Source organism: Coffea eugenioides, chromosome 11 (genome assembly GCF_003713205.1).
Source record: "Coffea eugenioides isolate CCC68of chromosome 11, Ceug_1.0, whole genome shotgun sequence".
In the NCBI taxonomy this organism is placed as follows: Eukaryota; Viridiplantae; Streptophyta; class Magnoliopsida; order Gentianales; family Rubiaceae; genus Coffea; species Coffea eugenioides.
In genome coordinates, this window is record NC_040045.1 from 45,166,453 (window position 1) to 45,235,852 (window position 69,400).

The 69,400-nt window shown below is 37.4% G+C and overlaps 7 protein-coding genes and 1 non-coding gene across 12 annotated transcripts; 5 read left to right on the forward strand and 3 right to left on the reverse strand.

The window, feature by feature from the left end:
• Window positions 1-10,537: 10,537 nt before the first annotated feature.
• Window positions 10,538-13,959, reverse strand: LOC113753615. Of its 2 annotated transcripts, none has more exons than XM_027297813.1 (4): window positions 13,673-13,959; window positions 13,515-13,571; window positions 12,658-12,835; window positions 10,538-11,369 (listed from the first exon to the last, which is right to left on the reverse strand). In XM_027297813.1, the coding sequence occupies exons 3-4, from the start codon at window positions 12,761-12,763 to the stop codon at window positions 10,960-10,962; spliced, it is 516 nt and encodes a 171-aa protein (XP_027153614.1). In that variant the 5' UTR covers window positions 12,764-12,835; window positions 13,515-13,571; window positions 13,673-13,959; the 3' UTR covers window positions 10,538-10,959. The 2 variants fall into 2 exon arrangements, with proteins under 2 accessions (XP_027153614.1, XP_027153613.1); XM_027297812.1 differs by having other exon boundaries at window positions 12,658-12,839.
• A 9,907-nt stretch (window positions 13,960-23,866) lies between these two features.
• On the forward strand, window positions 23,867-25,470 carry LOC113752979. 2 transcript variants are annotated; one of them, XM_027297053.1, is made up of 4 exons: window positions 23,867-24,090; window positions 24,341-24,446; window positions 24,889-24,966; window positions 25,103-25,470. In XM_027297053.1, exons 1-4 carry the CDS (start codon window positions 24,028-24,030, stop codon window positions 25,174-25,176), a joined length of 321 nt encoding a protein of 106 aa, XP_027152854.1. In that variant the 5' UTR covers window positions 23,867-24,027; the 3' UTR covers window positions 25,177-25,470. The 2 variants fall into 2 exon arrangements, with proteins under 2 accessions (XP_027152854.1, XP_027152855.1); XM_027297054.1 differs by having other exon boundaries at window positions 23,869-24,090; window positions 25,124-25,470.
• A 292-nt stretch (window positions 25,471-25,762) lies between these two features.
• On the reverse strand, window positions 25,763-27,310 carry LOC113752705 (axial regulator YABBY 4). Its single transcript, XM_027296783.1, has 7 exons — window positions 27,230-27,310; window positions 27,006-27,143; window positions 26,795-26,927; window positions 26,635-26,683; window positions 26,465-26,540; window positions 26,268-26,352; window positions 25,763-25,782 (listed from the first exon to the last, which is right to left on the reverse strand). The coding sequence occupies exons 1-7, from the start codon at window positions 27,308-27,310 to the stop codon at window positions 25,763-25,765; spliced, it is 582 nt and encodes a 193-aa protein (XP_027152584.1).
• Window positions 27,311-29,404: 2,094 nt separating this feature from the next.
• LOC113753385 (CRS2-associated factor 2, chloroplastic) lies at window positions 29,405-33,520 on the forward strand. Of its 2 annotated transcripts, none has more exons than XM_027297523.1 (6): window positions 29,405-30,209; window positions 30,663-30,790; window positions 30,943-31,168; window positions 31,607-31,734; window positions 32,211-32,328; window positions 32,986-33,520. In XM_027297523.1, exons 1-6 carry the CDS (start codon window positions 29,534-29,536, stop codon window positions 33,372-33,374), a joined length of 1,665 nt encoding a protein of 554 aa, XP_027153324.1. In that variant the 5' UTR covers window positions 29,405-29,533; the 3' UTR covers window positions 33,375-33,520. The 2 variants fall into 2 exon arrangements, with proteins under 2 accessions (XP_027153324.1, XP_027153323.1); XM_027297522.1 differs by having other exon boundaries at window positions 29,406-30,209; window positions 32,211-32,355.
• A 1,768-nt stretch (window positions 33,521-35,288) lies between these two features.
• On the forward strand, window positions 35,289-39,038 carry LOC113754332. 2 transcript variants are annotated; one of them, XM_027298715.1, is made up of 9 exons: window positions 35,289-35,351; window positions 35,773-36,125; window positions 36,467-36,500; window positions 36,843-37,064; window positions 37,761-37,838; window positions 38,120-38,185; window positions 38,278-38,369; window positions 38,486-38,533; window positions 38,680-39,038. In XM_027298715.1, exons 1-9 carry the CDS (start codon window positions 35,349-35,351, stop codon window positions 38,780-38,782), a joined length of 999 nt encoding a protein of 332 aa, XP_027154516.1. In that variant the 5' UTR covers window positions 35,289-35,348; the 3' UTR covers window positions 38,783-39,038. The 2 variants fall into 2 exon arrangements, with proteins under 2 accessions (XP_027154516.1, XP_027154517.1); XM_027298716.1 differs by lacking the exon at window positions 35,289-35,351 and having other exon boundaries at window positions 35,368-36,125.
• Window positions 39,039-39,790: 752 nt separating this feature from the next.
• On the reverse strand, window positions 39,791-39,894 carry LOC113754600. The gene has a single exon (XR_003465281.1). It is a non-coding gene; the product is annotated as a small nucleolar RNA Z122 (small nucleolar RNA).
• Window positions 39,895-47,670: 7,776 nt separating this feature from the next.
• LOC113751817 (ATP-citrate synthase alpha chain protein 1) lies at window positions 47,671-51,786 on the forward strand. Its single transcript, XM_027295968.1, has 13 exons — window positions 47,671-47,780; window positions 47,990-48,099; window positions 49,005-49,181; window positions 49,335-49,496; window positions 49,611-49,691; window positions 49,915-49,966; window positions 50,061-50,175; window positions 50,285-50,366; window positions 50,608-50,703; window positions 50,796-50,897; window positions 51,020-51,136; window positions 51,221-51,337; window positions 51,453-51,786. The coding sequence occupies exons 2-13, from the start codon at window positions 48,001-48,003 to the stop codon at window positions 51,522-51,524; spliced, it is 1,272 nt and encodes a 423-aa protein (XP_027151769.1). The 5' UTR covers window positions 47,671-47,780; window positions 47,990-48,000; the 3' UTR covers window positions 51,525-51,786.
• A 4,516-nt stretch (window positions 51,787-56,302) lies between these two features.
• LOC113753183 (F-box/kelch-repeat protein At1g23390) lies at window positions 56,303-57,708 on the forward strand. The gene has a single exon (XM_027297283.1). The coding sequence runs from the start codon at window positions 56,394-56,396 to the stop codon at window positions 57,534-57,536; it is 1,143 nt and encodes a 380-aa protein (XP_027153084.1). The 5' UTR covers window positions 56,303-56,393; the 3' UTR covers window positions 57,537-57,708.
• The last annotated feature ends 11,692 nt before the right edge of the window (window positions 57,709-69,400 follow it).

Here is a 69,400-nt window from a genome sequence, read left to right on the forward strand (position 1 = left end):
CACTATAAAGGCGTCTTTATACGTTTTCCTTATCATTTGCCGGTTTTTTTTTATTTCACTTACTTGTTTGTGCTAGATAGACTGTAATATTCTTTCTCATTTACTCTTAGGTTTTCTCGGTGACTGAGGTAATATCCGGAAGGATATTTGCACGTTGTTTTACGTAAATAGGTGAGTGTTCCTTGTTTGTTATATTTCCTTGACTTATTGGCTTGTTATTATTGATTGATAATGTGTTAAGTGCTTTCAATGATTGTTAAAACGAGTTTTCTAGGCGAGTGTGTACTTTATCGCACTTGACCTAAATAAATGTGAAATTTTCAATGATTAATGACTAAATGCTAGTTGCGCCTGAACGTAAGCCGTTTGGCTAAACTGGGCTCTGCCCTTCGTTACCGATCGACTCGAGCCAGAAGCGGACTCGGTCGGGCGATATGGTGACCCTGGGTGTGAACGTTTGGTATACTCGAGTATTACCTTGAAGTCTGGTGGAGCCCGGCCAATGTCTGGGAAGGGGGTGAATGAAATGAACGAACGAACGAGGGTTTTACTTACAAAAATGCATTTTCAAGTGAATAGAGGAATAAGGGGAAATGTCAGGAGAACGAACGAACGAACGAACAAACAAATGGCTCCTTGTGAGCCTGTATCCTTTTAATGTATGTGTTATTATCGCTTTCCATTGTAAATGTTACTTGAATTATTGAAATTCTATATTTAATGTTTTGGATGGATTGCTGCTTATGTGTTCGGAACCTCACTGAGCTTTTAGCTCATCCCCTTAGTTTTGTTTTCCTTAACAGGGGAAGGCGAGCAAGGACGAGAGCTCTGTATAGACTAGCTTGGTCTAGTTCTTTGGTTTTGTATTGGTTCTCGCCCTAGTGCTTGGCACGGGATGGTTGTATGGTGAATTGAGAACCTTTGTATATTCGACGGATGTACTTCCTTCTGAGATAACAATGTATATAATTTTGTTTCAAGTTTTGGATCCTTGTTTTGCTCTTTCTTGTGGTTTTATTTCTGATTTGCTTGAGTGAGTGACTGAGTCCTGGCGAGAGTTGGGCAGACGGTCCGCCGAACCCTTTGGTTCGCCTTAGGGGGAGGTGGGGCTGTCACAGGTGGTATCAGAGCCTGCTTCGCGTGGTCTCTGCGCGGAGTGAGCCTGGACTGAGTAGTGAATAGGTATGAAGGATTTAAGTGCTCGTTCGAGCATAAGCTATGAATTGTGAATTGTTATAGGCCTTAAATGTTCTTATGACATCTGAGGACCATAGATAGGTACGTCAGGTGGGAATTTCGACTGTAGATAGTTTACTCTTGGGACTGGCCAGCTCGAGAGGTGAGTTATCTTATTTCAGATTCTGGTGCCTGAGTACTCCAGAGTTGAGACGGTACTAAGTACTTGAGATTTGTATTTTGGGAATATGAACAGGCTTTGTCTGGCTAGAATAAGTATAAGAGGTTAATGGACATTGAGTCGGATAGAAAGTGACGTGAGAGACCAGACGGGGTTATTCTAACTGGGTGTGGGACGATATATCCCTTTTCTTTTGATTCGCCCGTATATTGTCGCTACATGCCGTCAGTTGTGTATCTGTGTATATGAATATCTGCCTGACTTGAGACGTATCTGTATATTTGGTTATTTATTTCCTTGATATGTTTATGTGGTGTGTTATGTGTGTATATGTTTATTTGGGTATTTGGGGCCCTAAATTTTAGTTACTTTAGTCACCTTATTGCTTTTATTCATTAAATTATTTTTTTTTTCAAAAAAAAGAGTAAAGAGAGGGGAAAATATATATGGAGGGAAGACGTAGTCAAGGACGAGGTCGTGGCCGTGGGACTAAGCGAGCCCAGGAGCCAAGAGAAGAAAGGGAAAACAGAGTTGAACAAGTGCAAGGACCAAGGGTAGAAATCGGAGACCAAATGGCGACGGCGATGCAACAGATGACGAATACTTTGGCACAACTGGTGGATCAACAAGGCCAAATGGCCGTGAATCAACCGCAGAACCCTGAAATCGGAGAAGACAAGGCTCTTGAAAGGTTCCAGAAGTTTGCTCCTCCAAAATTCCTTGGAGGGCCCGATCCGGACGTAGCCGAACAATGGGTAGAAACCATGGTTAACATCTTCACAGCTCTAAACTACACTGAGAAAAGGCAAGTGAACTTTGCAGTGTTCCAATTTGAGGGACCGGCCCGAGTATGGTGGAACGTGATTAGAGCAAAGTGGGAAAGAGAACAGACCGTATGGACATGGGCGAATTTCATAAGGAAATTTAACGAGAAGTACCTCTCTCCTTTAATCTAAGAGAGGAGAGAGGAGGAGTTTATTGGGTTACACCAGGGAACGCTAAGTGTGGCCGAATATGAAACGAAATATACAAGACTATCCAAGTTTGCTTCTGAATTGGTGGCCACAGAGCGGCGAAGAGTAAGATGGTTTATACAGGGATTGAATTTGGAAATCCAGGAAGCATTAGCGGCGGTACAAGTGAGAACACATTTACGGAGGCCCATGAGAAAGCTCAAAGAATCGAGACTGCAAAGGCACAGATAAAAGCCTCCCAGACCCGGAAAAGGGGTACATCGGGCAGTGTAGTGGAGGAATTAAGTGAAACAATAACACCTCCTAAAGTGCAGAAAGTGAACCCGTTACTCCGCCCACCATGGACATTAGGGGCGGTAGATGAAAGGTCTACTAAAGAAAGCCAAATCGGACCTGGGAAAAGTTTTCAAGAAAGCCAAAAGATGGCTTCTCACGTGGTTTGTGGATACTGTGGAAAGGCAAATCATGCCGAAAGCAATTGTTGGAGAAAAGGACGGAAATGTTTAATCTGCGGAAGTGGCGATCATCAAGTCAGAAACTGTCCAAGGAGACAGTCACGTGAAAGCAATACTCCGCAACTGGATGGAGCTAAATCACAAGTGAATGAAAGAGGGAAACGAACTAGTGTACCAGAAAAGGTTTATGCTTTAGACAATCGACAAGTTCCGGATTCGTCTGAGGCAACTGAAGTTAAAATTTCGAGGACGAAATTTTCTTAAGGGGGAGAGAGTGTGAGGACTTGCAAATTCCTTACATATTTCTTGAAAATTTCCTTTTATTTGAAAATTATTATTCTATACCATATTGCTACTTAATCACCCTAGAAAAAGTGCCAATGATCATAGGAAATTAGGGTTTTCCTTTCCGATTTCAATTCGAAGTGAAATAGGGTTTTTCGTGTATCCGTCGTGAAATTATCCGGTACGGAGCGAGGATCAAATTTGGTTATTAAGAGTGACTTTTGGGTGAGAAATAATATGTGATTAGAAGAAATGATAAAAATTTAGTGAATAGGAAGTAAAAAACCCTAGTACGTGTGATTTAAGGAAAAACGGTGCGAACCGACGTGAATCGTGCACTATCGATTGAACGCACCACTTGACCACTACTTTCTTACCATACAAGCTCATTAATATTTGAGCAAAATATCTCCTTAATTTCCAGCTAGCCTTGACCGAATTTTGGGGCTGAAATTGCAAGAAAGAAAAAGAAAATTTTGCTTGGTAATTGGTAGTGACAAGTGTCACACAATTAAGGGTCTTGACCAAGACCAATTGTCCAACCTTCTTATCACCTTGGAGCTGCATTTCTTCTTCATTTTTCTTGTTGCTTGGCCGAGAGGGAGAGAGGAAAAAACACCAAGGGAAAATTGCTCCATTTCTTCTTGAATCTAGCCACCAAGTGAGAAAGAAAGAAAACTAAACCGATTAAAGCTATCCTTGAGTGTTTAGTTAGTGAGGTGTTGGTGAAATTTTGAAGGGGAAGCTAGGGTTGCTCTTGGTAAGCACTTAAGCAAGGTAAAGATGATGATTTCCCCATTTCTTACTCTTGATCTTGTTTAAATTGGCTTAGCATCTCAAATTTGTGGTGAATGATGGTTGTTATCATGTTTTGGGTGTTTTTCCTTTTAGTTACATGAATTAGGGTTTGATGGATTGCTGCCTATTCTTGATGTATGGTTAATATATGTTGGATCCAAGATTATATAGGGCGTTTTGGTAGCAAGTGAAGCAAGAAATGAAGAAAGTTACCATTGAAACCAAAAATTCCAGATTTCTGGAAAAAATTTCACCCTGTTCTGCCCCGTTCCAGTTCGTATGGTTAGAGGCTGAATTAGGCTTAGCATAAAACATGAAAGTTGTATAGAATGATATTTTATAGTGCCTACAAAATTTCAGCTCAATCGGAGCAACGTAGCTTGTGAAAAGACCAAAATACCCTCGCTGCCCTAGGATATTTCCAGTGATCCGTTTTGGACAGTTCATCCAATTGACTGTGTTTATTCACTATGATCCGTGCTGATTTAGCTATTTTCCAAAACATGAAAGTTTTAGTACTCTGTCTTAACTTTTAAACACCTCAAAGAACGCCTTAAACGGACTTTGGTAGCCTGAGATATGGCCATTTAAATGTAGTATGGTTAATTAGCCGATTAGTTGGAACCTGGTTCGGTGAATTGGGAATTTGATTAGGTTACACTGGAAATTTGACCAAGTGATCTTCATGAAAGTTGTAGGACATCGTCTTAGCTTCGAACTGGTATAAGTTTCACACCAATCCGATAAGCGTAGCCTCAGATGTTTTCATTCCGCAAAAACCCATCAAATCTGTCTTTTGTAAACTTCATTTCCGCATTTGTTATTAGTTGATTTATATCCTTATATTGTCTTGAGCCTATGGAACGGCTATTGAAATGCATTTGTGTTGTGTATAAACTTGGGCTTGAATGAGAAAAATAATGAAGCCAAAATGGCTGGAAAATTAGGTAAACACAAAGGGCATGCTGCCCAAATTTTCGCTCGAGGGCTAAGTTTCTATTTGAACTTGTATACTTTTGTTTGGCCAATACCATGACCGGCTTTCCATTTTAAAACAGGATACCTCTTTAGTTTAACACTTCAAATGCTACTTACTCCTTCCCAAAAATATAGAGGTATGATTTAGGGTTTTCTCGTCCACAAGTGAACCACTTTTAAGTGAGGTTTTAAGTGTGAACGTAAGGTCGTATTGTCCTCCTTTTCACATGATTTTATCATGACGTTTAGTCTCTATACTAGCTGCTTGGGTATGAGTTGATTTTGAACTATCTAAACGATTCTGAAAACAATATTTTTAGCCTATCTCGTTGGAGTCCGAGTTGTCTTTGGTCCAAGTGTTTTCCGCCGGACATTTTATAACCCGCTTGAGTTAGTTTTCCCCTTTTCACTATAAAGGCGTCTTTATACGTTTTCCTTATCATTTGCCGGTTTTTCTTTGATTTCACTTACTTGTTTGTGCTAGATAGACTGTAATATTCTTTCTCATTTACTCTTAGGTTTTCTCGGTGACTGAGGTAATATCCGGAAGGATATTTGCACGTTGTTTTACGTAAATAGGTGAGTGTTCCTTGTTTGATATATTTCCTTGACTTATTGGCTTGTTATTATTGATTGATAATGTGTTAAGTGCTTTCAATGATTGTTAAAACGAGTTTTCTAGGCGAGTGTGTACTTTATCGCACTTGACCTAAATAAATGTGAAATTTTCAATGATTAATGACTAAATGCTAGTTGCGCCTGAACGTAAGCCGTTTGGCTAAACTGGGCTCTGCCCTTCGTTACCGATCGACTCGAGCCAGAAACGGACTCGGTCGGGCGATATGGTGACCCTGGGTGTGAACGTTTGGTATACTCGAGTATTACCTTGAAGTCTGGTGGAGCCCGGCCAATGTCTGGGAAGGGGGTGAATGAAATGAACGAACGAACGAGGGTTTTACTTACAAAAATGCATTTTCAAGTGAATGGAGGAATAAGGGGAAATGTCAGGAGAACGAACGAACGAACAAACAAACAAATGGCTCCTTGTGAGCCTGTATCCTTTTAATGTATGTGTTATTATCGCTTTCCATTGTAAATGTTACTTGAATTATTGAAATTCTATATTTAATGTTTTGGATGGATTACTGCTTATGTGTTCGGAACCTCACTGAGCTTTTAGCTCATCCCCTTAGTTTTGTTTTCCTTAACAGGGGAAGGCGAGCAAGGACGAGAGCTCTGTATAGACTAGTTTGGTCTAGTTCTTTGGTTTTGTATTGGTTCTCGCCCTAGTGCTTGGCACGGGATGGTTGTATGGTGAATTGAGAACCTTTGTATATTCGACGGATGTACTTCCTTCTGAGATAACAATGTATATAATTTTGTTTTAAGTTTTGGATCCTTGTTTTGCTCTTTCTTGTGGTTTTATTTCTGATTTGCTTGAGTGAGTGACTGAGTCCTGGCGAGAGCTGGGCAGACGGTCCGCCGAACCCTTTGGTTCGCCTTAGGGGAGGTGGGGCTGTCACAGGTGGTATCAGAGCCTGCTTCGCGTGGTCTCTGCGCGGAGTGAGCCTGGACTGAGTAGTGAATAGGTATGAAGGATTTAAGTGCTCGTTCGAGCATAAGCTATGAATTGTGAATTGTTATAGGCCTTAAATGTTCTTATGACATCTGAGGACCATAGATAGGTACGTCAGGTGGGAATTTCGATTGTAGATAGTTTACTCTTGGGACTGGCCAGCTCGAGAGGTGAGTTATCTTATTTCAGATTCTGGTGCCTGAGTACTCCAGAGTTGAGACGGTACTAAGTACTTGAGATTTGTATTTTAGGAATATGAACAGGCTTTGTCTGGCTAGAATAAGTATAAGAGGTTAATGGACATTGAGTCGGATAGAAAGTGACGTGAGAGACCGGACGGGGTTATTCTAACTGGGTGTGGGACGATATATCCCTTTTCTTTTGATTCGCCCGTATATTGTCGCTACATGCCGTCAGTTGTGTATCTGTGTATATGAATATCTGCCTGACTTGAGACGTATCTGTATATTTGATTATTTATTTCCTTGATATGTTTATGTGGTGTGTTATGTGTGTATATGTTTATTTGGGTATTTGGCGCCCTAAATTTTAGTTACTTTAGTCACCTTATTGCGTTTATTCATTAAATTATTTTTTTTAAAAAAAAAAGAGTAAAGAGAGGGGAAAATATATATGGAGGGAAGACGTAGTCAAGGACGAGGTCGTGGCCGTGGGACTAAGCGAGCCCAGGAGCCAAGAGAAGAAAGGGATAACAGAGTTGAACAAGAGCAAGGACCAAGGGTAGAAATCGGAGACCAAATGGCGACGGCGATGCAACAGATGACGAATACTTTGGCACGACTGGTGGATCAACAAGGCCAAATGGCCGTGAATCAACCGCAGAACCCTGAAATCGGAGAAGACAAGGCTCTTGAAAGGTTCCAGAAGTTTGCTCCTCCAAAATTCCTTGGAGGGCCCGATCCGGACGTAGCCGAACAATGGGTAGAAACCATGGTTAACATCTTCACAGCTCTAAACTACACTGAGCAAAGGCAAGTGAACTTTGCAGTGTTCCAATTTGAGGGACCGGCCCGAGTATGGTGGAACGTGATTAGAGCAAAGTGGGAAAGAGAACAGACCGTATTGACATGGGCGAATTTCATAAGGAAATTTAACGAGAAGTACCTCTCTCCTTTAATCTAAGAGAGGAGAGAGGAGGAGTTTATTGGGTTACGCCAGGGAACGCTAAGTGTGGCCGAATATGAAACGAAATATACAAGACTATCCAAGTTTGCTTCTGAATTGGTGGCCACAGAGCGGCGAAGAGTAAGATGGTTTATACAGAGATTGAATTTGGAAATCCAAGAAGCATTAGCGGCGGTACAAGTGAGAACACGTTTACGGAGGCCCTTGAGAAAGCTCAAAGAATCGAGACTGCAAAGGCACAGATAAAAGCCTCCCAGACCCGGAAAAGGGGTACATCGGGCAGTGTAGTGGAGGAATTAAGTGAAACAATAACACCTCCTAAAGTGCAGAAAGTGAACCCGTTACTCCGCCCACCATGGACATTAGGGGCGGTAGATGAAAGGTCTACTAAAGAAAGCCAAATCGGACCTGGGAAAAGTTTTCAAGAAAGCCAAAAGATGGCTTCTCACGTGGTTTGTGGATACTGTGGAAAGGCAAATCATGCCGAAAGCAATTGTTGGAGAAAAGGACGGAAATGTTTAATCTGCGGAAGTGGCGATCATCAAGTCAGAAACTGTCCAAGGAGACAGTCACGTGAAAGCAATACTCCGCAACTGGATGGAGCTAAATCACAAGTGAATGAAAGAGGGAAACGAACTAGTGTACCAGAAAAGGTTTATGCTTTAGACAATCGACAAGTTCCGGATTCGTCTGAGGCAACTGAAGTTAAAATTTCGAGGACGAAATTTTCTTAAGGGGGAGAGAGTGTGAGGACTTGCAAATTCCTTACATATTTCTTGAAAATTTCCTTTTATTTGAAAATTATTATTCTATACCATATTGCTACTTAATCACCCTAGAAAAAGTGCCAATGATCATAGGAAATTAGGGTTTTCCTTTCCGATTTCAATTCGAAGTGAAATAGGGTTTTTCGTGTATCCGTCGTGAAATTATCCGGTACGGAGCGAGGATCAAATTTGGTTATTAAGAGTGACTTTTGGGTGAGAAATAATATGTGATTAGAAGAAATGATAAAAATTTAGTGAATAGGAAGTAAAAAACCCTAGTACGTGTGATTTAAGGAAAAACGGTGCGAACCGACGTGAATCGTGCACTATCGATTGAACGCACCACTTGACTACTACTTTCTTACCATACAAGCTCATTAATATTTGAGCAAAATATCTCCTTAATTTCCAGCTAGCCTTGACCGAATTTTGGGGCTGAAATTGCAAGAAAGAAAAAGAAAATTTTGCTTGGTAATTGGTAGTGACAAGTGTCACACAATTAAGGGTCTTGACCAAGACCAATTGTCCAACCTTCTTATCACCTTGGAGCTGCATTTCTTCTTCATTTTTCCTGCTGCTTGGCCGAGAGGGAGAGAGGAAAAACACCAAGGGAAAATTGCTCCATTTCTTCTTGAATCTAGCCACCAAGTGAGAAAGAAAGAAAACTAAACCGATTAAAGCTATCCTTGAGTGTTTAGTTAGTGAGGTGTTGGTGAAATTTTGAAGGGGAAGCTAGGGTTGCTCTTGGTAAGCACTTAAGCAAGGTAAAGATGATGATTTCCCCATTTCTTACTCTTGATCTTGTTTAAATTAGCTTAGCATCTCAAATTTGTGGTGAATGATGGTTGTTATCATGTTTTGGGTGTTTTTCCTTTTAGTTACATGAATTAGGGTTTGATGGTTTGCTGCCTATACTTGATGTATGGTTAATATATGTTGGATCCAAGATTATATAGGGCGTTTTGGTAGCAAGTGAAGCAAGAAATGAAGAAAGTTACCATTGAAACCAAAAATTCCAGATTTCTGGAAAAAATTTCACCCTGTTCTGCCCCATTCCAGTTCGTATGGTTAGAGGCTGAATTAGGCTTAGCATAAAACATGAAAGTTGTATAGAATGATATTTTATAGTGCCTACAAAATTTCAGCTCAATCGGAGCAACGTAGCTTGTGAAAAGACCAAAATACCCTCGCTGCCCTAGGATATTTCCAGTGATCCGTTTTGGACAGTTCATCCAATTGACTGTGTTTATTCACTATGATCCGTGCTGATTTAGCTATTTGCCAAAACATGAAAGTTTTAGTACTCTGTCTTAACTTTTAAACACCTCAAAGAACGCCTTAAACGGACTTTGGTAGCCTGAGATATGGCCATTTAAATGTAGTATGGTTAATTAGGCGATTAGTTGGAACCTGGTTCGGTGAATTGGGAATTTGATTAGGTTACACTGGAAATTTGACCAAGTGATCTTCATGAAAGTTGTAGGACTTCGTCTTAGCTTCGAACTGGTATAAGTTTCACACCAATCCGATAAGCGTAGCCTCAGATGTTTTCATTCCGCAAAAACCCGTCAAATCTGTCTTTTGTAAACTTCATTTCCGCATTTGTTATTAGTTGATTTATGTCCTTATATTGTCTTGAGCCTATGGAACGGCTATTGAAATGCATTTGTGTTGTGTATAAACTTGGGCTTGAATGAGAAAAATAATGAAGCCAAAATGGCTGGAAAATTAGGTAAACACAAAGGGCATGCTGCCCAAATTTTCGCTCGAGGGCTAAGTTTCTATTTGAACTTGTATACTTTTGTTTGGCCAATACCATGACCGGCTTTCCATTTAAAACAGGAATAGCCTCTTTAGTTTAACATTCAATGCTACTTACTCCTTCCAAAAATATAGAGGTATGATGTTAGGGTTTTTCTCGTCAGAAGTGACAACTTTTAGAGTGAGTTTTAAGTGTGACGTAAAGGTCGTATTGTCCCTCGCTTTTTCAGCATGATTTTTATTGATGACGTTTAGTGCTCTATACTAGCTTGCTTTGGTATGAGTTTGATTTTTGAACTATCTAAACGATTCCGATAAACAATATTTTTAGCCTATCTGCGTTGGAGTCGAGTGTCCTTTGTCAAGTGTTTTCCGCCGGACATTTTATAACGAACGCTTGAGTTAGTTTCCCTTTAAAACAAACAAAAGAGAGAGGCACTTCACAAACTGCCATGGTCATTTATGGTTCTTCACTTACTACAACCTGGGATGCTCAAAATATGGATTAACTAAATTTTGTCTCCAATAATAGCTATCCCTCTCTGCCCCTGTCAAAACTAGATATGATAAAGTATTCAGAATCCATATGTAATTCACCAAGATGATTCCCGCATTCTGGACAGAATGATTATACAGAAACAACACATGCTGGCTACAAAACTAGGACTGGATCAAGTAAACTTTCAGTTGAAAGTGGTGGAGTCCATCAAAATTTAAAAAACCAAAATGTAAGAAAAGTGAAATGTAGACCGAGTAGCCAAACAATGATGCTGAGAAATTCAATGTAAAAGCGAGAATATAAGGTCATTAAACTATCCAGCATAGGGGAATAGCAAAAGCCTAAGCATTTTAACCTATTTCATTAACTGAAACAGACAGTTGCCTGTGCAGAGGAGGAGTCCAATAATACCTGAGCTTTAATATACTGATCAAGTTCTTCTTTCTGCCGGTCAAGTTCAGTTCTGATACTGTCACCAGCTGACCAGATAATTGATGATGCTGCTGTCATACTTCCACTTGCTGAGGTTACAGAAGAATTACGTTCTTCATCATCATATGATAACCTTAAACCAGTTGATACAGGATTCTGGTTAGGAATGCGTGCCTTTCGATCCACTTCATCATGATAAATGTTGTTATTCAAAGAAATGTGAAGCTTCTGCTGACTTGCAATTGCTTCTGCTTCCCGGCTTCGTTTATTAGGCCGAAGAAGGGTAGCATTATGCTCATTTCCAAAATAATTTACTGGATCAGCATTAAATCCATAGGACACTGTCACACAAAGACAAAATGTAAAATGCTCGTCAGAATTTATTTAAGAGTCATAAGACCAAAACGTTATAGAAGGTGATCAACAACTATACTTACAAGAAGATATGTAGCACAAAACAACCATTGAAACAGTAATAGAGCTACATGGAAGAGGGAATTTTCAAACTCTCCTTGTTGTCATAGGTCATAGTTAATACGATTCTTGAGCACAAGGTATCCAAAAGAGAACTCTTATCTATGATCAGTTATGCAGTAACCTACATTTTCTTCTCCTATAAACAAATTTTAGTATCTAACTGGAATAGCTTTGGTGTGCCCCGCCTTGATATTCCAAGAAAGTTCTCCAAGACGATTAATATGTTATTGGCTTCTTTTTCACTTACAACTAAGTCTACTACATGATAGTAACTAATATGGGAATACTGGCAAGCTATGCAGAAGTAGAAGCCATCAGAGACCATTTACTTTGATGATTTACCAAATTCAATAATTAGTTGGCAAGTCAACTTGTCTAATTAATGCTTATGAATATCGGTTACAAGGCAATTATTAGCCAACCAGTTCTTGCCAATGCCTAAATAAACTACCAGACATGCTATATGTGGCAGTATTTCTTCACAGAAACATGCTTCACATTGATGAAGATGGTTCATCTAATTACTAAAGACAAATTTAAAAAAAAAAACAGAAGTCCAGGACTGACAGTGAGACAACACCACCATTAACTTCACAGACAAGATCCAAAAAATAACAGTTTTGCACAAACTGAAAAAGGCTAATGACAACTTTGCAGAGAGATATTGAGGATTTATATAGACATTAAGAACCAAAATAGCAAGAAAGAAAAACAATAGTTGTGTTTTTTCTAGAGGACATTAAATACATCAAACCACCAATACACAACAAATATCTAATTTACTCACTGGCTACAAGAAAATTGAAAAAAAAAAAAAAGAGTATCTTAAGGCAAATATCATGCTAACTTCAACAAGCCACATGCAAGTGAAAGCTCAGAAGTTTGAGATACTGTCTACATCCATTATATACTCCACGTAGAAACAATTGAATAAACAAAGTCAACAACAACAAACAACTAAATATATAAAAGTCCATCAACACGCCCCCCCCCCCCCCCCCGGGGGGGGGGGGGTGGGGGTTACCAGGGAATTACTAAAATCATGTGAATCCAGGTAAAAAATCAACATGGCATCAAGTCATTTTGCAGTCAAAAGAGTAGGCAAACTGCACAAACTGTCATACTTTGCCAGTCACATAAACAGAAACTCACAGTTTCCAAATAGCTGTAGCTGATTTGCTGCAGTAGCAGGGAACTGAACACGACTCTCATCAATAAAAACTGGTAGTGATGAGTTACCATTATTTTCTTCAAACATTTTTTAGGACCAACAAGTAATTCACCAGGATGCTCTTTCGACTAAACAAAATTTATGATGACCAGCAATAATCTACCTGCAGAAAAAGAAAAAATAACTAATGCTATACAGAATGCTGATTAAGTTGCAGCAAATAGAATGCTGATTAAACTTCTCTGGCAGCACATTTTCCACAACAACAAATTTATAGAGCAAAAAGTCAGGCAACAAATCAAATTCCCGAGAAAACTGCCATTGTCAGTGCCCCATTTTCTATACAAGCACATCACCCATCTCATCAGATGAGCTTAAAAAATGGCAAAACCTGGAATTCCCCATGGCATCACTACATTTACATCTAGATCATATGCATGCAACAAACTCAGCAGTTAAAGATCTTTTCTCTCTTTTTTTTTTTTCCTTTTAAGGTTCTCTCCACAGCCGCTTTTTTCCAGTCATCATACAATATACTAGTACAATAAAATATACAAAACGGAACCGAAACTAATTTAAACACTACAAGACAACAAAATGGTTCATTTGTAGCAAATCCTTTCTTCAGATAAAATCATGAAAACCAAAGGCCAATTTATTCTAATCAAATCACAACTTTTTCAACAGAAAATGGATAGGAAACGGAAAACGTTGATCTTCAGAAATATTAAGAAAGAAATATTACAAAGCTCCGCAGTGGTTAAAAGATCTATTCATTATCTGTTTTGGCTACTTCTCGCAGATTAAATAGAGGAGGGTTCTTTCAAAAAAAAACTACCTGGAAGTCACCTTTGGGGAGAGCCAACAAGGAATTCAATCCCACTCAAAATCAATCCTGCAGAATCCAATCAGCACATTTCAGAAAATGAAAAATAAAAAAGAACCCACTTGAAAAAAAAAAAGAAAAAAGCAATGCAATAATCAGAAGGAGCATACCCCAAGACAAAACCACAGAGAAAAGGGCGTTCTGGAACTAGAGAAATATATGCTGTAAAATAAATGAGGAAAGGGAGAGCGGAGATGAAGAGAAAAGGATGAGAGTAACCGATGGGGGAATGGAATCAGAATGGTTTTATCATTTATTGGAGAAAGAAGAGATGGAGAAATAGATGGGATCAGGAATATACATGAAAAAGAAAATGGATGATAAATAAATACTAGTAATTATTTACGGGAAATGTGAGGACGAACAGGAATATGAAGAAGAAGAAGAAAAGAAACGGAGGGGGGGGGCGTGGAGCGTTGTGGAGCGGGCCCAAGAGCTGAGGAGGCACGTTGCGGCAGGGCATATATGATAAATTTTCGATGCACGCATTCACCGAATTAAATCTTCTGGAATCACGCTAACGCTTGCTATCACTGACTACTCATCTTCTCCTCCTATTCTTCTTTTTTTTATTATGATTAATATTCTACCGACCATTTTAATTATCATGTCTTCAATTAGATTCGTCATTAAATTATGAAATAAATAATTTAAAATATTTAAAATATAAATCTCTTTCATTATTGAGAGGTAAAAATTAAAATGATGCTCCCCTAAAAATTGATAAAACTTTCTTCATTTTCCTGGTAGATTTTGTTCTTTTCTTTTTTTTTCTGGTAGTTAGCAATCCCTTTTTTTTTTTCCGTTCTTTTGGATGCATATTGATTCATTCTCTCTCTCTCTCATTATTCATTGTCTTCCCCTCCCTCAGCCTGACTCAGCACCCTGTTGTTGCTATTATTAATTGTCATTCCAATCTACCCCTCCGGTTTTTCCCACCACCACCTCTACCAAGATATGGTCGGAAATTTTGCAATTCAATATGACTATACTGACCCTTGCTGCTTTGTAAGTATTAATTTTCTTTTTTGGTGAAAAGGTTGACTAGGAAATGAAAATGTTGTGTTGGGACTTGGGACTTGGGACTTGGGACTTGGGACTTGGGAGACGTATTTAAGCTGTCAACACTTGATTCTTCAGAAAGAAAGAAAGAAAAATTACTAGTGTGAGAGCCTAATTTGCAATTCAAATAAAGTAGGTAGAGGCTGTCCTACTTGCGCCAAATGATGGAGTTTTGATTATCATAATCAACAACCATGAGTTATGCTTCCAATCACAACCTAATAATTTCAAGAAAGAATCGGATGCGCATTGAAGACCCACAAATCATGAGTCACCATAACATTTGCACGGTGGAACGTATTTCCATCTAGAAATATGGACGTAGTCCTTGGACAAGTATTCGGATTGACAAATTTCCAGCTTTCGGTGGGATTTTGATGCTGAAAATCTTTCCATTGGAAGTCAGTTTTGGTTTAAAAATGAAATGGTTTTTCTTGACATATATGCCTTCTTTATTCGTCACCTAGGTTGTATTTCAACTCCAGGTTCTTGATTTCTAAACAAGATTAATTTGCTTAAATGAGTAGTAGGTTTCTTCCACTGCATGCATGATGGCACTACCATAATGGTTGAAATGTATAAGCAACGACCGTAAATTGATTATGTATTATAGTCCTTCATTACTCCTGAATGATTTGTGTGAAAGGAATGCCGCACACGGCACTAATCACTCCTGTTTTCTAAATGCTGCACGCACAACTTTTGAATAAGCATATCGATTGCTGCACTTAAAGAGATAATTGCAAATTTGATCCTTAATATTTTGGTTGCGTGCTAAACTAGTTTCTAAAGTTTTAGTCAAAACAAATTTAGTTCCCACAATTTCTAATTTTGGGCAAATTTAGAACAATTAACGGAAAAATAGTAATAACTAACGGTCAAAACTAAATTAGTGTTAGTCAAAAGTTTTGACTTTACATTTTTAGTCCCCAGTGTTTGAACTTTCGATCAATATGGTCCCTTGAATCTCAAGTAGTCATAATTAGGAATTTTAAGATAAAATAAAATGTCATTTGAATTCAATCTATTAAAAATGTATTCCTAAATTCCTACAAAAATTTCATGAAAACACTTTACCTAAAAAATAATCATTATATTAACCCCAAGGAGTATCTTCTTGTTGAATAAGTTACGATTAGATGACAATATGCAAGTAACATACAAAATAAATTTACTCAAATATAAAAGGGAAATTCTAGTTTTAATGTAAAAGTTTATTATCATGACTACTACACAAATTCTTGCATGACTTGTGGATATAGGCCTCAAATTGCTGTAGTTAGAAGTTGTGATTATAAAATATAATCAAGGTGAGTACCGATATGAATTGCTTTTAGGAACTTTTCAAAACACTTCTTTTTGTTTCTTGTTGTCTTCCTAACTGTTAAAATCTAAAGTTTCAATATTTAGTTTGGTATTCATGTACGTTGATATTTATGAGTAATTCTAATAATCTTATAAAATATATAAACTTCATTTCAAATTCAATTGACAACCCAATGAATACAAAAGTAAAAAAAAAAGGATCAACTTAATTTACTTATAATATATATTTTTCACATTCTAAAATGATTTAAGTAAATCGTTTGATTATCACTAAAAGGTAAAAGAAATGATAGAAATTATTATCAGCTAATTATTTAATAATAATTACAGATATTATACCAAATTTGAGACTAATTATGCAAAAGAGAAGAAGTATATTAGAAATTAATGGAATGACAAATGCAATGGAATAAAAAAAAAAGAAGAAAAAGAAGTTTAACTGGAATTCTTATTACCCATCTTATATAATTTTATTATAATTTGCGTTTCGCTTCATTCTAAAAGTCTCGATACTGCTATTCAGATTTTATGAGACTATAATGATTTAATTTCCAAATATTAGGGACCTAAAATACAAAGCCTAAATTGTTGACTGATGGCATTTAGATTTTGACTGTTAGTTAATACTGAATTTTTGTCAATTGTTCTAAATATGCCTAATATCATAAACGTTGGAGGCTACATTTATTTTGATTGAAATATTCAGGACCAATTTGGTACATAGACTAAATATCGGTGTCTAAAACTACATTTGCATCTCCCAAATTTCTAGTGGAGAAAGTGCAACATTCCTTATCAACGAGGAAACTGTTGGTGTCGTTGACTTCCAAAATTAGACTTAGATAAATCTTCCCAACAATTTTGTTTACTTTACTTTGCGCTAGTTCCCCGCATTGATTCATATTCTATTTTGTGAAGAATATATGATAGCACCACATACAGTTATTATAGCACCACATCTAGTTATTGCTTATCCAAATTTCTTTATCCTTGTGCATACAACATTTTAGGCATGCCAAAGTGCAACAAGTTCGTTCCAAAACTACTAACTAGGAATTTTCTTTTTATTTTTTTTATTAATTTATTACATACGAATAATGTGCATATTATCACTGTGTTGGAAACATAATAATTAATTTGAATTTAAATTTGAAATTCAAATTATACGTATGTATTATGTATCTAATCGTGATTCGATATACATTATTAGTGTATATGAGTTTTTTTTTTTTTTTTTTGGGTTTGGAGGATAGTTTTCTATTTTCTGAGTAACTTTTTGCAATATGCCAAAAAATTGGTGACCATAAGCATCCTTTCAATGTTCAAACGTCTTGCTGAACTTGCTTAGGTCAAGGGTAATTTGGGCACGAAATTTGGGAGGGGGAAATATCAAATATGGAACGGACCCATTAACCCAACACAACAATAAAGCAGGAAACGGAGCACAGAGTCAGAAAAAGGGTAGCCCAAGTTGGGTGCGGGTTTGAGGGTCTACCTTGGACTTGGAGTAACCTGTGGGAGGGTGAGGGCGAAATTAAACAGAGATTGGACAGAGCTCTTGCAAGTGCTGATTGGTGTGAGGTTTTTAAAGATGCAAGAGTAACTCATATTGAGGTTGAAGCCTCTGATCACAACATCATCCTGCTGGAGACAGAACCTAGAATTAGGAAGCCAAAAAGGAGATTTCACTTTGATCCCAGATGGCTACAATTTAGGGAAGTAGAAGGCTTAATCCAAGAGGCGTGGGGCAAAAATCAAGTGGGGTCCAGAGGTATGCGAATCAGCAGGAAGATAAAGCAATGTAGGATGTCCCTCTCAGCTTGGAGCAGAACGTTGAGGTTAAATAGCAGGATAGAAATCAAAAAGATCAAAGAAGAGATTCAAGCTTTGAGGACCAGACATGGTAGTGATAATAAAGAAACCATTAGGATGCTTAGGAAACAATTGTCTGATGCCTACAAGCAAGAGGAACTTTATTGGAACCAAAGGGCAATAATCAATTGGCTTCAAAATGGGGACAAGAACACAGCCTATTTTCATGCTGTCGTGAAGGGTAGAAGGAAAAGGAACAGAATTTCCAGACTGGAGAAGGAACAGGGAGGATGGTGTGCAACTGAGGATGAGATTGGGGAGGAAATTGCTCAATTTTACAGCAAGTTGTTCACATCCTCGAAGCCATCAGAATTTGATGAGATATTAAATGGTATTCCTAAGACTATCACTGAGCAGATGAACCTGCAACTTACCAGACCTGTCACTGAGAAGGAAATCAGGAGTGCTGTGTTCTCCATGCACTCCAACAAATCTCCTGGGCCAGACGGTATGTCTCCAATTTTCTTTCAAAGATATTGGGATATTATTAAAATAGATGTAGTGAATGTTATTCGAAGCTTTTTTCACACTGGTGGCCTTCCGAAAGCTATCAATGAGACCCTAGTCACCCTTATTCCTAAAATAGACAACCCCCTCAACCTGGTTCACTTTAGGCCTATTAGTCTGTGTAATGTTTTTTACAAAATCATCTCTAAGGTTTTGGTGAACAGACTCAAACCTTGTCTTAACTCCTGCATTAGTTACTCCCAAGCTGCTTTTGTCCCAAATAGGCAAATCCTGGACAATGTCATGGTAGCACATGAATACATGCACTGGCTGAAGTCAAAAAGAGAGGGGAAAGAGGGGTACATGGCCATTAAACTTGATCTCTCCAAAGCATATGATAGAGTAGAATGGAATTTTCTTTATGCCATACTTTGTAAGATGGGGTTTGCCCCTCTGTGGATTAGATGGATGCATGGTTGTCTGTCCTCGGTGTCTTACTCCTTTAACGTTAATGGTGTTAAGAGAGGGTATGTTAGGCCTTCGAGAGGGATTAGGCAGGGAGATCCCCTATCTCCGTATCTTTTTTTGTTTTGTGCTGAAGGGCTCTCTAACCTTCTTAACAAAGCTGTGCGTAACAAACAAATCACAGGAGTCAAGATTGCAAGACAAGGCCCCAAAGTTTCTCATCTCTTTTTTGCTGACGACTCACTTATCTTTTGTAAAGCTAATGGTGATGAAGCAGGAAATATAAAAGAAATACTTGAGGCCTATGGGAAAGCATCAGGGCAACAAATCAACATCAACAAGTCTGCGGTCTTCTTCAGTAAAAATACAGGCAGCAGAGAGAAAGAGGAGGTTTTACAAAGGTTAGGTGGAATCCAACATGTTACACAAGGGAAGTATCTGGGGTTACCCTTAGTTGTGGGAAGGACCAAAAACAGTGTGTTCAGGTTTATTAAAGAAAATATGATGACTAAAACCCAGAGTTGGAAAGGGAAACTCTTAAGTAATGCAGGGAAAGAGGTCTTGATAAAAGCAGTGGCTACTGCTCTCCCATCTTATGCCATGTCTGTTTTCAGATTATCCAAAAGCTTGTGTAAAGAGCTAAGTGGGTTAATGGCCAGATTCTGGTGGGGAAATGACGAAGGGGAAAAAAGGATGCATTGGAAGAAGTGGACTGATATAGCCGAGAGGAAGGAGAATGGTGGGCTTGGGTTTAGGGACCTGTTATGCTACAATGAAGCTTTGCTAGCCAAACAAGTTTGGCGAATCCTTACATGGCCCAACTTGTTAGTTAGCAAAGTCATGAAAAGCAGGTACTTCCCTAACTCAAATATCTTTGAGTCTAAGGTAAAGGCTGGGGCATCCTGGATTTGGCAAAGTTTACACAGCTCATTAGAATTGTTGGAAAGTGGGATGTGGAAGCAAATTGGGGATGGATCCACGGTCGAAATCTGGGAAGACAGATGGGTAGAGGGGTCAAAAAGTGGAAGAATCTCTACTCCCAAACCAAATGGCTACCAACTGAGCAAGGTTAGCAATCTGATTAAAGGGAGGCAATGGAACAAGGACATTATTCAAGGACTTTTCGCAAAGGAGGAGGCAGAGGCAATCATGGCAATTCCTCTCAGTATATTCCACAAAAAGGATAGGTTCAAATGGAAATATACAGCAAATGGCTGCTATTCTACTAAATCTGGTTATGCTAGGGCCAAAGAGCGAATCAAAGAGACCAATGAGAAGAAAAAGGCGCATGTTAACTCCAGCACAAACAAAGAACGTTCTAAGGTATGGAACCAGATTTGGGGACTAAACATCAAACACAAAATTAAGCACTTTTTGTGGAAATGTCTCCATTGCATCCTTCCAACTAATGAGGAAATCTTTAGAAGGACGGGCAAGGGTGATCCGACTTGCAAGTGCTGTGGGGAAGAGCAAGAAACTATTGAACATGCATTACTTCATTGCAAAGCAAGAGAGATGGCCTGGGCAATATTCCCTGTTGCATGGGACGGCATTCAAGACTATACATGGAACTTTTGGAGATGGTGGGAACATATGCAGGGAGCCAGATCAAGGGAAGAGGGAACTAAACATATTGAAATTACAGCAAACTTCCTCTGGCAAATTTGGAAGGCAAGAAATGAAGGAAATTTTAACCAGGCATCAACAGAGGGACACCAGATAAACAAAAAAGCAATGGATGAATGGTTAGAATATGAGGATGAAGGTAGGAGGACTGAGAGGGACAGGGAATTCAGGCCCCCCCTAGATGACAGAAGGAGCATGTTAATTGGTCTAATGGAACAGCATAGCTCCATTATGTATACGGATGCGGGAATGAACCAGGCAAGAACGAAAGCTGGAGTGGGAATCATAGCTAAAGATAACAATGGAAAGATTCTGGCAACTTGGTCCATCCCACACTCAGGAACTAGAGATGCTGCAGAACTGGAGGCTATGGCTATTAGAACAGCCTTGAGCAAGGCCTTAGAGGAGAACATGACATCCCTACTGATTCTCTCTGACTGCAAAGCTGTAGTGGACAGGATCAATATAGGATGTCAGGGCCTAAACTCACTGGACATGCTAATTGAAGACATAAGGCAACTGAGTCGCTCATTCTGGAAATGCTCCTTCTTTCACATTAGGAGAGAAATGAACCTGTGTAGTCACAGGTTAGCTAAGTTAGCAGTTAGCGTGGTACAAGAAATTAGGTGGAAGCAATCCTTCCCTGTGTGGCTTCACAAAGAAGCTCACAATGACTTCCTGGCAGTTGCCAGACTTTTGTAAATCTGCTGTGCAGACTAATTTGTATCCTTTACCTACATATATTGAAGTTGATATTTGACAAAAAAGAAAAAAAAAAAAAAAAGTTGGGTGCGGGAAGATGCGGGGTCCACGTTCTCCTGCACCAGCTTTGCAGTTGGCGGGTAAACTTTGGCGGGTGAGCAAACGACGAAGTATTGAGTATTGACCCCGTTACACCCGAAAGTGGTTGGCTAATACGCGGACCACTGGTGCGACAATTTTTGTACATTCCTGCGAAAGACTAGAAAATTAATGTTCGAAGTATGAAATATCAATTCAATGGATATATGAAAACAATCTGACAATAATGCGGCGGTTGAAGACAAAATAACATTTCAACCTACCCAATTTGATTGATTTAGTTGGTTACACAAATAAGGTTGAGTAATTGATGGAGCGTTGGGCAATTTATATATATATATATATTTTTTTTTATTTTTTTTGGGTCAGGGAAGAATAGTTTATTCTGTTAGATTTTGTTCGAGTTGGCCCAAACACAAAAAGAAAAAAGAAAATCTAATTTGAGCCAAAATGGATGTTAGTGCTAATTTATGATTATCTTGTGGTCATATGGACTATTACTGTATTTCTATTTTCTTAACGTGAGGATTATATATTATTAACACCTCACCAATGCACCTAGACGGATAAGTGTTTTTATCAAAAAGAAGACATGTTTAACGCTAAAAGCATGTTAATTAACTTTTATACAAAAAATATTTACGTATTTATTTTTTGGCTACTAACTAAGACAAGGAGTACTAGTGCCTTTCCGCATAAAAATTTATGGGCAGTTTAACTTCATGTTTATGTTTTTTTAGCGGTGGTGACTCTGTGAATGTGTGTAGTGGTCATTGGCTGTAAATGATTCTTTCATGTTGAAATTGGATAATAATAGAAAAACTTGAGAATTAAGATCCCGTGTAATCACCGCTCCAGGCGACGAATCTGAACGAGCTTGCACAAGTCAAATTGACTCTTTCCGCAACACGCCTACCGGCTACCGGTCGCATCCATCATCCTTGACCTTATACTCTTATTGTTTCCATTTCCGAGGCGTGGGGGCGGCGGCGATTGGCTTTTAGTTTTGTTCGTTCTTTATTTAGGTTGCGGGATTCTGCTAGAGCAATTTGGTAATTTGCACCGTATTCCCCATTGAAAAGTGGACGAGTCTAGTTTCTCAATCTGACAGCTGTTATAAGTGTCAATTAAGATAGCCAAGGTAGCTACATTTGAAATGAGATGATTATTTGTAAATTTTTTAAGGATTAATGTTAAATACAGTTTCTTAAAGATTGTTTTACATAATTAGGTATAGATATATGACACATGTATAAAAAGTGAATTTAAAATTTGAACAATAATGACGTGGCATTGATCTAAACTTGTTTATATAAAAAAAAAAAAATTTTGCACTAACAGTATATAAAAATTAATCCATTTTTTTAATAGTATCTTGACACTTTGCATGATATAATATATGTGAGAGAATAAGAAGGTGATTAAAAGACATAATACAAAAAAAAAAAAATCTAAATAATTATATATCCAAACGGCCTCTTGTAAATTACTTCCTTGTACTTTCACTGATCAGCATGTCTCATAATAGATTATTCGTGATAAAACTTGGATAAGGAAGTCAACCGTCAATTGAATCTTGCGGTGTCAATCACACAACTCAATTATGTTGAATTACCCCCAAACTCATCTACTAACAAGTCAAATTGGGTATGTAATGAATTTTAAATGAATCGAAATGGGTACCCAATTAAATCCATTTAATTGGTGAAAAATTGGTTGAATCAATTCACCCATTTACATCCATTTAAAAATAATTATACATTTAAACTCAATTTTAAGTAGATGTTAAGCAGATAAATTTGAATTTTCTACTAATCTAATAGTAATAAAATGTCATTATTTCTTGTCAAATAACATGACAAATTTTTTTTTTTTAAATGAGACATAAATGGATCATTGAGTATGTATATACCCATATCTTAAAGAATTAACCTTTCTTTCACTGATAGAGCGTGGTTGGATGAATAACAACTATGTAAAATTTGAATTTGAAATTCAATAACAACTATGTAATATTTGAATTTGAAATTCAATTTTTACACATGTGTTATGGATGCAACGGTGATAGTGTATGCACTGTCAGTGTATATAAGATTTACACTTTATTAATTTGGTATAAATGACTTGAATCATTTTGATCAATTTATTTAAATGAGCATAAATAGTTAACCCAATTATATCAATCATCCAATTATGGTCCGTTCATATCAATCATCCAATGTAAAATCAAGTCCATATTCAAAGAAACGATTCAGATCTAATAGCTCGATGATTCGGCGTTGCCGGCTGCTGCTCCGAGAAAATGGGCAGCAAGTAGAAGGATTATTAGGCCGCTTTTCTTGATTATGATTAATTCATGCACCAACTAGAGGCCATTCTGTACAATGTGGACCGGTTCGCATATTCATGGCAATTCAATTACGTGGGACCAAATTTGGGGCAGCAAAGGGCGTATGATATCTCAAATGGGTCTAGGCCCTAAGGCCTTAGCTCGGCCACGAAGGCGAAGTCGTCATCAAAACTCATCTTCAGAACTTCCGAAAACCTCAATACACTTCGAAGCAGTACACTTCTCTTATCTCTTAAAGATGAGGTGAATCTCCTGTTTGGATTTCTTGTGCTTTTTTGGCCCTTCACTTAGATATCTGTGGATAACAATTTCTCCCTCCTATTTAATTAACTTACTACAATTTCTTCCTTTCGTCTTTTTTCCAGGTCGTTATGTACGAGTTTTATTCTTCTCAACAAATATCTACTACCCCTCACAGTTTTCTTCTTTTAAGTTTCAACTCATTCCCTCTCTTTTTTGGAGCATTAGTCAATCCACTGTGTTTTATTTTGTCTATTTCCAAGTACTTGAAGGGGAATGAATCCTCACCATCATACTTCTCCCTGTTTGCACTGCCACCCGCACAGCTATATTAGAATGGTATGTTTGATAAATTGATCATCTTCTTTACTGGCATAAAATCACACTCTATTGATGCATGCGGTTGCACCCATGAAACGACCAAAAAAAATCATTTTGCGTTTGTTCAAGTTTCAAAGTGACAGGGCGGGATCCCACTTACCCAAAATAAAAGTTAAAAAAAAAAGTGACTAAAGGCTGAATCTTCATTTGCCAGTTTGTACTTACATGAAACTAAATGGATCATCTTACGAAACATCTAATTTTGCAGGTTCATAGCCTAATAGAGAGGTGTTTGATGCTTCGCATGGACCGGGATCAATGCATTAAGGCGCTAGCTAAGCATGCAAGAATTCAGCCCCAAATAACCCTAACAGGTGTTCCTTTTTCTCTTCTCTCAATCTCTTCTTAGCATGCAGGGGGATGGTACAGGATCGGATGCATTACTAGTGTTGCATGGCTTCCTTAGCACCTTCATATCTGCATGATGCAATTTTTCATCCTTGGCTTGCTTTCTCTCTCTCTTTTTTCCCCCAAAACTGGATGACCAGATGATCATTCCATTTTCTGCTGACCTACACATGGTTTTCTTACCCTTTTCACGCCTCAGTGTTATAGGTTACATGCCTAAGTCAGTACTTTCTGCTTTCTGATGTCAAATTTTAGCGCTTTGTGAATCTAAGTATCGTCTTAGTCAACTACTTGGCCACATACACAAATAGCATTAGTTTACCGTATATACGTCCATTTATTGCAACTTATTTGGATGTGTTTCTATATATTCATGGATGTTAAAGGAAACTGGGATGTGCTTTGCAGTGTGGAGAGAACTAATGAAGGAGAACAAGGAATTCTTTCAAGCATATTTATATGCCATATCTCCAAGACCCTTGATAAGTAAGCTTCAAACTCGTATAATGTAAATTTCTTCGATCGAACAGCTCAAATTAATTACGTTCGAATTATTCATGTTCATAGAATGTTATAAAAACTTACGGCACCTTGTACTTATCCCTTGATCAAATGGTCTCAGTTCGTATGGTACGTTTCTCAGATGGAGGTGTTCACAAGATTCCGAGGTTTGGAAGAAGGAAACTATGGAAGTAAATAGATGATCGCTTGAAGAAATTTATAAAAGAGATAATTCAATATCTACGACTACATGATACTATGTATGGGTCATCAGTTTGACCATTTTCGCCGCCCCAAAAGTATACAGCTAGGGCTCTTATTGTCTAGCTAATAGTCAAATCATTTCCTTGTTGCTTACTATCAGTTTATATGTAAGACAGCATATTTTCTTAATCTCTCTGTCTCTCCGGAATTTTAGATAAATTCTGGGTGAATTTCGTTTACATATGTTAAACAAATGCAACAATGCCAAAAGTACTATATATGCTAGATTTGACAGGGTGATAGATCACCTTTCTGATGGATGGACAATATTTATAAAGCAGAACCATTATATGATCATTTAAGAGGTTAATTTCAACCTCTACGGTTCAAGGTAAAAAACCCTTATTCTCATGATTCACTTGAATAGCAAATGCAATGCTGCAAGAAAGACCAACTAACAAGAGATGATTTTGCCTCTTGAATAATACTTCAAGAAATATAAATGTCCTCTTCCAAACAACTGTTATTTGCCCGAATAAGATGCATCGAGGGCTTCTTTCCCGAGAAACAATAGCTTTCATGGTGTAGTTTTGAAACCTGCAAGTTTAATGCAAAACAAATCAATGAAGCAACTTGCGTACGACAAATTACCTCAAGCATGCAACAAGTTAAATGTTGATTTTAGGTCTTGGCCAGTTATACATGTTCCGATTTAGGACATTTATGGTTATATGATCATAAATTCACCATCTTCGTAGAGACAGGAATCCAATTTAAAATCCAAAAAAATAATCAATGCCATGAAAATAACCCATCACGTGCGTATTTCCTGTAGTCAAGTCCAGATTGATAATCATGGTAAACAATTTCCTTTTTCAACAAGCTCAATCAAAGCGCCACTCTTTTTTTTTTTTAGTAGCCTTGTTGAATCTTGACGGTAATTTATGTTGATTAAGGTATTAAAAAAACTTAATTGCATGAACTGAAAAATGTAGAAGAAATTAACAATGCAGTTTCTTTAGAGACTAATTATGATCAAGAGAAACATGTCAGGGTTGTTAAACAATTTTGTATCAAATTACCTCTTGAAGACTGGAATGATGCATCATCATCTTTCCCAGCTTGGCTCTCGCCTTCTTTCTGCAGACCAAGTGGAAGATGAGCCCACTGGGCATGGTCGAAACATGGAAATATTTCAGTTGAATGTTAAAAAAAAAAAAAAAAAAAAAAGAGAAGCTAACTAGACCTTTCCTGGAACGAAGTTGTAAAAATAACTTACACTTTTAGCTGCCCTACTAAAAGCTTGCTTGTGAGTCATGGTTGGATTTATTGCCTTCAGTCTCTGTATCTCTTCCCTGAAATTGTACGTGTCAACATAAAACGCCAAATTCTTGATCCAACTGATTCCCTTGCGTGCCTAATTTTACGGTTCATTTAAAAGAATCTTACCCAATGAAGCGATTGTAGGCTGATGGAGCACGTTGTCTTTTCTCTGGGGCTGTTGAAAACATGTCAAATGTAATCAAAATAATGCTGATCATAGACATATAAACAGATTAATCTTGGGTTGAAAGATTCGAAGCCAAACAATTTCAGTTGATTAACGTACGCTTGTTGATTGCTTGGGTTTCCCCCTCTTCCTCATCGGGTGATGAGACAACGTGAGATGGAATCTGCATGTCTAAACCTTTATGATCATCAGCATTAACATCTGTTTCCTGGGGGCAAACTTGTGTTGTTGACTGCAAAAAATTGGACTAGCTAGAAGCATGAGTTGAACGACATTGAAAGAATGATTTTTGTATGGAAACTTTCAATACCTGATCAGATTGATCGAATGGAGCGAAGAGATGGAGAGGGAGAAATGAGGCACTCGTCATGTTTACTGAAAGAAGGCTAGTACAGTGGCCACATCTTACTGTTACCACGGCTGATAAGCTGCTATATGGTACATTCACCTGCAGTCATTTTTTGTACCAAACAACGTTTATTGAACAGAAATTGGTGTTAGTTAAAAGCTCCATGTATTAACTATTGAGCATACCAGTAAAATGGTGGTGCAATAGCCACATTGAACGTAACAAATTTGTCCTTGCAAATCGAGCAGATGGTTGAGAGTTGACATGGATCTTGTCTGATGAGCTTCGTTTTTCTATCCTGTTTTTTTTTTTTTTGGGGGGGGGAGGCTTCTGGCTGACTGTAACGAGCAAATGACAAAGGAGCAGAATGAACAAGAAAAAAGTTTTCTTCACTGTCATCAGGGTAAATTTATATAGGAAAGAAACAGCTATCTAGCTAGTGGCAATACCATGCACAAATGACTGTTTTTCTTCCATGTTTAATTGTGTTTATGCTAAAAAGAAAAGAAATGTTTAAACATGTGCCATTAAAATTGACCAATTTTGGCCGTTCCTTAGCCATATTAAAGCAATCTATAGTTTTGATTACCATAACATCATGAATTATCAGTCTTAATGCGGTAATAAACAAAGGGCCATTGGACTGGAAAGGAAAATCAAGGCCTTTCCACACCTTTGTCCTTGTTCAACTTCCTTCAGACTTGAAAACGAAAGTGCGGACTGCAGTTAATTTTTACCGTAGTCGTGGGGCATGGAGAGTTATAGAACACCAGGTGAAAAAGGAAAAAGGAATCTTATATTTTTGTCTTTCTTCAGATACGGTAAATATAATTGACTACGATAAGAACTTCGCTTTACTTTCTGTGCTCTTCGTTGGTGTTAACTTTAATTTGCCATCCTTTTCTCTCGCATTCGCACCATTAATTAGGTCTCCGAGTGCCCTCCACTCACGATCCTGATAAGGTCACGTGTATGCACATGACTCTAATTGAACAGAGAATTTTGAATACGCCTGCTATTGAATCGAATCAAATTTGAGTAGTAAGCAAAAATTTTAGGGCTAGAGTTCCATCTCGTCAATCTCTTTAGAGTTGAGTTCGAGTTCGAGCTCGAGTTTGTTTTACCTTACTTGAGTTCGAAGTCGAACTCAACCAAATCAAACTCAATCGAATTCAATATAAGGCTCAACGAGTATTCAAATTTTGATTTTTGCTACTCAAATTCGACTCGATTATCTTGTTAAATAGCTTGAATTCGACTCAAAATCGCTGACCGCCAAATTCAAGTCGAGCCTTTGATTGAATTGTTCACAAAGTCGAATTGAGTAGTTTGGTTAATTTACATCCATTGTTCTAAATTTGCAGATGCCTCCCGATATATACCCTATTAAACATTGAAGATTTCTACTTAAAGTCCTTCTCTCCCCTCTAAAACTATTTTAGTTACTTCATCTCTTCAAATTTAGTTTCAAACCATAATCTTGTATTACTTGGATCATATTGGCTTAGTTTTTAATGTTCACCATATTTAACTTCTTATCCAGTAAATTTCTATTAATGGCAACTTTGCCTATATTAAGTGTAACAAAGAATTTGCATTTGACCACATCCTTGCCATCCTAATTCATAGATAATCTTTTGCCACAAAATATGAAATTTATGGTTAAGAGACCATCAATCAACGAAATTAGTGATTATGACATTGTCATAATATATTATATTACTTTTTTCATATTTATAAGGCAAAACTTTCAAGACAAGAAAAAAGGAAAATTATCCCACCTTGAGTCAACAAAATTAGCTTTTTTCTATAAATTGTTTGTTTTGCAATAAAATTTTAGAAAAAGACAAGGTCAAGGCACTAATTCCATGGAAGGGAAAGAACACTAAATACGTGGGAAAGAAAGTAGGAGCGATCAAGTGGAAGGAAAGCACATTTTATATATGTTGTTTAGATTTGATGTGCCAAGCAAAGAAGGGAAACAATAAATTTTTTTTTTGGGGGTATACTTTGAGATTGGAGAAGAAATAATAATATGATCATGTATTGATTAAAGACAAGCTCTGCTACTTTTTGACGAAAAACCCAAATTCAAACAAGCGAAAATATAATTCCCTTCTGTCGTTTCCTTTTCCCTGACCAAACATTAATTGAAACAGTAATCCTTGTGTTTTCCTCCTTTCCATTCCCTTGCATTCCTTCAGTCCAAACTCCAAACAATGCCTAAAAGCCAAGATATTACGCCACGTTGGGAAAGCACACGCCTTTAATTGCCCTCTCATTTTCTAATTTTTTTAATTTGTTCTTTTATCGTTATATATTTATATGCTCCTTACACGATGTCGTTTTGAAGCACCACTCTCAAAAAAAATCTCTGCAAATTTCTATCCTCTCCTTCTCCTCCTCTGCAGCAAAATCAGAACAAAAGCTTCTTCCGTTCACCTCCTCCGCCCGCCTCCTTATACATATGTGTTTGTATATAATTTACCATGGCAATTCTGACTACATTAGCAGGCAGCCACAACCTCTTTTCAAACTTACCAACCAGCGCGCCACCAGCTTCACGCCCTAATCAATCCCCACCGCCACCACAGCCTCCCATCCCGATTCCCAAATACCCACCTCCATTAAAATTCAGAAACTCCAAAACCCACCAAAAACCTTCCACTAAACCCCACCAAAAGAGCCCAACTTTCAAGACCCCTCACAGGAACACCAAGTACTACAAGCCCATCAAGCATGGCCAAGTCATCTCCGCCGACGGCGACCGCTCCGTCATTGTCGGCGAAAATGGTGTATCTTATCGTCTTCCTGGAGCTCCATTTGAGTTCCAATTCAGTTACTCTGAGACCCCAAAGGCTCAGCCTTTAGCAATTCGAGAGCCGGCTTTTTTGCCTTTTGCCCCGCCCACCATGGCGCGACCTTGGACTGGGAAAGCCCCATTGAAGAAGGCCAAGAGGAATATTAAGCTTGTTGAGCCATCGGATGGACGAGTGAGAAGAAATGGTGATCATGTAGCTAAGCATTATGAGATGTTGAAGGCTTATGAGCTGGGGAAGTACAAAGTCAGGCCTAGAGAAGAGGTTTTGGGAAAGCCATTGACGAGGGACGAAATTAGAGAGCTTTTGAAGCCTTGCATTTCCAGCAACAGACAGGTTAATTTAGGTAGGCTCCCTTTTTTCTTTCTTTTTTTTTGGTTTATTTGGAATTTATTGGCGATTAATATAGTCTAACAACCATCTTAATATAGCTGCATTGTTGATTGAGATAGTCTAACACCACTTTTTGAATCGGGCAATAATGTCTTGTAGGTGCTGATAAGTTTCAAACTTTGAAGTTCAGCATTTTTGGCTGAAATAGTGCTCTGAAGCTCTAATGCATAAACTTTGAATCTTGATAGACTAAGCACAGTTTCCTTCCTGACTTGACATAGTACGTACACACGAAAAGCCTGAATACTAGATTGTCTTGTGGCGTTTGTGCTGTTTTACGAGTCTATATGATGATTTGCAAGTTTGACTTTCGTATTATCACGTAAAGTGCTTTTTAATTTTTCCCTTGGTGATTGGGGTTGTAAAGTCCTCAAGACTAAATTTTGATTCATACCAAATTATGTAGGTCGGGACGGCCTCACGCATAACATGTTGGAGTTGATACATACACATTGGAGAAGGGGACCTGTTTGTAAAGTTCGGTGTTTAGGTGTTCCAACTGTTGACATGGACAATGTGTGCCGTTGTCTCGAGGTTCTCCATCTACCATGCCGTTGAAGTACATTCATCTACATTAGACATTTGGATGTTTAGTTGATGAACTAAGTTACCTGTCTAGTAAATACTCTAGATAAATAACAAATTTAATATAGTTATGTAGTTAATGTTCCCCAAATTGCTACCAGGAGAAAACTGGTGGAAGAATCATACACCGTGTCGGTGGTGTGGTCTACATTTTCAGTGGCAGACACTATAACCACAGTACCCGTCCTCAATACCCAGTGATGCTATGGAAACCAGCCACACCTGTTTACCCAAAACTCATACAAGAAGCACCAGAAGGTTTGAAAAAAGAAGAAGCTGATAAATTGCGAATGAAGGGGAAAAATTTACTCCCAATATGTAAATTAGGTAAAATATTTCATAGATCTGCTTAATCATTTTCATTGTTAATTGTTCTACATCTTTATTACTGCATGATGTTAGTGGCTTGGGGTGTGAAAGTGGATATTTGGATGGTGCTTAAATTTAATTGCAATGGATTTCATGAAGCATTGTTTTAGCTAAAATTTAGACGGTTGTTCATATTGGCTACTCATTTGGAGTTAAGGATGTATGCTTTATGTTTTTCGTGGCCATCCTAGCCTTAGTCCTCCTTGATATTACTGATGTACATCATCAAATCATCACTCAAAATTCAGCCTGATTTAGATATTCCTCCTCTCATGGTGGTCTGTCATCCATTAGTTTGCTTCCCCAATCCTACATCTTTCTGAATAGAGGTTTTGATAGTCTCAGATTGATGTCATTTGATTCTTTCTTCTTATAGTTGTTTGGTTGGAATTGCAGCAAAAAATGGGGTTTATGTTTCCCTGGTGAGGGATGTCAGACATGCTTTTGAAGGATGTGAATTAGTGAAGATTGACTGCAAGGGTATGCATGCAAGTGATTACAAGAAGATTGGTGCTAAATTGAAGGTATATATGTGTTCTGGCCCGTGTTCTGGCCAATGTGATTTTCCTCCCTTAACAGAAGAGGAAGATAAAGTCTGATAGGTGGCTGGTGGGAAGTGTTGTAATTCACATTGAACCACTCTCTCTCTCTCTCTCTTTTTTTTTTTGAGAAATTGCATGTATATGGTCCATTTAGCCTAAAACTGTTAAAAAGCAACCTGCCACCTGGAAATTCAGTGGCCACATATATATCTGCCTCTTTGAAATTATCTTTGCACAAGATACCCTATCAAATACCTTCAGCTCTGAATTGATGTAAGAATTGTAGTACTCCTATTATATACGCAGCATCCGTCCTATGTGGAGTCTTTTGCTTATCAGTAGAAAGAAATATTTTGCTTGTCAGTAAAAAGAAATCTTGTTATCCTACATGATATCCTTTTTAAAATTCAACTCCTCTCTTACGACATCACTAAAATTTCTATCCCTTCCAAATACAGGAATTGGTTCCCAGCATCCTGTTATCCTTTGATGATGAACAGATATTGATGTGGAGGGGGAAAGACTGGAAATCAATGTACAGAAATGATGCTTCAGGTCTTAGATCTGCTTTCCATGGTATAGCAAATAGCATGACTTCTTCAGGTAAGAGTTATGGGCGTTGCTTCTGCATCAATTTTTATTTTTTAAATTTATTCTTAGACAGGGCAAATAAATTAATGTAGCTTGATGTCTTTGTAAGAAAGTGTGTGTTTGGGAAAAAGAAAATGGAAGGATAAAATAAGAGAAAAAGATAAAGATTGACTTTCAGTCTTTTTGAGACCTTAACTAGTAAAATCATATTGAAGGCAGTGGAGGATACTTTTTGACATGATTAAAGAACCGAACTTGCTTTGGAAATGTTAATCTGTTTGGTTTTCATTTCACGTTCTTCATTCTGTGCACACTGCTATTAACATTTCTGTGCTTTTTCGTTAGAAAAATCTGTACGGATCAGATTGAAGGTTTAGTGATGACACTGAGAGTTAAACATCGGGAAATGAAATTATCCTACTGCCTTAATCTGACCACTGAAAGTACCAATCTTGCTAAATTTTCCCACATGAAGCATTGAACTGTGTGTTGGATTTCAATTCTTCTAATGATTAATGGAGGACCATATTTCTGAGGTCTCTCGTATCATTTTTCAGTTTTTAAGTGACAGCAATACTTCAAAACCATCCAAATTGTCATGACATGGTGTTTTCTCTTACATCCTCGACCTTTGTCTTTTAGATTCTGGAAGTTCTGATCTTCACAAGTCTGATGGTAAAACGGTGAACTCAAGCCCTAAAATGATGTCCTTGTGGCAAAAGGCAATTGGATCGGGCAAGGCATTATTGCTAGATGAGATTGAGCTTGGTCCGGATGAGCTTTTGGAGAAAGTAGAGGAATTTGCGAGTATTTCACAGGTGAAAGAGCACTCATATCCAGCCTTGATCGCGACTAATGGAGTTGCTATTGATCCAGATGGTGATACAGAGGATGAAGCCTACGGTGAAGATGAGACGGGTCCAGACAGTTTTGACGACTCATTTGAAGCAATAGAATCGTCAGTTCCATTAGGATCATTACCCATTGATGCAATTACAGAGAATTTCAGCGACCCTGACGAATACTTTTGAAGATTCCCCCCACGTTGTATATCGTAGAAAGTAAATTATTTATAAAATCTCACGTCCATGCTAATTCATCATCTTAAGTCTCGTGTGCGTAGAGATAATCTGAGGTTGTACAGATCAAAAGTCCAGAATGCTTGCTTAAAGAGTCATGCCCAATGTGCATTAGCTGGTGGAAGGCGTGATCCGGAGAGCGAGCGAGCGAGCCACGCCTTTACAGTGTAGTGTGGTACCCTCGCGAAGCTAACTTAAAATTATAGCCCAGCCCACCTCGCTGGATAAATCGTGACATTTAGGGCCTCGGATGCTCCCGCCGAAGATAATTGAAGCCCTACGATCAAAGTCACATCACGGTATCATACACTTTTAACCTTTCCGAAGTTGCAAAAACATGTTATTTTGTCCATAATTGTAGCTCATTGAGTGGCAGCTTCCTCAAACTAAAATTTCGTTTGCACCGTTTGAGATTACAAAAGCCATGTTCTTGTTCGCTTCATATTTTGCAAAATCTGGTTATGAAAAATGATTATACGAACGAAATTACAAGAACCAGGCAACCAGCAAAAGCTATTTTTGGTAAAGTATGGATTTTATTTTATTTTTTTACTATTAAAAAACCTATAATTTAAATACAAAAACAAATGAAAATTTGGTTATTCAAAATCAATACCTTTAATCAATTAAAAATTGTAAATTGATGATTTACCAAGAACAAGTGCAAATTGATCTTTTACCCAGATTTTTTTTCACCTCTTACCACTCTTCACACCCTTCCTATCCTCCTCCTCAGTCGTCAAGCACAAAATTCAAAAATCTGGTAGCAAGAAGAGCTCTAAACTCTTTTAACTAAATTACATTTGTTTGGTCCACCATGAAAATTAAAATTAGATTAGGATGCAAATGTGTTTGGATAGTGGATTATTTGGAATAATGTTTTGAAAGAAACATTATAGTACTTTTTTAATGTGGCATACATTAGATAAAAAAATAATTGAAAAATATATTGATAACGCAAACAAATAAAGTTTGATAAATAATCTATCGTCCAAACAAATACACGCAATTCCAAACGCAATCTACTAGCTATTTTTGGATCAGCTATTTTTTGGGATGTTTTTAAAAAATTTTACTATAGCAGAGTTTTTAGAGTACATTTTGAGATATTTTTAGAAAATATTTTGAAATATTTAAGAGTAGTAGAGTTTTTAAAATATATTTTGAGATATTTTTTAAACATTAAAAAAATTTAAATTACTTTTTAGAATGTCTTTTAAAAGTACTTTTTAAAAATTTTTATAATATTTAAAAAACTGAAGGATCCAAACACAGCTGTTAACGGGATTAGTTTATTGGTTGAGAAATCGGATCATGGGAGGCTGCCAGATAGATTTGATGGTAACGTAGAACGGTAGAAGAGCAGTAGTTCTGATCGCAATAGACTCCTACTTTAACTTCTCATAACTAACGCGGATACGTATTACGACTGCGCGCTGCGCCGGGTGGCCATTGCATTGCATTGCCATTCAGAACTTTCTCCGAAACTCAGCTCGATACGACAAGACATCCCTTCTTCGCTCTGGTTTTTGCTTTCTTTCTTTCAGCTGGTACCATCCAAGGACCCATCAGCGTATGAAACCAAATCTTTCCTAGGCCCGCCAAACCCCACCCAACTGGGGGTCATTCAATTTGCGGGAAGATTCAGATTTTGCACCCCGACGTATTCTTCTTCTCTTTTTTGGGCTCCCCTTTTGTCCTTGTTATCAATCAATCCAATAATAATAATCAAAAGAAGCGACAAAATCTTCTCCTAGAATGTTGCATTAGTTCATTCATTCAACAAACTCAATGTAGAAGAATCTTCCTTTTTTGTCCAATTTTGCTCTCTATCACCCCTTATGGTCTCAAATTTTTCGAGTTATACATTTTAACATATGCTCAAACTAGTTATGTATACTGGGAAAAGCTTTTTGGAGTTTTGTCATGGTTAGTTTTTCTTATCAATTCAGAGTATGCTAGAAGATGAAGATGTTCTGCTGTATCTAAATTTCATCCTGACATCGACTATTTGCATTCCCAAGCTTTTCTTGGTCATAATGTTCTTATGTCCTATATAATTCCTTTTTTTTCCCTTTTTTTGTTCTTCTCCATAAATTATTAAGTTGAAATTTGAAACTATTCTCTTAAGTTCTTCTGCCTTGATTAAGTTAGTTGTTTTATCCGTAGGTGTAAAAGGAGTTTAAAACATGTAGTAGAGGATGTAGACAAAATGGTTCTTGTGCTTCTCCATGCATGAGGGCTGTTCTTTAATTAAATAAATATGTTGCTTTTTCATGAAACTTTTAGTGTTGGAAAAAATTTAATCGAGATTTTGAATAATTAGAGACCATAACGAACTTCTTACCAGGATATTCACATCACACTTTGGCAACCAGTTATGACGACTGATACGACCGCACCAAGTTATTGGCTGAACTGGAGGTTCTTGCTGTGTGCAATATGGATATTAGCAGCTATGGTAGGTGCAGCAATTTTAATATGGAGGTTTGAAGGTTTTACTAAGTCAAAAGGCAAGCAAAGAGACTTTCAGAAGAAAAAGGTTGGAGTTTTGTACAAAGATGAAGCTTGGAGGACCTCTTCAAAAAGAATACATCCTGCTTGGTTGCTGGCATACAGAGTCATTGCTTTCAGCATGCTATTAGGAATTCTCATTGGAGATGTTGTTCTCCATGGTGCCCGCATATTTTACTTTTACACCCAGTACGATGTGTTTCCATGCTTTTAAACAATTGGAGAAGTCAATCATGTCGAGTTTGCCAGCTATTTCTGTTTGCTGAATGTCCTTGGAATTTGCTACTTTTGTGCCTGTGCACTACTCTTCAAATGCATCCAAGACCGATTTCCATTAACTGTTCAAACGTTTTTTCACTGTGTCGTATAATGTCTTCTAGAGAAGTGATTCTTCCTGGTTTTCAAAACTTTTTTCCTTAAAAGCCCCTTTGGCTGCAAATAGGGTGCACAAGACATGTTAATTGGTTATCTACACTGTTGAATACCTTTCATCTGCTGTCCAAGGTTTTTAATGCTTTTGGTGCTGGCAGGTGGACATTTACTACGGTTATCATATACTTTGGGGTATGTTACAGAGCTTTTCCATCTATGCCATTCTGGTATATTGCTGATTTTAAGATTATGTGCCAATTGTTGTATCCCCTTCCCATTGTAGTTTACCTGAATTACCTAAAAGGCGACACTAACTTCTGATACTATGTGTTCGAATATGTTGGATGTGTAAAGAAAAGGATACAAGCCAAGAATAAGAACTAGAACAAGAATGAATTATTTTTCTGTCCTTCACATAGTATACGATTGCAGTCTAACGCGCAAATGAATGTGGATATCAAGATTTTTTTTTTAATTTCGGTTTTACAGTAAATCTTCCTCCTGATGCATTTGGTTGTTTGCTTGATACTGTAGGCAGCATCTTATTTCTCGCTACATGGATGTCTCCATTGTCACAATGAAATTTCCGGAGCTGATTTTGTTCATTCAGATGCAGAGAAAGGAACTTACGTGGCCCCTTCACTTGGAGAGGATGGAAATGCACACTGCAGTCCAAGAAACTCCAATTCACATGGAGAGCCTTGTGCTCGTAAAACTGCTGGTGCAGGGGGTTATGCCTTCCAAATACTTTTCCAGGCAAGTTTCTTCAGTTTCAATCTTGGCAGTGTAGTCTGAACTTGTTTTTGCCAAGTATTACATATTCTTTTACACTCATGGTTTTCCTGCATTTTCTTTTTGGTTTGAGGTGAGGGTAAGATCTAACTCTAACAGTACCAGTTTACTTCTTTGTCTAGAAATTGCTTATTTTCAGTTTTTACGTCTTTAATGTTTCTCCTCAGCTTCAGGAGCATAGACATTCAGATTGGACATAAGTTTATTGTGAAGCGTACCAAGTTTTAATTTAGAGAAATGTATTGAAGTTATATTTGATGGACTGCATAGTTTGGACAAAATTCTTCACTTATGTTACCTGGAGTGTGATAAAATCTACTTCTGAAAACCAGTTTCCCATATTCAACATTGAACTTGATGTGGTGGTACCCGGACATTTGAAGAGTCCAATATAGTGATGAAATCTTATAGTAGGACTTGAAGGATAAAGATGCATGATCACATTCAGATTTTGGACCTCTAGACAGACATGATAAAGCGTGCTAGTAAACTGCAGGATAGCAGGCCTCTGATCATCATCCAAAATTTGGCCTGTTATCTTAATTCCACTGCGTCGTCACCTCTTTCTTTTCGTTATGTACTGTGACTCATGTGATTTGGTTATTTGTTCCTGCAGCAACATGCTGAAATCTTGTCTGATCTCTTTGCTTTTGCTTGTAGACCTGTGCAGGTGCTGTGGTGCTGACTGACATCGTTTTCTGGCTCATACTCTTCCCAAAAGCGCACAGACTAAATTTTGTGAGTATGGGGTCCTGCCAAAGACAAATATAGTAACAAATACTAATAGAAAATTTCTTAACAAGCTAAGTTGTTTCTAAGATGTTTGGTTATGCTGTTGTTGCCATGAAATGGTAGGCACGATAAATCATAACTTTCTAGGTCCTCATGTACAGTATTGCGCTTCCTGGTAAATAATTAGCACTGCTACAATTCTTTTGTATTTGACATGGCACGGGCTTAGTTCACTTCCTTTGTACTATTTGAATTGCAAAGTAAAGATGTGCTTTTGCCCACTGCAGTTTAAAGTTTGTATGCATTCTGTCAATGCTGTTGCCCTCTTTGGTGATGTGACTTTAAATGGCCTGGTAATCACGCTTTTTTTTTTTTCTTCATCCTTCCAAGTTGCTTTGGTTTCTATGTCATTCTAGAATCTCTAAAAACGATTGTTCGGCTTCAGCGTTTTCCTTCCTTCCGAGTGGCATATTTTATTTTGTGGACATCGATGTTTGTCATTTTCCAGTGGATTATCCATGCCTTTGTTTCTATGCAGTAAGTTAATTCATTTTCTGCCCCTTCCTCTTCCATCACCTGTTCTTTATGGCTGGCTAGAAGCCATATTGTAAAATTTTTAAGGAGTATCCAACCGATATATGTCAATGTGGCAGGTGGCCATATCCTTTTCTGGATTTGTCTTCTCCGTATGCTCCTGTCTGGTATGCTCCCTTCCTCTTATAATTAAGATCTTTCGGTTATTAGAACCTGGTAGCGTCTTAGCAGGATTGGCCTTTTTGCGGCACCTTTACTACTACTATAGTTTGTTCAAACCAGTTAACAAATGTCGTGAACAAATCTTGTACAGGTATTTGGGCGTTGGACTGCTTACAGTCCCATGTTTTGGCATCGTTGCTCTTGTAATCAGGATCAAGAAATCTTGTTTGTCCCAGAATAACATTGGAACGTGAGGTGGGATAGGATCGAATCCTTCTTTCCAGCAAACAGGTCTCTCATTCTTTTAACAGGATATCCACTTCTTACAAGGAAGCTTGTGGATATATTTACCCAATTTTTTTATGGGAAATCGTCTCCCGTTTAGTTTTGTCAGATCGGACATTATTAATTGCCGAGTTGAGAAATAAGCAAATGTAAACTTTGTAAATGCTATATACTTTCAATGAGTTTGTTTGGATAAGAGTTTATTTGGATGATTTATTTGAGATATTTACTGTAGCACTTTTTGTGATGTGATGTATGTGAGATAAAAAGGTGATTGGGAAAATAAAAAGGTGATTGGGATTTGTGAGAATAAATTAAGCAAACCAAATTCTCTCTATTCCTGGTTCATTTGTGTTTTAAACCTTCCACTTGTGTAACCGGTTGCTTTCCATTGAAGCAACGACGACCAGTCATGGAATGGGATGATACTCAGATGGATTTTTACCCAACTTTTTAAGGTGAAAATTAGTATTAAAAAAAATCCAAATATGTTAAATGGGAAAATGAACAATTCAGCCATACCCTTATTTTCCTGAATTTTCTTTCACTGGATCCGTGCATTTTAATATAATATAAATAAGAAAGGGCTAGTTTCTTCAGTCCAAGCTGAGAAAGTGGCAGCAAAATTGAAGACTTTCTGCTTGACGTCAAAGTGATAGTTATCATCAAAATGAGGCTTAATAGATCTCACCCCCGTATGATTACACTACCAATTACAGAACCTACTCCAACCCAAGCATTTTTCCAGGTGTAGTAGTGAGTGAACTGGCAAAAGGTACTATCAAAAAAACCGGGAAACTAAAAGAAACAAAACGGTTAACTACTAAAAAAACATGCACGCCCAGATGGCAAATTTTCTGCTGAAATTGGAAAAAGAGAAAAATAAAAATAAAACCCTTTTTTTTTCTTTTCAAACAAATGGAAGTTGAAGTAATTGATTTGTTTCCCCTCAATAGCAGTCAAAATATTAAAAGGTGTTTGGAATCAGACTGACGTGCAAAAGATTGTTCAGCACAGCCCAGATAATCAAATAGAGCCTATGAACAAACATTATTGTTTAACAGTCTCATCATTTCCCAAACTGCCCAATTATTTCAATGCAACATTAATATGAAGTTAAAGAGACAAGAAACACAGTACTGTGAAACTTAAATCCCAGATTAGCTGCTCAAGCAGAATCCGATCTCCATGAGTTGATCTTGTTTCTGAAAACTTGGCCGCTAACACTCTGGCCCTTCCTCCTGCAAGCGCAACTGCCAGCCGCACTAATAAGTAAATACGATATTGCTCAGCTCTTTAATTCCAGAATAAATAAAGTGGAAAAGGGTGTAAGTGACGTCAGCCCTACCTGAGTCTTGGCAAACTCTAGGTCTGTCCAAATCGATAATTTTTGGCCCAAGGCGTGAATGATTAAATTATTCCCGTCGACGGCCCAACGTCAGCCCACGGATTCGTATAGGTCCAGTGTGTATCTCGGGCCAGATTGCAAATTGGACACCTAGATAGTTGGACATGATCTGAGCTGGAGCTGAGCCGGGGCTAGATTAACGACCGTAAATAGGCTAGATTTATTTTTTTTTCGCTTAAGGGATTCCAACCTTTCGTTTAAAGAATGTATATAAACCGGGAAGAGATGCCAAAACATGGTCGTCCTCCATGTGCATTGCACGTGGTTTTGTGTGAGAATTTTTTTGTTTTGATGAATATTCGTGTGTTGGAATCCAAAAGAGACTAATAGAAAGGCTCTTCTTTTGTTGTCTTGGAAGTTGGAACGAAAAAGGTTTTGCATGTATGTATGAAAAGCATAAAAAAGTAAAGCATGCATCTGTTCGGACTCTCTGTCCAATGTGCCAAGTAACACGTTTCACCGCCTCCCCTCTCAGAAACTTTCTCAAAGTCTCTCACTTCTCAAATTTTTTTCCCCTGCTCTTCGGTTGCCCACCAGAACAGAATAGAAAAAAGGCAGATGACTCCTTTGTCTCACCCATTTCTCCTCACTTCTTCGTTAATGGTCGATTCCTCTCAAGCTCTCTATTCAAATAATAGTAAAGAGGAAACAAAGATGAAGGGGGAAGATGTTTGATTCATCTCAGTCATCTGAATCATTTTTTTCCCCAAATGTAATCATGGTAAACTTTCACCCTTTTTGCCTATGTTTAATGTCCCTGTTTTCTTTCTTTTTTTTCGGTAACATTTTCCTTCTTTGTTTTGATTCAGTCTCTCCAAACGCAGGAGCAAGAACCATTGTCCCTCTACTAAGATGTGGAAAAATCTGATATAGGTACCCAAAATATCTAGAATTTTTTCCCTTCATAAACAATTTTGTTGACAGATTTCATTTTTTGTGGGTTTTGTTGGAACTTTTTTTTCAGAAATATGTGTCCATTTATTGTTTATTTAAAGTTTACGATTTAGGTTTGAGAATTTATTAAAAGGTAAGGTTTGTATGACCTCATTTCTTATTTTATTGCGCATATATTTTATCTATTTTTTTCTTTCTTCTACTTTCTCCTGAGCTTAGAGCATTTCAAACCATTAATGAAAAATTTTAGGAGGTCTAAAAGGAAAAAAGGGAAAAATTTGAAAGGTTCTTCTCACGTGAGTTGTTTACTATTTTTAATTTCCAATGGTAAAATTCAAGCTGAACAAATAATTTATTGTTTGACAAGTAAATATGAAATGCAAAATTTTTTCTTTCCATTATGCCCTAATTACTTACTCTCTTGCAGTATGTTTTATATGTCCTTTCTTCCTAATATTTCTTTGGCACATAGCATCTCAGACCATTATTGACAAATTTTAGATAATTTCTTCTCACGTGAATTTCTACCCTATTCTTATATATCAATGGTGGAATTCAAGTTTAAAACGTAATACCTTAACCTTTCAACCAATATTTTTTCTTCAGCAAGAATAACATGCAAATGTCTCGCTGTTGGAGATCCTGTTTTCTTGGCACCTTTTTTTTCCTTTTAGATTTGTTATTAGTTTTTTTTTCCAGTGTTGTAGTTGCATGTTTGAAGATTTTGTCATGGATTACTAACATTCCTTAGTGGATGAATGGTAAGTTTTATGGAACTGAAAAGTACTTGTTATATATTTTCTTTTGATCGATAAAGAAAATAGTTAGCCATCTTTCTTTAAATTTGAGGGATTTCTCAATTTTATGTGGTGCTTTAAGGCTGTAAATTTTGGCTCTTGTGCAATATAGCAGAAGGTTACTCTATTCCCTAAGTTTGTTCTTGAGCATGGTAAATGTTCAATGCATTTTGGTTGGCTTTGCTTTAGGTGGTTTTACTCCCTAGCTCTTTGGAATGATCAAGAACAAATGGTCGTTTTTGCAAGGGGGCGAGGACCTTTTTGCTTGCATGGTGCTAGATAATTATCCCATTTACCAAGCTTTTATTGTCTCCAAACGAGGCTAGAATCATTGGAGTTCATAGTCAGCTTTCCTAATACAACCTGAGAACCTATATTGTATCCTACCCTGTTTCTTTAGCAAATGCTCTCTCTACCTCTCTCTACATCAGAGACACACACTACATTCTATTTTTTTTTTATTTCCTTCTATAGTTTCCTTTTTCTGTTTTTAAATAGACTAATAGGTCATCTGCATGGTTTTCTAAACACCATCAAATGTTCAAACATGTTAGAGATGCTACTTCGATTTTGTTGACTTGATATATGATGAATCAAGAAGCCAATTATATTTTAAGAGATGCTATGCACCTACTTAGATCAGAAGTTGTAGTGGTTTTACTGAAAAATGTTGTTCACATTTTGGTTGTTGATTATTATAGAAATTGACTACTGTCACATTGGCTAAGGTCCTAAGGATGACTTGAGACGTTGTGAAGAGGAGGATGATGATGATGTTGCTATTCAAGAAAAGGCAAGGCAGTGAGATGATTGGAAAAATGATAACCTACATCGTGTTGGCAATAAGAAGCTCAATTCTTATAGAGATTATTTTCATGTGGATGGTAATTCTTGTAATGTTAGTCTTGTATCTTATAGATAAATAGATAATTTTAACTTCAGTAGCAGTGAAAGTCTAATTATCCATTTCTTAGCTTTTATCATACATTTGTTTTAGTAAATAATAATTCAAATACAACAAACTTATTTCTTTTCTGTGAATATCAAAATTGACCTGTGTCCAGCTATTATTCAATTGTGGATTAACCCTACTAAACATCCTATAACAAAAAATATTATTCTAATTTATGACTTAGTTTTTGTTAAAAGATTAACACATTAACACACTTAAAAAATATTATGCAATTTTTTTCATATATAATATTTATAACTATTAGCCAAAACTGGGTTGGGCATAATTATGATTTTCCACCATGCGCAAGCATGGTGAACATCTGCTAGTTCAGACTAATCTCCTAAAACTGTGTTACAACGAGGCTCATCGATGTGAATGCACAAGCTGATGGTACTACTGGCCCTCCGGGCTAGAGCTGGTGGTAGTACCCCAGTTGGGGGAGTACCTCCGCGAAGGTTCAAATCCCGGGTAAAGCGGTCTGTGAAAAAGTTGGGCAGCTTTTCCCGACCTGCAGAGGATTAGTTAGATCATTAGATATTACTAGTCCGAAAACCCAATCCCTCTGTGTTGAAAAAAAAAAAAAAAAAAAATGCTGATGGAGCTACTGTCTTCAAGGTTAGGAGTAAAGAGGATGTCTACGGTGATGGTCCACTCAACTCCACGGTGAACATTAAAATACTAGTTAATGCAGTTGTCTTCCATGGCTGGCTCACTTAGACTTAGTCCACCCTTTCTCTCTGAGCCAAAACAGAAGTTGACTTTCTATTGGATTAATGTTGGCACACATGGGACTGCGAGGGTGACGGTATTATGAGTCTATGACTGACCAGAGAGTGCAAGTATTAGGAGCTGTAGAGCGGCGCGTTATAATGGACTATGAAGTTGAGCCCAGAGATTTTGAAATTTTAGCACAACTAAATTGAAAAAAAAACCAAAAAGAAATTCAGCAATCCACTCAAGACTTCACAAAGTCTATGTAGGAAAGTGCCTACACGAGGTGGAAGGAAGACTTCGTAATTTAGACTATAGTACTATAAAATATTGCTCCAAACATCAATGCAAAAATTTGTAGAAATAGAAAAGGGAAGAAGATAAAATTATTAGAAATATATATATAATTTTATTATTAAAATAAAAAAATTATATATATTCAAATCAATTTACAAATTAACAAACTGAATTTCTCTCGAGTTTGATAGGTCTGGCTTGATCGGCCCTCCCCAGCCGATTCGTTTGTAGCTACGTGCAACATAAAGATAAGATAATAGTAAAAAGTTTTCAAGGCCAGAAACCCGCAACGAATCTCCTGTCCCACACTCTGTGCCACTCTCTGTCCCATTTTTTATTATATTGCTATTTCTCATACATAAACATCATGTTTTAGTTCTTTTTTGTTTTCTTAAAATTCAATAACTATTAATTGAATAAAAAAAATACAACAGTTTTAAAAAAGCAATATATAATAGAAAATTAAAAAATATAGCAGAAAAATCATAAAATATCTCATTTTTTATGCATTTTGATTTTTTGAGTTTGTTAAATTTTGCGTATTATTCAATTAATAGTTATTGGATCTTAAGAAAACAAAAAAGAACTAAAACATGATATTTATGTAGGAGAAAAGCAATATAATAAAAAGTGGGACAAAGACTGGCACAAATTATGGGACAGAAGATCCGTTGCGCGAGAAACCCGTCAGTTCAGTTTCACGAAGTCCAAAGATCTTGGTCCTCTATCTACCGTAACATTTCCACCAACCACCATTGCATTATTGGTCATAGTTCCGTTTTTTTTTTTCTTCTAAGAAACAGCACGTCTTTTACATAATATCAACACAGGATACCTCAAGACCACTGCATTAGTCATACAATAATGCAATTGTACAAATATTTCCAACGTTTTCTAAAATTCAAAGTTGCAACAACTTCCCCTTGAGTTTCATAGTATATTAGCACTTTAGATAAATCTTTGCTATAGGCTGATGTCAAGAAAAACAATAATGCATCTTGAAATTTTTGTACAATCTTGATGTGAGCATGTAGAATGAGAGGTCGATCAAAGTAGAATAATTTCTTCCTTTGGTTTGCCATTTTTTCCTTTTGGGATGCAATCTTCTCTGGTACGTTACAATGTCCAATTAGAGAGTGTGATCACGATTGACTTCAATTTAGTTGATGCAGATTTGACTGCATATTTGTTCCAATATTGCCTCCATGCTGATACATGCAGAGTATTAGTTTGCATTCCTTTTTTTTTTTCCAGTTATATATAAAGCTATTTTCCCTAGTCCACGAAAGTGAAGAGTATATAGTAAGTAGTATATTATTATTATTATTATTATTATTAAGTGAGAGTCGCACTATAAACCAAGTCAACTAGGGGAGGTAGACAAACTAAAGCGGCAATGCTGTGTTGACGCCACGGGGTATACCGCTGGTTGAGTCCACTCATTACTCTTGACTGCCAATTTTCCTTCTAACTTTAAAGGTGGAACAGGAAGTTGGTTATGCATTTCCTTTTCCTGCATTTCGTGTTTACGTGCCTACCCAAGACCACTGCTTAGTTTCCGTTCTTTTATTAAATAAAATAAAAAAAAAACGAGAGCCACTTTAATTTGATCCAGTACTCTTTTTTTTTTTTTTTTTTCGACGGAGTGGGGTGTCCGGGTCAAGTCCGTAAAGGCGGCCCGACTAATCTCCACTCCCGCCCGGTCCAGCGCCCCAACCAGATCTAGCACGTTAGATGCACGGCGAACTGATGTTGCTGCGGAGGTTCGACCCCAGAACCTAACGGTCCCGAGGAAGAGGCGCCAACCACCAGCCCATTCACGTGGGGGCATAAAGCAAATTTGATCCAGTACTCAGTAGTCCACATTTGAACTGTATAAATATTTTTGCAGTCAAACAAAGCATACATATTGCAGCGTTTAATGGACCAAAATTCAACTGTCCTTTTGTCTATAGTGGACAGGTTAAAACACAATGCCAATTGAATAGGGACTAATTTTTTTTTTGCCCCTTTTTTCCCTACTTTTCTGGAGGAAGAAACTGATGATGTTACGAGAAAAAGGTTTCGCCTAAAATGATGATACAAGTGTCAGTACCATTTCCATTGTACAAAGTACTGCATGTAAACTTTGTGAGTTTGTTTCTTCAAAGAAGGAAACATCTTGAAGAATGGCTTCAAAATTCTTTAATGCAAACAGATTTAGTTGGACGACGCGATGTTTAGTAGAGCTCCACCTAATTTTTTAGATCAGTAAATTTCACATTCATTTGGTCCATTTGGAATATGCACTTAAGAATCACAACTCTTTTCACCCACAAATACAAAAAAAAAAAAAAAAAATGAAGAAGAATCACAAACAATCCAACTGTCAATGGAGTTTGTTTGGATAGTGTATTATTTGAAATATTATTTGAAATAATTACTGTAACACTTTTTGTGATGTAATGTATGTGAGATAAAAAGGTGATTGAGAATATAAAAAGATGAGTTGGGAAATGTGTTTATAATGCAAGCGAAATACTGTTTCTTCCGTTTGGATGGATATGAAACTTCTGTTTTTTTTTTTTTTTCCAGTTTAGTGAACTAAATTGCAACCAATAATATGCCATTTTTTGGATTTTCACTAGCTCACATGCCCATTACATCGAAATTTTAATAAAGAAAAAATAAATGTGTAATAAGTAAACATTCTACCGGCAAATGCTGCTACTCATATTCCAACTCCTGTACATGTATGAGTACTTCAACTCCAGTTTATACTTTATACAACGATGCCGCTTTTGACGCCCCAAGAGGAAAAAAAAAAAAAAAAACTCTTATTGATATCCTGTTCCGGAAGCATTTACAAAAAATAAAACATTCCTATTTATCAGTAAGATGGTAGCGTGGTTGTCGCATGCTTCAGAGCTATCATTTATTGTGATTCCATATTAGAACCCATTTTTAACAATAGCTCGTGTTAACTAGTTGCTGTTGTTGTAGAGAATTATTTTTTTAACTTCAATTTAGTGCCATCATGGAAATGAATTCTCAAAAAATGGGACCTTTAAAAAAAAGTGAGGATGAAAAACACAATTGGTAAAATGCAATATTTTTTGTTTAAAAAGACACATGCGCAGAAATTAGAATGCATTTTTTTGACTTTATGGATATATATATATATATATATATATGAAAAACCCATCAGGATGTGTTATTTAAAAACATTCATTTGTTAATTAAATTTTTAAACTTTTTTCTATTCAAGAACTCTTTCGAAAAATTATCATAACTTAGGAATGTCCTCAATATGGTGACTAGGTTCATTTTTTTTTCCTCCTATCAAAGGAATTAGTAGCCCAATTAATTAAATTAATTTGGAAGAGGAATGAATTGAATGATTCATAAGATGGACAGTAAATGATATGTATTGGATTCGAATGCTTCCATTTCTATTTTTAAAAAAAAATTTGTGCAGTTTAAACTCTCGCACTACCCTGTTAACCTGCGTATTTTTCTTTCATCTTCTTATGAAGTCACAAGAATTTCGTAAATAAACCTGCGTATTTACTCAATTGCTATTCTACCAAATTCTGTATTATTGCATTTTTTGATAGACTACCAATAGACTATTAATTGTACTCATTAATGCCTAACAACCAGTCCGTGGACCACCTGATTCGGTAGGCAGGCAGAGGTAGCTGCCTGCCTTTCATACTTGCCTATGTTCACTTACTTCCCGCGAAAATATAAAGCTGCACTTTCCATTTTTTCCAATTAAAAATCAATTACTCCCAAAAAAAAAATCCCACCTACCTGTAACCATTCATCTATAAATAGAACCATCATTCTTCCAAGATATCAGTAGTTTCAACTCTCTCTGAGCACTAAAATTTGCTGAAACTTTCTTGGGTTCTCTTTCAACGGTAAAGATTCAAACTTTATTTGAATTGGGATTTATTGAAATGTGTTCAGGATTATACTTGTGGTGCTTTTCGACGGCAGATCTGTTCTTTTTTTCGTATCTGGTCTGAAAATTTTGCATTGTGATCTGGGTTTGGGTATTTTTGGATCTAGGCTGCAGAATTTAACGGATGAATGGTCTTTTTTTTCTCCCTTTTTTGGTGGAGGATAGGTTGAGAAGAAATGGCACGCAAGAAGATCAGAGAGTATGATTCCAAGAGATTGTTGAAGGAGCACTTCAAGAGGCTCTCTGGTAATGAATTGGCCATTAAATCTGCCCAAGTAAGCACCTTTTTCTTATAGTACTCGAATCTCTATTGTTTTCTGGGAAGCTGTTGGTTGCCATCTTAAAAAACAAAAAGCGTAATGATTTGCTCACTTTCATTATTATTGTAATAGAATAAAGATATGATATTTATGATACTTGTCTTGGAGAAGCTTTCAATTTTTTTTCAAGGATAGAAAAGTAGCAAACCAAGTGGGGCATCTGGCTTATACGGATACACGGTCTAAACTTTAGTAGCTTCATTCAGTTTTATCTTCCAAAGATTTAAATTAGTGCTGCATTTTGGAATTTGCGTTCAAAGCAATCTAATTGGACAGATGCTGAGGGAATATTGAGCCTAGTATCATGTTTGTGTTCATATTCGTCACCATACCCATTTATACATGTATATGTGTTTAATTGCATAATTAGATAAATTGCTTAAATTGTTAGTTTGTTGATTAGTTGGTAAGCAAGAGGAATAACTTGGAATACATCAAATTTTCAATTAAGCCTGCCTTCCTTATGAAACCAAACTATCTCAAGCTGAGTCCACTATGAAAAAAGAATCACGAATCTGCTCAAATCAAAGCATCATTTTTCCCTGTTTCTTTTTTTCATTTTTTGGTGGAAAAAAATGAATGTTTCCACCTAGCAGATGGTTATGTTGACAATCTCTTCTTACCCTCTTTTGGAGTTCATAGAGGTGCTTGGGGAAATTAGGGACTTAGAGACTTCAGGAATGACAACTTTCCTATAAGTTTTTAGAGCTTTGATGCAATTATATGTTTGCTTTGGGGGGTAGACATGCTTCTATGCATAACATCTGATGTGTTCTAAAATTTGTGAGGTTGGTTATAGTGCCGATGATCGAGTTATATGAAGATCCAAATCAAAGCACTATATTTCCTTTATGATTCAGGTTACCGAGTCAACCGATTTCAATGAGCTAATTGAAAAGGAACCTTGGCTGTCCTCAACAAAACTGGTTGTGAAACCAGATATGTTGTTTGGAAAGCGAGGTAAAAGTGGGCTAGTTGCTCTGAACCTAGATCTGGCTGGAGTTGCTGCTTTTGTGAAAGAGCGCCTTGGCAAAGAGGTAATTTAGATAGTCCTTTACATGTATATTGTTTCTTTTGGCCACTTATTGTCCTTTACTGTCACATAACAGTTACCTCTACTCGCCTATCACTTCAATTTTTACCTGGATTTTGTATGTTTAACTTTTGTATACTTAATATTAAATTAACAGGTTGAGATGGGTGGTTGCATAGGACCTATCACAACATTCATTGTTGAGCCATTTGTTCCACATAATGAGGAGTTCTACCTTAATATTCTTTCCGAGAGGCTAGGTTGCAGCTTAAGCTTCTCAGAATGTGGAGGAATTGAAATTGAAGAAAACTGGGATAAGGTATGTGAAGTGTGCTTATGTTGTGAGCTGTATAAGTGGTGCAAGATCTTTGGTCTTTATACCCTTATCTTGAAATTTATAGCACAGTATTGATGCATGATTTCACATATCCAGGTTAAGACCATCTTTGTGCCAACAGGGGTAGCCTTCACATCAGAGACATGTGCGCCACTTGTTGCCACCCTTCCATTGGAGGTAATCCCTTTGACATCATTGGGTCCTTATTGGTGGATTGTTAATTCAAACCCCTCTTTGTATGTATGGATTTTGCAAAGTAAAAGCTGTATGGTGTTGCAGATGTTTTATTAGTGTACTCTAGCTTTAGAACAATATCACATTCTCTTCTCTTCTGTAAGCATTATGGGTGATTGTTTTAGATTTGAAAGTTGTGAACATGCAATTTCCTTATATGTGGCAGATTAAAAGTGTCATTGAGGAGTTCATCAAAGTGATTTACTCACTGTTTATAGGTGCGCTTTAGATAGTTCAGAAAACAATTGTACTTTTCATGTACCCATGATGATTTGATGCCTAATTTGATTTGTCAAATGTTCCATGTTATAGATCTGGACTTCACATTCCTAGAGATGAATCCTTTCACATTGGTTGATGGAAAGCCTTATCCATTGGATATGAGAGGAGAGCTCGATGATACTGCTGCCTTTAAGAACTTCAAGAAGTACTCAAATCCTCTTTAACTGAGCATCCCTATTTTAATTCATGTTAATACAATTGCTTGATACAATTTGAGCATTTCTGTAATGTGCTAATGTGATTTTCACTTGCAGGTGGGGAAATATTGAATTCCCAATGCCATTTGGAAGAGTAATGAGTGCTACGGAAAGTTTTATTCATGGGCTAGATGAAAAGGTATGTGTTTTTTGCACTAATGATTTGAAAATCTAGCCAAATTGACTAGTTGAGTAGGAATGTTCTGGTAGTTGTAGACGCTTCAAATACCATTCAAATGCAATCAATGAGTCCAATTGAGTCTCTCAATCATTTGTACTGGTGAAATGCACTTGCTGGTGTTTATTCAGCTAAAACTTGGTATATACGTGTAAGCTTTCTTCATTAGTTCATCAAGCAATTAAATTCTGGTTTCTTGCAGACAAGTGCATCTTTGAAGTTCACAGTCTTGAATCCAATGGGACGAATTTGGACCATGGTAGCTGGAGGCGGTGCCAGTGTCATTTATGCCGATACCGTGTGTTTCTCATCCTTGCTACTTCTAACACTAGTTTTTTTTTCCTTCTTATTCTTGATGGTTATCTGAATCCTCATGTCTTCATTGACTAGGTTGGAGATCTTGGCTATGCTTCTGAGCTTGGTAACTATGCAGAATATAGCGGTGCTCCTAACGAGGAAGAGGTTTTGCAGTATGCTAGAGTTGTAATTGATGTAAGCATAATGTGGTTGCTTCAAGCTGGACATTATCCATTAGTTATAATTCATTCTTTTTTAATAGATCCAATTACTATGTTCCCTATGTTGCAATCGTTTAATTATCACTTGTTTTACAGTGTGCAACTGCAAATCCTGATGGCCATAAGAGAGCCCTTTTAATAGGTGGTGGAATTGCAAACTTCACAGATGTTGCTGCTACATTTAATGGCATCATTCGAGCTCTGAAGGAGAAGGTTTGGAAATCTTTTCCGTAGTTTTTGTAACATCTTTCTGATCCTATCAGCAGAATGATGCTAATTCAAGCATCCATATAACAGGAATCAAAGCTCAAAGCTGCAAGAATGCAACTTTATGTGAGAAGGGGCGGTCCAAATTACCAGAGGGGTCTTGCAAGGATGAGGGCTCTAGCAGAGGAAATTGGCATCCCAATTGAGGTATAAATACAGATATGAGACTGAAGCATTCATAAAAGAACAATACACAAGTTCGTACCACCACAGAACCTAACAGTATGCTGTAATTTGATTTGACTCTCATTTCTTGGTGCAGGTTTATGGACCTGAAGCTACCATGACTGGCATATGCAAACAGGCAATTGAGTGCATCAGTGCTGCGGCATAGATAGTCAACTCTAATCATTTATCAGTTCGATCTAGTTCTTCTTCCTTTATTTCCAATCTTTTCTAGTGCAATTGTTGTAATGGTTTATGTATGGAACACGAATCGGATTAAATTGGATTCTCATTTTTGTTATGAATGGCCATTTGTTGTGGTCAATAGAGATGAAATTAGTTACTTAAAAAGGGGGCAGACTAGAAAAAGAAGGGTTTGCAGTTGTGCTTTTTCAGGGTTCTGGCTTGGAAAATAGCCACTTGAGTGTTGAGCCTAGGCCTTGTCTAAATCCTGAATCTTCACGAATGAAATGGAAAGGCAATTGTCAAGAAAAACTTTTTCCAAATTCAAACGGAAATGGAAAGGAAATTGGAGCTTGAACCAAGCTTCCAAATCTTCCGGCCTTGGGAAGAGTAATATTACTTTGGATTTCACTTCTCTCTTTCAATCGGATGAACTCCGGAGAAGCTGTTCCCATTTCAAAGCGCAATAGCCATGCTCTTGGAGGCCCAACATCTGGAAGCCCACATCTTAAAAACAATAGCATCAACGTAAAATGAAAATGACTTGGTACGACTTTCTAATGCTCGTCTAAAACGCAAGAATTGGTCTCACCACTCTGTCACTCACATGTGAAAATGGTTCAAACAATTTCAAATGTGAATTGTCAGCTGGAGAGCTTCCGCTTTTTGGGCCTACACAGGAGGCCAATTAGCCAAACATCTCAATTGGGGCGCATGAGAGTATATTATCTTCAGGTCAGAGGTCCGTTAAATAGGCCTCAGTTCGTATCTAAAATAGGCCTGTTTGGCACCTGAGTTTTTTGCTAAATTTGTCTGTTACAAGTTTTTTAAAAATTTTAACTACAGTAATCTCAAAAAACTTCTTAAAGTTTTTAAACTATACACTTCAAAATATTCAAAAATTTACACACTTTAAAAATTTTTTAAAAACTTCTACAGCAAATTACAGTAAAATTTTAAATAAATATATAAAAAACTTACTTGCCAAACAGGCCATAGTATGTTAGGGTAGAGTAGAGTCGCAGTCAAGTTTTACTTCATAGTTACTATTATTTTTCTTTTAGAATAACTGGACAATCTTTTCTTGAAATGACATAACCTTACAATCTTATCTGACTCTGACATTGAGCGAGTGTGATGTTGCCTTTAACAAAACGAGCCGTAAAGGCGTCAATATACATAGAAATAAAGTATTTTTTTCATTTTTTTTATTTTTTAAGTTGAGAGAAATGGAATTTAAGAAATAGAAAGGGGAGTGGGAATTTTTTTCCTTGAATAGTAGTAAAGCATTTCTTGCCTAACTCGTATTGGCTAATTGAGATGTTTGGTTAATTGGTTTTGTTTGGATTAGCTATTTTTTGAGATATTTTTGAAATATTTCACTGTAACAATGTATATAAAAAACTTTTACTGTAAACGTTTTTAGTGGTGTTTTTGGAATATATTTTAAGATATTTTTAAAGTTTAAAAATTTTTAAGATATTTTTTAAAAATTAACACTAACACCCATTACCATTATCCATCACCACCACCATCTTCTTTCTGTCTCCTCCTCCCTTGCTCTTCCTTCTCCTTCCTTTTCACTCTTCCTTTCTTTCCTCCTTCTCTTCCCTTCCCCTCCCATTTCTCGCTACACCCCGCCTCTCCTCTCTCTTCCTCTCCTTTCCTCGATCTGGCCTCGATTAGATTGAGGACAAAAGGGAGAGGTGAGGTGCGGCGGGGAAGGCGAAGGGAGGAGGGAAGGAGAAAGAGGGAGGGAGAGGAAAGAGAAAAAAAAGAGAGGGAAGAGAAAGAGGGAGGGAAAGGGAGGAAGGGATGGTGGTGGGTGATGGGAGTGATGATAGATGGAAGAAGAAAGTGGTGTAGATTTTATTTTTTTTTGTATATTTGAAGTTGTTTTTAATATATCGTATGGATGTGGTGTTTTTGAAATTATTTTTGTTTGTATATTACTGCAGTATTGTATATGAAAATTTTATTTTTTTAAAAAAGTGGAGAATCCAAATAGAACCTATGCATTATAATTTGCTTCAATAACGAATTTTGATATCTCTGCCTACGTCCAAAAGTACTTTAGGAAAGAAACAAACTCTCTCTTCCCAGTATCAAACATACGGGAGGAAAAGAACCCAGATGAGTAAAATTTTCAGTAGAAGTCTGTGATCGTCCTTGCTACAAAGAGATATGTTCGGATAATTTATGTAATTTTCTTCCAGCCAGAATAGCTAATCATGGCAAACTGTATCATTATTTGCCTTGGTCTATTTTTATCAAGTTTTTGAGGTTTTCCTCTTGGCCTCGCCTGCTCATTTCGACCTCAAAGTCTTCAACTACACAACTGAATAATCACATGTATACCCCACAACTTTAAGATATTTCATTGAATAGGAGTTAAATCACCCGAGTGTACCAGATGCACAAGGTGTAGGTGCATCTAATAAAGGTAGATGAGACGTAGATATAGCCAACAACAATAACCAGCCAAGTTTTCCTTCTATCTGCTCGCACAAGAGTGCATTAATTGCTTTGTTGTTTGCCATTTAAGTTGATTAATCCTGTCAAGAATGAGATTTGCTGATTAATCCTATCATCCACGCTCCACTCAGCGGATAGCTAGTGACTGAAATCTTATCTTCACGAGAAGAGATAAAAGCGGGAAAAAAAAAAGAAAGAAAAAAGAAAAGCTAGTATGCTTCAGAAAGTTTTGGCTATGGACGTTTTCTTTTCCAGCTTTTGGAAATGGTGGAATTTTTGGGTGTTCAAACAACAATTGGAGCAAATTGTTTTGCTGATTTGCAAAAGTTGAGATTAACGTATTTATCCTGTGATACATGTGCCTTAATTACGAGATTGACAACATTGAGACTCTAATTAGAAAAGAATCCTTCTTTCAAGTATCTCAAACAGTTACAAAACTTATAGTATAAGGAGAACTACAGAAAAATCCTCGAATGAATATCCTCTTTGGCCTTGGAAACTAGAATGCGCTACGCTGAAAATTTCTTTCGAAGGATTCACAACATTTTAAAAAAAAAGGAAGAAGAATATGGTGAAATAGGATCAAAAACAAATTGCTAAAAGACAAACCGCCCCTTTTGCTAATATTTTATCGAGAGAGGTCAATGCCCTGATGGCTTCAACAGAAATGGTACTGGAAGTCGGCGTTCAAGCTCGATGGCTTGAATTTGCAGAAGCTGAAATGGCTTTGCATTTTCTCTTCAGCCCACCCCAAGCATGCGATCCCTGAGTTTCTGTATGTTCTTAGTAGATACTTGGATCAATTTAACATTCCAAAACTTTTGCATCGTTTCAGACGCTGTGCAATGGCAAAGAATTTTGTGAGAGGCAGATATAATCGAAGGTGGATTAAATTGGTGACTTCGTCTCATTTGCGTTCAGCTAGCAAATTAGAGGGATAAAATCGAACATTTGTTATTTGACCCTAAATTATATATTGGACACTATTATTGATTTGTTGAAGAGTTCGTGCTGAGTTTAACTAACAATAAAGACATAAAGTCAATTTTTTTTGGGTAGTTATAACTACCGATATTAGCAGTAAACTGACTTGATTTTCTTGAATCTTTTGATACGTGTTCATAAATCATAACACATTCTAAGTTAAAAAAAGGAAGGAGGCAGAAGGGAGTGTAGATGAGAGGTTTTGGGTCTAACTTTCATGCTTACACCATAAAAATATACAAAAAAAAAAAAAAAAAGTTGGTCTAAACTCTAAACCATACATTTACATAACTTATTCCGAAAATCGCCTGAAGATACAATATTAAGCGCCTTCAACATGATGCAATTGTTCTGCAAGGTATGCAAAATTTGAGGCCTTCTAGTGCGCCTGTCATTTGTCAAAGCTATGGGCGGAAAATGCAAAGAAGAAGCACAAGGCAAAGCAAATTTACTGCTTCCATCAAAGGGCAGGAAAAAGCCACTACAAACTACAAAAACCAACCACCACCACACCCCCCCCCTCCCGGCGATTAGTACACTTTGGATCTTCTATGGAGCTCTCTTGCCAAATCTCACTCTTCAAATCATAATACGTGTAATAAGTTCTGTTCTAGGAATTGATTGATCTAAATGACCTCATGTGAGTTATTATACGTGTTAGAATTGAAAAGTGAGACTTAATAAGGGGCTCCGTAAGCATCCAAAGTGAGGAAAGGGAGCTTTAGTTTAAAACAAACCATCCTCTTTTCTTTTAATTAAAAATTTGGATAATTTCAATCATGATCATCATAGCAAAGTATGATCCACCAGGGCTAGCCAAAAAAGTTTGAGACTATCATATGCCTTTCCTACCGCAGATCGTGTACTCCACTGCACATGATTGGAGATTAACTGATCAACTAACACAATTTTACATATTATTTCATGAAAAATTTAGTGCGATCTCAGGCAAGATTTATATCGTTTCAAAGTCCAATTTTCTTCTTGGACTAAGAAATGACCATAAACATTTGATACCTACCCACAACCACAGTAGGGCAACATGCATCCAACTAAAAAAGCTGTAGTCCACATTAGAAATTTTGGGAATGTCCCATCCGAAAATGTTTGGAATGCTGTAGACCAGAAAATTTTGGACTAAGAAATGGCCGCAAACATTTGAAGCAATCCGCCAACGGCAGTAGGGTCCCATATTCAATGTGCATATATGACAAGAAGAAAAAATGTTGTAGACCACATTAAGTAAGCGACCAAAAAAGAGCAAAAAAACCGCAATCGTCCACCTATAAATGGTGCCCAGCCTTGAGCATCATGCCTCGTAAATAATATAGCATACCACCTATCATTTTCTTGCCATAACACATCAAAGCTAGCCTAGCTTGCATGTGAAAAAATGGCAATGCCAATAATAATGTTAGAAGAGGAAGATCCAATTTATGGAGACATGCTAGAGGAAATACTATCACGCGTGCCACTTATCGACTTGATCCGGACATTGCACGTGTCAAAGTCATGGAACCAAGCTGTTCACTCCTCCCTCCTCAGCCGCAATCCGCCCAAACCTTGGCTGATTATCCACTCCCAAGCCACTCGCCACCCCTACGCCACCACCACCCGTGCTTACGACCCTCGTTCGCGCGTGTGGATTAAGATGTCTCAGCCCGCCTCCATCAAACACGCCACTGCCCTTCGATCGTCCAACTCCAATTTCCTCTATATGTTGTCCCCTTCAAAGCTCTCCTTCTCCTTCGACAAGTTGAATCTTAGGTGGCACCACGTGGATGCTCCACTGCTGTGGCGCGGCGACCCAATCGTCGCCAAAGTTGGTGACTCAATTGTCGTCGCCGGTGGCACGTGCGACTTCGAAGACGACCCTCTCGCGGTCGAAATATACAGCATCAAGAACCGGAGCTGGCGCACCTGCGATTCCATGCCCGCGAGGTTGAAGGACTCCGCAGCTTCAACATGGCTTTCCGTGGCTGCCACGCCCGAAAAACTCTTTGTCATGGAGAAACATTCTGGTGCGACGTACTGGTTTGACTTAGATTCCAACGACTGGTCCAAACAATTCGATCTCCGTCCAGATCAACGTTGTTTTTACTCGGTCATCGGGTGCGTTAAGGAACGTTTGATTCTCGTGGGTTTGATCGGAGACGTCGAAAATGTCGAGAAAGTGAAGGTATGGGAGGTGGGTTGCGATTCTAATTCCGGGTCTTTCGATCGATGCATGGAAACAGGAGAGATGCCTCGTCTGTTTGTGGAGAAGCTTGAAAGTGAAACTTTTGGAATTTCTTCGATAAATATTTGTTTAGCTGGGAGTTTTGTGTATATATACAACCCGGAGAAGGTGGAGGAGGTGGTAGCGTGTGAGCTTATCAAGGGCGGCGGATGCAATTGGGGAAGCGTGCACAACGCCGTGTCTGGTGGTGTTTGCGGAATGGAGAGGGTGGTTTTTACGTGTGCAGATGTTAAGGTGGAGGAGTTGGAACGAGCTCTGGGGGCGGAGAACCGGAGGTTCGAGGTAGTTAACGTTTGACTTTGAGTGAGGCAATAATTTGGTTGGCGGGTGGCGTTAACAGAGAGATAGATGTATCGTTTGTGATGCAGCAGCCCAGCCCTCGGTCCTCGGTGCTCAGTCCTCACTGGAGTGGAGGTAGCAATTAGGGATGGCAATGGGGGCGGGTGCCCAGGCTCTCGGGGCGGGGGTTGGGGCGGGGGCGGAGGGAAATTATTTCCCCCCGCTTAGAAACGGGGCGGGGGTGGGGGAGTATACTCCCGCCCCATCCCCCGCCCCGCCACCCGCAAAACAAAAAATATATATATATATAATATATATAATATGTAAGTTAATTAGTTATAAACTTATGATAATTATTAGTTAGATGTATTATATAATGTATATTATTTATGTAATATAATTGATATTATCAATTATATGAATAATTATGCATGTCTACTAATAGAATTTATTAATTAGTTATACTAAATTTACTAATACATTTATACTAAATTTCTAATTACACTTAATAGAATAACACTTTTTTCTCAAAAAAAAAGCACAAACACAATAAAGAATTAGTGATTGCATTTGTACTAAAAGTGAAAACTTGACTATTTTAGTTATATTTATTTCATCATATTGGATTGTATTCAAATAACTTCTGTTTGATTGTTTTTATGAGTTTCAATTGTAAAATTACAATGAATAATAATTTGGTGATGTTTTGATATTTTAGTACTTGATTATTTATTAAAATTTAATTATAATAAAATTATATAATAAAATTTTATTAACCCCGCAGGTGCCCCCGCGGGGGAAGCGGGGCAAGGCGGTGCGGGGCGGGGCAGGGGGAGCAGGAAACGGGGGACGGGGCGAGGGACGGAGGGAAATAATAGGCAACGGGGCGGGGGGCGGGGGGCGGGGGAGGGGTCCCCCGCCCCGTTGCCATCCCTAGTAGCAATGCATTGCTCCCCCGCCCCAACCCCGCCCCGTTGCCATCCCTAGTAGCAATGCATTGGTCTGGCTAGAACGGTTGGTCCATGCAATTGATGTCCCGTGGAAGTTTGATTTTAGCATTAATGAATGGGATTTGATTGTGGGACACATCTTTTAATGAATACAAATTTACTCTTGTGTTTTTATATGCTATTCTTAAAGTTATTTAGTTAGAGTAAATCTTATATATATTGACCGTGTAAATACTATCACCGTTGAATTCATGACATGTGTGTAAAAGTTGAATTTCAAATTCAAATTTTGCATAGTTATCATTCATCCAATTCTTACAGTATATATATTGTCAGTATAGAAAAGATTAATCCTTTTAGTAAGAGTAAATCTTATATACACTGACAATATATATACTATCACTGTTAGATTCATGATATGTGTGCAAAAGTTGAAATGATAAATGGCATGGGGTAATTGGCACAATTACGGATGACCATATTTGAAACTTTCCTTTTTTGGGGGGTTAACTTTAAATGAGGGAAGCACGGACATAAACCAGATACCAATACATTGTACATGTGCTAGATAAGCATGGTAATGTTTGATTTTTCCACCCGAGTCAAATTAAATGCTTAATTTGGATTAGGGCCGATGCTGGACTGAGTAACTTGACTCGAGCTCTTAAACTACTCGGTCAGCAGCTCGCCTTGAGCTCGTTTTGACCGAGTTCGAGCTGCTTGATAGAAGCAACGAGTCGAGCTCGAGTTTCAATATTTGGCACTCGAAAGCTCGACGAGTTTAATCGAGTTTTTTATAATATATATTTTAAGTTTTATTATTGTGAAATGTCAATAATATCCTTTATTTAAAATTATATGTAAAATATTAATTTTTATTACGTAAGATTGATTAGGCTTGATTGAGCTCGAATAGACTCGATTGAGATTAATTTAAATTGATTATATTTAATTAAACTTGAACTCGTGTTCGAGCTCAAGTAACGTAAATTGACATCGAGTTCGAGCTCGAGGTCAAATTCTAAAAGTTCAACGAGCTCGACCTCGATCTCGAACTTAGTTATTTTACCTCGAACTCGACTCGACTCGAACGCACCCCTAATTTGGGTCACCTATCCAACACCCATTGCAAACTAAATCAATTAATTGCTATTTTCTTGAGATTTCAGAAAAAAGTTGAAATGAGTGGATTATCGGAAGAAAGGTTTTTTTTTTCACTTAAATAACTCATATCAAACACTGAAATGGAATGGAATGGATGAAGCCTTTCCTTTCCTGCCATTCCAATGTATCAAATGAAAAGTTAAAATCGGAGTAGGGATCATTTATGGGGCGGGGGCGGGGTGGTGATAAGTATCATTTATGGTGTCACAAGAGATTTTCCATGACAATTCCAGCCCAATAACGCTGTGTGGTTTTAGAGATGTCACTCTGGTCTAGTCTTATCCTAAATGTTTTGTCACCAATATGTCCACGAAAAAAAACTGCAACGATTTAGGCCCAATTGTTACCAGTCCATTTCTCTTTATGCCAGTCTTCCCAAAACTTGATGCTAAGAGACACTTGCAAAGCGGTCTTGCCTTTGCATGTAGGCCATGCGTCTGCATAGAAGTTAATCTTCTTTTCTTTTTCCAATCTCGGCCCAATTTCACAAAAAGTTCTACTTATAGTTTCTTTCACATCCTCCTCCTCCTCCTCCTCATTATTATTATTATTATTTTTTTTTTTTGGCGGAAGATCCGTGGATGGAGGGAGGACACAAGAAGAGACCTGTTAAGTTAACCCCTACCCTTCACCTTTCTTCAAACTTATCACATCACGCAATGAATATCTACCAAAAGTTGAATATATTCTCACTTTCGATATCCCCCACGCTGCTGATTTTTCTTTTCTATTCCAAGTGAAAATCACCAGGAGTCTGTCTGTTAGAGGTGAAGCCACGGCCAAAAGCATGCTGGTTATTTCATGACGCCAGTAGGACCCATAAAGAAACTTGGATGCCCGGAGCAAGTGTTGACCGTTGACAAAGAGGAAGTGAAAGAATGGCATCAGCAAAATATGATCTCGTACTGCCTTCTAGACCTAGTTGAATCTTTCCTTAGATTAGAAAATTGTAGTAGGATACTATAGATAAAATGACGATGAATAAAAAAAAATGATCTCAAACCCACCAATATTGGAAACCCTCAATTAAAAAAAAAATCAAATTTCTCCGGCACACTCGCATCATCGATAACATTAGCCAATATCGAGTAAAAACCTTCTTTTCTTTTCTTCTTTTCTTTCTTCCCAATAAAAAGGAAGGAAATTTGTTTGAACAAGTCTTAAAACATCTTTTGCAGCGAAAACCATCAAAAATTATTTGGACCATATATACATACATACAATAGCAAGTAAGCAGCATCGAACGCAGGCAGAGTTGCTTTGAAACATGACATTCAAACAAACATCCTACTATTGATCGTATGAGGTTAAAAAGGGTCCACCAGCCCAACTACCTTTCCCCGTCTCAATCTCATTGACCCTACAAGGAATCAAATTACATCACATCCCAAAACCAAATCAGCTTCTCCCATCTCCTCTCTTATTGGTTTCCTCTGAGGTGTTGTCAAATAGTAGTGTTCTAGTATACAAGAACCCAAAAAAAAAGGCGCATTTCATGATTAGAAATTATACAAATAGAAATGTGGGGAAACAATTACTATTTTCGTTTCGGTTGGTTAAAAGCTTATTTGGAGATAGGATCCAATCTTGGTATTTTGGTCATGACAAACAAATGAATTTCCTACAAATGCATTTTTGGGAAAATGGTTCAAACTAAACTCACATATATTAAGTACTACTATATTATTGTTATAATGCATTTTTCTTAAAAGAAAAAAACTTTTTTTTTAAAAAAAAATATAGCAATTCAATTCGGATTAGGTAAACTTTTCCTAAAAGCTGTCATCTAATCATACGATCTATCCAATGTTTGAATACTTTAGTCCAATCAGCACCTCGACACGTCCCCAGTAGTAGCGCATAAATCTTTTTTGAAAAAATCTTCTTCCCTTGACAGCCACTACCTTTCCGCTGGGCCCATAATTTCCTGTTTTCATGACTCTCTGGTGGTATTTTTTTTTTTTTTTTGGTTGGTTGGTTGATGCAAGCCTGTACGTCAGATATGAAGAAAATCTCTTCTCAGAGATATGAATGATTTGTTCCATGCAAATTGAAATGAAATGATCGTTTTTATCCAGAATGGGAATCTGATCCACGATATACGTAAGTAAAATTTTTGTTAATACATTTGGACGTTATCGATTAATAGTTGCATAACAGCGCTCAGTGTAATACAAAAAAAAAAAAAAAAAGTATTGTGCTTTTTTCTTTTAAAAAAAAATTCAGAGAATGTGATAATAGTACGCTAAACTGATGTGATGTGGGGGTTCACGCCTTACAAGTCCTCCCACAGTGTAGAAACAAGTCCCCCCCCATAGTGTATGTAGGACTAGTGCACGTTGTTGTTGTCGTTAGCCCAAAAAAAAAATACTACTAATAACGATTACATAAAGTTTTCAGCAATTAAATTCCTATGAATATGTGTTTACTCCATCCCAAAATTAATCATGCATCTCATGTGTCCTTCTAACTCCTACTACGAGTTTGAGGGGCATTTTCCAATTATAGTACTGTCATGCTAAACGAAATATTAACACAGACCCTAAAGCAATGAGTATAGCTTGGTCTTAGAATATAACTAGGTGGTTTTTTTTTTTCCCTCGAGCAAATATGAGGTACACAGATGTTATTAGATCAAAGAGATGTTTTGACACCACTTTTAAATTTTTTTCGTTGCATATGAAATTTGAATCCACACCTAAGTTCCACCTTGATGGCTATTGAGCTAAGCTCAATGGTTAGGAGGTGGTCGTTAAGTTCAAGCATCTTTGTATCTTGGAAAAAAAGACAAAAGAAGAGAGAGAGAGTACTATGGGTGTTTGGATAGCAAATTATCCCATATAATATTTCGTTTGTATAGTAAACATATTTTTCAACCTAACTTTTTATATTTCTAACTACTTTTTATCTCACATACATCGCATCATAAAAAGTACTACAGTAATTATTCCAAATAATACTCTATCCAAACAAACCCTTTTAAATAATTATTTCAAAGGGTTTGTTTGGAGGAACATGTTTCATTTTCACAAGATTACCGGGTTCAGTTGAAATTATGGTTCTTTCATGCTCTTCAACAACCCCTCCCCCCCCCCTCCCTCCCTCTCTTCCCAAAAAAAGAAAAAAATACCCTTGAAAACTGAAATGGAGAGAGAGTTGAATCTCGGGGAGAGGAATTGGAATTCCACTTCAATAAAACTTGATGGGAAAGACTAGTGTGTGATTATGTATTGTATTAGTATAATAATCCAGGCTTATTCGGATATCAGCAACCATATAAAAACTAGAGAATATTCAGCTTTCCCAAAGCGACAAAAATACCCTGGGCCTTGGCCTTGGGGTTCGACGATTGTGCTCATTAAGGCATCCTCCATTATTTTAAATATATATATATATATATATAAACAACTCGCATCATCCACTGCACACAAAACAACTAATTAAACCAATTACTCACTCCTATATATATATATATATATATATATATATATATATATAAATCAACAGACTTGTTGTTGCTTAAGCTTCGTTCTATCTACCCTTTCCTCCACCCCATATTCGTCTTCTTCTTCTGGTTCTCCTTACATGTCTTGTCTGGCTGAAATAAGCATATTTCTCTTGAATATTCATCCAGACATTGAACAAACCCCAGATAGCTAAGGTCAATCAATGAATTGATTACTTGTATACATTTTTCTTTTTTCTTTTTTGTTGGCAATCAATTAGGCTGCGGTCGGGAGAAAAATAATTAATATCAATGTAAATAGACTCCCGTTAGGTCAACTAAAGCCACAGTGGCAGTTGAATGTTTTTGGGCTAAAATGTTGAAGCATATAAACTAAAAGGTTGAAGTTTTATGCCTCTTTCATAGAGTATCTTTATTATGCAGAAGTTAAACAGGCCCCATTTTCCAAATAATCAAAAAAGTGTAATGTCGTACCTAATACCTACCATTGAATGTTTGTTTTTCAACTATTCATACAGAATTTTATTCATGCGAGAGGAGAGGGCCGGGCCAATGTCAAGAGGGATTGTATTGTAATCATGCCTAACCATAATTGTTGTTGAACTTTTTACGATGTGATGTATATGAGATAAATAAATAATTAAAAATTATGTATATGATAATGCAAATAAAACAAAATTTAATATTTTTATTTGAAAGTCTTGCAATCCAAACACACCACACTTTAAAAGGGCCACTGGTCACAATTAAAAGGGCAGGTTCGAGTTGTCAAAAAGAAGTTTGGGACGCGTACGAGATGATGAGGACACAATTTAGAATTTAGATCCAGAGAGGAGGAGGGGGCATGTGGGCGGGCATGTGTACCTGTGACCTGTGACCTGTGGGAGCATTTTGACAGATTCTCAATCTCTCTCTGTCTCTCCCTCTCACTTTTTACATGTCTCACGGAATCCAACAAAGAATATAACCAGCGAGAGTTGTTCTTAGTTACGTTGGACTTGTAAATAATCCTTTTTGTTTAGCCTATATATATATATATATATATCTTAATAATTAAATGTTGGTAGCCTAACCAATAAAATAATCTGCTACGCCAACTCCCCGCCCGTCGCCAATAGGCTTAAGCCTGGTACTATTGTCAAATTGTTTGGATTACTATTTTTTATAATTTTTGTGTAAAACAAATGTATTATAATAATTTGATATATATATACAAGATAAAAAAATATATTTAGAAAATTTGTTCGTAGAAAGGTAAAAATTCTTTTGAAAAAAATGACAATTCAAACGTAAGTCTTAGCATGTTTTGTTTTTCCTTTCTCTTTCAGTAACATTGGTGTGTTTGGACACCTGATATTTGGTTAAATATATTTGCTGACATCACCATTACAATTTTCAATACACCTTTTTATCTTTTCAATTATCTTTTTATCTCACATACATCACATCACAAAAACTGCTACAATAAAAATATCTCAAATGAGTCATTGCTCCTATTTACGCTTTTGTGTTGCTTGTATTAGGTGGACCGATTAGTCTGGTGGAAACCAATTACTCTGGCCTTCCACCTAAAACCCCCAATAAACAAGTATTAGATGAAAGTTTCTGGAAGCCTTTTAATTGAATTACTCCTGCAGCCGTATCGGTTGATTGAATTGATATGTTCCGTCTTAGAATAAATAGTTTATTGCACTTAGACTAATTACGGTCAAAAAAAATTTTTTTGTTACTTAATCAAATTTACATGACAAATTTCACTCCTATCATCAGCCTCATAAACATAACTGAAACTTTTCGAGGAGAAGGATTAAAGGAAAACCTCCGTATTGATATGCTCATTCCCAAGTGAATTGCTTAGTTATAAAATTGCAACAAAAAGGGGGATGACAATTTTTTTCTTCATTTCTCAATGTATATTTGTTGCTCTTTTCTTGGGAGGGCATAGAGAAGAAGCTAATTTCAGCCTGGAACTCAATAAATGCAGAAAATCAATTACGTTAGTTCATAGATTTCTCTTTAGAGCGTGGGTGGTGGGGTGTTAACTTGTTGACGAAGTGTCAAAGTAACTAGTGTAGTTTGCATATGATTTGGCCAAACTAACCAACAAGAAGCAGTTAGTAGTAATATATAAAAACCAAAGTGCATCTCACCAAAAACTAAACCAAAAACCAAACAGTGTCTGATTGAACTCCTTAGAATAAAGCAACCATAGAAATTGCCACTATAATTAAGTAACATTCATTTATTTATTATTGCTAAAGAAAAAAAAATACAAGCACATGCAATTATTGTTCTTCTTAAAATATTAAGGCCTCGTTTGAAACCTGAGTTTTTTAGAAATTTGTCTAAAATTTTACTGTAGATCGCTGTAGAAGTTGTAGAAAAACTTTGTAAGATGAAAAACTTTTTTTCCTTTTTATTTTCTTTCTTTTTTTTTTGTTTTCTTTTTTCTTTTTAAGTAACATTCATTTATTTATTATTGTTAAAGAAAAAAAAATACAAGCACATGCAATTATTGTTCTTCTTAAAATATTAAGGCCCCGTTTGAAACCTGAGTTTTTTGGAAATTTGTCTAAAATTTTACTGTAGATCGCTGTAGAAGTTGTATAAAAACTTTGTAAGATGAAAAACTTTTTTTCCTTTTTATTTTCTTTCTTTTTTTTTGTTTTCTTTTTTCTTTTCTGACAAGATTTGTGCGGCCAAAAGTTCTCACTATCATTAGCATAGCAATTATCTATATATACATGTGAGTACAGAACCCTACCAGCAATTACGCTAGGTCTCCTATTAATTAGGAGAAGAATATGCTAACTACTATATATACAAGAGATATATACAAAGTTGATACATATCTTGACAGATATATATCTTGACACCCCCCTCAAGTTGGAGCATGGAGATCACAAATGCCCAACTTGCGAAGGAAAGATCCAAATTGCGACGTCCCAACGGCCTTAGTGAAAATATCAGCTAATTGCGCATGAGTAGACACATAAGCTGGGCGAATGGTGCCATCCTGTATGGCATCACGGACAAAATGACAGTCAACCTCGATATGCTTGGTGCGCTCATGAAAGACAGGATTAGCAGCAATATGGAGAGCATCCTGACTATCACAATATAAGAGCATCGGTTGAGAATGGAAAATCCCAAGATCACATAATAAAGCTTTTAACCATTTTAACTCGGAAGTAGTTGTAGCCATGGAGCGATATTCGGCCTCAGCGGAAGAACGAGATACAATAGGTTGTTTCTTTGTTTTCCAGGATACTGGTGAATTTCCAAGAAACACCAGCCACCCAGTTAATGACCGGCGAGTCAAAGGACAACTAGCCCAGTCAGAATCACACCAAGCAGAGAGCTGCAAGTCACAGTCAGCCCGTAGCAAAATACCTTGGCCGGGATGACTTTTTAAATACCGAACAACACGCAAAGCAGCTTCCCAATGTGCCACACGAGGTGTTTGCATAAATCGAGCTAAAATATGAACACAATAAGATAGCTCAGGACGAGTCACCGATAAATAAATAAGACGTCCAACCAAACGCCGGTAACGCTCGGGAGTGTCAAAATGAGCACCGTCAGCCAAAGCTAAACGATGATTCTGCTCAAGAGGAAAGGCAGCCGGTTTGCTACCTAAAAGACCAGCCTCAGGATTAATGTCTAATGCATATTTGCGTTGACACAAGAAAATTCCTTCAGGACTGCGAGCGACCTCAATACCAAGAAAGTACTTGAGGGCACCTAAATCCTTCATATGAAAACAAGTGCTCAAGTAATTCTTGAATTGATGAATAGTCGAGCTATCATTTCCTGAAATAAGAAGATCATCAACGTAAACCAAAACATGAACCTCAGCGGCACGACAATGCAGGGTAAACAATGAGTAATCTGCATAAGATTGAATAAAGCCATATTGCTTTAAAGCAGTACTAAGTTTGGCAAACCAACACCGGGGAGCCTGTTTCAACCCGTATAAAGATTTCTTCAGACGACAAACAAGGTTAGGCTGGGGAGGAGAAAACCCTGGTGGAGGTCGCATGTACACCTCTTCCTTCAAATCACCATGAAGAAAAGCATTGTGAACATCCATTTGATGAAGTTCCCAATTGCGTGCAGCCGCTACTGCAAGAAAAGTGCGAACGGTGACCAATTTCACAACAGGAGCAAACGTTTCATTATAATCAATGCCCTCAACTTGGCGATTGCCAAGAATGACCAATCTGGCCTTGTACCGTTCGATAGTACCATTAGAATGGTACTTGATGCGATAAACCCATTTACAACCAATGGACTTCTTGCCAGGAGGTAAATGTGTCAACTCCCAAGTGCCATTAGTCTCCAAGGCCTGTAGCTCATGTTGCATAGCCGCACGCCAGCAGTCATGTACAACAGCCTCAGTATATGTAGAAGGTTCAAGTCCAGCAGTAAGACTAGCAAGAAAGTCCCTGTGTCGCAAAGAAAATCGATCATAGTTCATAAAATGGGCTATAGGATAGGTCGTACCTGAGGACGGCGATTGGGTCGATGAACAAGCGGGGGAAGGGCTCGACGTTGTGATTGTGTTTGTCACAAAATCTCGAAGAAGTACTGACTGTTGCTTAGATCGATGACCGCGGCCCAGAAGCTCCTCAGGTTGCTCATTAGTAGGACGAGAGGATTCGCCAAGATGATCGAGCGCTGGTTCATCCTGTAGAACTATGGGAATAGGCTCAGGCTCAAGCTCAGGCTCAGGCTCGCCAATAGGTTCAAGTTCCGGCTTAGAGACAACCTCATCAACACCAGTAGGCAATGCAAAAGAAGGAGCAGTGACAGGAGAGGACACAGGAGCAGAATAAGGAAAAGTGGATTCAGAAAAAATCACATCACGCGATACAAGGTATTCATGAGTATCTAAATCATAAACATGCCACCCTTTTTTTCCGTACGGATAACCGACAAAAACACAGCGCCTACTTCGACTCGCAAATTTGTCCCCTTTGCGATCTTGATTATGAACAAAACACAAATAGCCAAAAGTTCGGAGATGATCATAAGACGGAGGTTTCCCATATAAAATCTCATAAGGAGTTTTCCCATGTAAAAGAGCAGAAGGTGTGCGATTAATTAAGTATCCGGCAGTCAAAATACATTCCCCCCAAAATTGAATAGGCAAATGTCCCTGAAACATTAACGCCCGACCAACATTTAGAATGTGTTGGTGTTTGCGTTCAACACGTCCATTTTGTTGAGGCGTGCCCTTGCAAGAAGTTTCAAATATCACACCATGCTCAGCAAAATAAGGCTTTAAAGAATTGAACTCAGTGCCGTTATCACTACGAACCACTTTAACTTGTTTGTTGAATTGTCTATGCACGTAGGAAAAGAAATTGCGCATGGTTTGAGGAACAGCAGTCTTATCATTGAGAAGAAAAATCCAAACAGCACGAGAACAATCATCAACAAGTGTTAAAAAATAAATAGCACCAGTAGAGGATGGGGTACGATAGGGTCCCCATAAATCACAATGTATGAGTTCAAAAATATTCAAAGAATGATGATCACTAAGAGGAAAATGTGCGCGAGTCTGTTTTGCACGAAGACAAACTTCACAGACTTTATTGGTCAAGCTACTAGACCCTCGAGAGCCAACATGAGGAAGCATCTCAATTATTTTAGTGGAGGGGTGACCCAACCGGTTATGCCAGAGATCAAACGTGCTTGAGTCACCAGTCTTAATCGCATTTACGGTAGAGGAGCCACAAAGATAATAAAGCCCTTCCCGCTGTTCACCCATTCCAATCAGCATCCTCGAAGTGCGGCCCTGTATTGCACATAAAATGTCAGTGAATAATAGGGAGCAATTATTCTGACGAATTAATTGAGACACAGAGATCAAATTGCAAGTCAGATTTGGTACATAAAGCACATCATGCAAGGTTAAGTGTTTGTTTAACACAGCCACCCCTGCCTTAGTTGCCATAACAGATTCGCCATTAGGAAGTCCCACCGGACACCCCATCAAATCTTGGAGATCAATTAAGAGTTCTAGATTGCCTGTCATGTGATTAGAGGCTCCGATGTCGATAATCCATGTCACATTTGTTTTCTTACCAGTCATCTTTAGTGTAGGTTTTGTTTGTGCATTAAGGAAAGTCCGCAACATTTGCCATTGGTCCTTAGTTATTCCTGTGAGACCATTTTGATTCAAACCTTCTTCAAGAGCTCCATTAGTAGATGACCCAGAAGCCATAGCTGCATGCGCCTGGCCTCCACGTCCTCCCCCAAAACCTCGTCCAATTCCTTTGCCTCGGCCAGTGCCT

What these genes read in the sequence shown, in the direction of transcription:
- LOC113753183 (XM_027297283.1), top strand. Translation starts at nt 56,394, where the DNA reads ATGGCAATGCCAATAATAATGTTAGAAGAGGAAGATCCAATTTATGGA.
- LOC113752979 (XM_027297053.1), top strand. Translation starts at nt 24,028, where the DNA reads ATGAATCCTCACCATCATACTTCTCCCTGTTTGCACTGCCACCCGCAC. An exon ending in GCCCCAAATAACCCTAACAG is followed by an intron (nt 24,447 to 24,888) that starts GTGTTCCTTTTT and finishes TGTGCTTTGCAG; the next exon opens with TGTGGAGAGAACTAATGAAG. An exon ending in ATCTCCAAGACCCTTGATAA is followed by an intron (nt 24,967 to 25,102) that starts GTAAGCTTCAAA and finishes AAATGGTCTCAG; the next exon opens with TTCGTATGGTACGTTTCTCA.
- LOC113753385 (XM_027297522.1), top strand. Translation starts at nt 29,534, where the DNA reads ATGGCAATTCTGACTACATTAGCAGGCAGCCACAACCTCTTTTCAAAC. An exon ending in CAACAGACAGGTTAATTTAG is followed by an intron (nt 30,210 to 30,662) that starts GTAGGCTCCCTT and finishes CAAATTATGTAG; the next exon opens with GTCGGGACGGCCTCACGCAT. An exon ending in ACTCCCAATATGTAAATTAG is followed by an intron (nt 31,169 to 31,606) that starts GTAAAATATTTC and finishes TTGGAATTGCAG; the next exon opens with CAAAAAATGGGGTTTATGTT.
- LOC113753615 (XM_027297813.1), bottom strand. Translation starts at nt 12,763, where the DNA reads ATGTTTGAAGAAAATAATGGTAACTCATCACTACCAGTTTTTATTGAT. An exon ending in GCTACAGCTATTTGGAAACT is followed by an intron (nt 11,370 to 12,657) that starts GTGAGTTTCTGT and finishes TTTGTGTGACAG; the next exon opens with TGTCCTATGGATTTAATGCT.
- LOC113751817 (XM_027295968.1), top strand. Translation starts at nt 48,001, where the DNA reads ATGGCACGCAAGAAGATCAGAGAGTATGATTCCAAGAGATTGTTGAAG. An exon ending in TTCATGGGCTAGATGAAAAG is followed by an intron (nt 50,367 to 50,607) that starts GTATGTGTTTTT and finishes GGTTTCTTGCAG; the next exon opens with ACAAGTGCATCTTTGAAGTT. An exon ending in AAATTGGCATCCCAATTGAG is followed by an intron (nt 51,338 to 51,452) that starts GTATAAATACAG and finishes TTCTTGGTGCAG; the next exon opens with GTTTATGGACCTGAAGCTAC.
- LOC113754332 (XM_027298715.1), top strand. An exon ending in CGGTTATCATATACTTTGGG is followed by an intron (nt 36,501 to 36,842) that starts GTATGTTACAGA and finishes TTGATACTGTAG; the next exon opens with GCAGCATCTTATTTCTCGCT. An exon ending in AAGCGCACAGACTAAATTTT is followed by an intron (nt 37,839 to 38,119) that starts GTGAGTATGGGG and finishes TGCCCACTGCAG; the next exon opens with TTTAAAGTTTGTATGCATTC.
- LOC113752705 (XM_027296783.1), bottom strand. Translation starts at nt 27,310, where the DNA reads ATGTCAACTCTCAACCATCTGCTCGATTTGCAAGGACAAATTTGTTAC. An exon ending in CATTCGATCAATCTGATCAG is followed by an intron (nt 26,928 to 27,005) that starts GTATTGAAAGTT and finishes AATTTTTTGCAG; the next exon opens with TCAACAACACAAGTTTGCCC. An exon ending in TTAGTAGGGCAGCTAAAAGT is followed by an intron (nt 26,353 to 26,464) that starts GTAAGTTATTTT and finishes GACCATGCCCAG; the next exon opens with TGGGCTCATCTTCCACTTGG.